We start from the raw sequence: 72,089 nt of genomic DNA, 5'->3' as shown, positions 1-72,089 counted from the left end.
TCAAGTGTTTGTTTTCCTCTGTCGCCCAGCAGTCGTGCAATTTGTCCTGACGTGTTCTGACATGCCCCGATATGCATGCTTTCCTTTGTTGACGCTTTGTATTTTTTCTTTTTTGACAAGGAACATTGTTGTCTTGACAATAGTGCTGGCCTGAGTTCTGCGCTCCTTGTTACCCGTACTCTGTGTTGATTTGTTGTGTGCCTAGTCCTCTTATTAGCCGTCGATGGAGTTATGTGTTAGGATATTTTGTTCCTTTGCAAGTCTCATTTAGTAAGACTTAGGAATTCCTAGGATCAGCTTTCATGCATGGTGCTCTTCTGCAATAGTTTCCTATTCAATCGTTATAGAAGTATAAAGGAAATAATCTTGGGATAGTGATTCAATAAATAATAGGTCCCCTGTCTAGAGCGCACGCGTCCTTGAGCCACGCAGGTGCATGATGACGTCATACCGTGGCTTCACCGTAGATTGACCTTGTCTAGAGAAGCATTAGTGAAAAAAAAACAGTGTAGCCCTGAGACAATAGGATGACGTCACGACCAATGAGAACGGCCAGCAGGGGGCGCAGGAATGCTCTTCTCTCTTAGCCTCTCGGAGTCGGTCGCCCCAGAGGGCGCTAGAAGCGCGCATGCGTAGCGGCCGCGGAGCGGCGTCCCAGTCAGTTTCTCGCTGGCTGTCGCGGAGAGCAGTCGCATCGGTCTGCACTCCTGCTGTGGTGAGCTGATTTGTTGTGTAACTAATGCTTTCATCAACTTTGTTCCCGCTTTGGTTGCGATGTTCGTGCCTGTGCACGTCGGGTGCTGGTTGCTGTTGTCCCAAAGGAGCATTAGTGGAAAAAAACAGGGTAGCCCTGAGACAATAGGATGACGTCACGACCAATGAGAACGGCCAGCAGGGGGCGCAGGAATGCTCTTCTCTCTTAGCCTCTCGGAGGTGGTTGCCCCAGAATGCGCTAGGAGCGCGCATGCGTAGCGGCCGCGGAGCGGCGTCCCAGTCAGTTTCTCGCTGGCTGTCACGGAGAGCAGTCGCATCGGTCTGCGCTCCTGCTGTGGTGAGCTGATTTGTTGTGTAACTAATGCTTTTGCCAACTTTCTTCCCGCCTTGTTTGCGATTTTCGTGCCAGTGCACGTCGGGTGCTGGTTGCTGTTGTCCGGGCATCCCCGCCATTTTCTATCTTCTTCTGCCTTGGGAACGGGAGTAGCGCTGGTGTGATTCTTAATAATTTTGTTGTGAGATTAGTTGAGAAAGTAACCGCTAGGAGGTGCAGCCGCGGGGCTTTATACAGGAGAAAAAACCATTACGAGTCAGTTCTCTTACTGGCTGTCTGACGGAGCCGTCGCATCGTTCTGCGCTCCTGTTGTGGTGGGCTGATTTGTTGTGTAACTAATTCTTTCTGTTGTTAGCTATTGATTGTTAGCATATTTACTCTTGATTTCCCAGCCTCTGTATTACGAGTGTATTATCATTTTCACAGACGCCGCCTTCGTCATCGCAAACTGTGGAGGCAAGCTCCATGGAATGCGATGACGACACGAGCTCGCAAGACTCTTTTACGAGCGTGAGCTCACAAACACAAAGGAAGCCTAAGAGCAGTATGTCGGGGAGCGGCTCACTCCCCGATATATCACCTAAGGAACTTGCGGCTGCTCGGAAGAAAACTCCGAGGCAGCCCATAATGCCCCCAAAGAAGAAATAATGAAAGGTTCTTTACATAGTACACTCTTTCCAATGACGAAGACGCCTCTTGTGCACACCTTTTTCATTTTCTATACTATGGCGATCCTTCAGTGGAATTGTCGAGGGCTTCTCACTAATCTTGATGATGTCAATGATCTTGCGGACAGGTATGGTACACTCTGTTTTGCACTACAAGAGACTTATCTTAATCCACAACAAATACATATAGTCCGGAGATGGAACCTGTTCCGAAATGATCGGGTTGATGCAACACGTACATCTGGAGGTGTTGCTATCCTTACACCAAAAACCCTCCCTACAAAGCACCTTCCACTGAAAACGGCACTTGAGGCAGTTGCCGTTCAAATATGTCTTCAGGGTGTCATAACTGTATGTTCCTTATACCTACCACCATCAGCTGTGGTAGACCAGAACACACTGGAAACTTTGACGAGCTCCCACCGCCTTTCCTCTTACTGGGAGATTTTAATGCCCATAACTGCTTATGGGGAAGCTCGTGAGTCGACAGGCGAGGAAAAATGTTGGAAAAGAAATTACTTTCTAGAGCTATCTGTCTTCTTAACAAAGGAAGTCCCACTTATGTAAGTAGCGCTAGTCAGTCTTTCTCCGCTATCGACATCTCTTTGTGCAACCCATCAGTGTTTCAAAGCATTGACTGGGCAGTGGACCAGAATCCTCGGGGTAGCGATCATTTTCCTGTAGTTCTGAAAGTGCATAATGCCCCAACCACCCTAGGTACACGTCCACGTCGGTGGAAACTGTCACAGACTGATTGGAATCTCTTCAAGGAAGAAGCCAATCTCCTAACACCATCTTTCCAAGGGTTAAGTATAGAAGATGTCAATAATCTTATTACGGACACCATTATAAATGCTGCTCAACAGTCCATCCCACAAACATCCGGTCGCCTCCCTAAGCGCTCCAAGCCTTGGTGGACAAGCGACTGCGAAACTACACGCAAAGAACAAAATCGGGCGTGGGGTGTGTTTCGAAGGCACCACACCAAACTTAGTCGCATTCAGGAAGGCAAGTGCAAAAGCACGCTGGACACGAAGACAGGCAAAAAAAAGAATCTTGGAAAAGTTTTGTGTCTTCTTTGAATTGTAACACTCCTTCAAAACTTATATGGGAGAGGCTAAGAAAAATCAAAGGAGACTACACAAGTTTCTCTGTCCCATTACTGCAGGTAATGGCGTAGTGTGTCAGAATTTGGAAGAGCAGGCCGATGCCCTTGGGGAACACATGCAACATGTATCCAGCTCAGCTAACTATAGCAGGGATTTTTTGAAAATAAAATCATCTGCTGAGAAACAGACTATTCCAAGTGAGGGCGGTGACAGGTACCCATACAATTCACTCTTTGCAATGAGGGCTACAAAGGGCTCTGTCATCCAGTAAAGTTACAGCCCCAGGTCCTGATCGCATTACCTACTCCATGATCCAGCATTTATCATCCACATCTTTAGAATCCCTTCTTGATTTCTTTAATGTTGTCTGGCGAGAGGGTTGTCTTCCGCCTGGCTGGAAGGTGGCAACCGTTGTCCCATTGTTAAAACTTGGAAAAGACTGCACAAACCCCTCCAGTTATCGACCCATAGCACTCACAAGTTGCCTAGGGAAAACTTTTGAGCGCATGGTTAATGATCGCCTGATGTATTTCCTTGAGGAAAATAAATGCCTAGATAAATTCCAGAGTGGCTTCAGAGCTGCGTGCTCGACAACAGATCATCTGTTGCGGCTAGAGACTGCCATCAGGGAAGCATTTGTCCGAAGGCAGCATTGTGTGTCCGTAGTTTTCGACATTGAAAAGGCCTATGATACCGCCCGGAGGTATGGTATTCTGCAGGATCTGCACACTCTGGGAGTAAGCGGCCACATGTTTCGCTGTATTGCCAATTTCCTTCAAGGACGATTATTCCGGGTCCAGGTTGGATCGACACTTTCTCGCCCATTCATACAAGAGAACGGTGTACTTCAAGGATCCGTCCTAAGTGTAACTCTATAGCAAGTGCCATTCCTCCTTCAGTCAGGTATTCACTGTATGTAGATGACGTTCAAATTTCTTGTTCCTCTTCCAGCGTTGCTAGGTGCGAACGTCAACTCCAACTCACAATAAACAAGTTGGTCAAATGGTCGCACGAAAATGGTTTCAAGTTTTCTTTTGAAAAGACAGTATGCGTCTCTTTCTCTAGGGTACGGGGAGTGTTTCCCGAACCAACACTTAAAATGGGCAGCCACGACATTAACGTAAAGCCTGAGCATAAATTCCTTGGACTTATATTTGACCGGAAATTGACTTTTCTTCCTCACCTCAAACGATTGTATCTCATTACGGCCAAAGTCTCAATACGGCCGAAGGCAGTCTCATTACGGCCGAAGATGTCTCATAACGGCCAAATGTCAAAATGTGTATTGTAACCTGCATTAATATGCAATGTCGCAACCAGGTATGGATATATATTCAGCAGGGTATAAGCCATGCACTGTGCCCTTAGGGCCTTTATCATATTTATATACACATATTGCGAGAGAAACGGTATGTTATCATACCACAGCACAATGCAACATATTCTGTAATGTGTACTCCCACAAGGTAGTGTTGATGTTGCTGTGAGGCAGGCTACTATGTGGAGTTAGCTACTTGTAGAGAGCTAGATGAATATTGGCTTTGTTGTGACGCTTTTGGAGCCATCCTACAGTCACTGGCCAAGAAGGAACACCTATCTCAGTCGATGTCAGTTTATTTCCATTCGCCTTACAATGGTACAATTCTTGCTTCTGGAATGAGTAAACCTGCAAGAAGCGAAGAGCAACCATGAACAGGCTAGAATATTTAAAAAAAACAAGCATTTCTCTCTACATGGCTGGTTTTAATGTGCACAAGCTGCACACGTGTTGATATGTGTCTGTTATTTCATACAAGGTTAACATAAATCTTCATCTAGACAAATGAATGACAAGCCTTAAAAATGTGACTTCCAGGTAAACACAGAGCATGACCATGATATGAATTTAGGTTCATTAGTTCATTCCCTTAATGGAAACATATGAATATCAAATAGAGATACATTACAATTCATGAAATGATGCATGCATAACTTTCCATTTCTGGTTTCTTTTTTATAAAAGTAGTGCACGAATTAACATTCGTGCACTACTACAAAATTTCTCACTTCACAACAGAACCTTATGATGATCTTAACAGCTCACCTCTTCGCCAGGACTCCCTGGGCAGCAACATCCTATTTGCCATGTTGTTGTCTTTCTTTTTCGGAATCCTCCGTGCAGCCACATACCATGCCTGGAATGGAAAACCAGCTATAAATAACAATGTATTTGAATGACTTCCTCTTGAAGTATTTATTCTAATCAGATATGCTTTTGTGCCTAGTATGGTGCGCGAAGGCACATAAGTACAACATTTGCAGACGTTCGACGTACGCGGTTCAAGGAGATCAATTCAAGTACGCCGACTTGCGCTTTTATTTTTGAACAAATACGACGACAAATTTTAACAAATTAAATATGGCTCACAGTGATACGAGTAAATGCTGCTGTACGGTGATGCATTATCGGCAGCTTATCATCTTCGAATAAATTTGTTGTTCCTAAACGAGCAACCAACTAGAAACGGCGCAAACCTACGAACAGATACCGAGTTACATCTATTGCAGGCACTTCGGCTGTTTTGATTCATTTAAATGACTCGTATGAGAATGCAACTATGTGTGGACAGCACACTACTAAGCCAGACAGTCTACGAAAGCATTACTCACCAGAATTCCTGCTTGACTTGGTCTTGGTCAACACTGCGCGATATACGTTGGGGCTGTGGCGATTCATTCAACTCGATTTTCACCGGAACAACAGGCGCTGCTCGAAAGACAACGACGGAAAATAGAGAGCCGCTCTAAAGTCCGCTAATTTGCACATTACAGCACTACAAATCGATATATGAACACGTCGTAAACAGCAACCACTCATTCACACAAGAAACGAGGTACCCAACGTTGCTAGACACCATCCGAACTCCGAAGTGAGAGTAGCAAAACAACAAGATATCAAAACACGAAAGGAAGAGTATTGATCCCCCCTCCTTCTATAGCATGCAAAACGTGATTTGCGCTGAGATGAACATATATGTTCATGACGCGAGTAATTTTCACTTTTCACTGATCCAAAGGAGGTCACGTGGGATTGCTTGACGCTTGCGAAATTAACAGCAATGAAAATGGCGAAACGAAACTTGTGAATCGTGCATTTGCTCTTCGTGGTAGCTGCCAGAAAATCGAATCAAACTTATGGGACACTAGATTACAGGTATGTTGGCATCTTTTCAATTCCTGCACCTGATTTACGTGGATACATGGGTACGGTATCTCGCGATGCCGGGGAAATATTTGCATGGGGAAGTGTGCATGGTTCTAGACCTTTTATTTTTGATCGCGTAATCAAAATATCGGCACCTCGCGTGTTGTAGCTTGCATGTGACCAACCAGGAGTTGTTCCCTTAGTAGCGCTTCCTACAAACGACAAAACCAAACATGTGGGAAGGTATATTTTTGATTGCTCATATATAACGAGAAAATGTACGGTTTTCAGGTTGCTACCACTGCTCCATGTGCCCGCAATTGTCCAGCGTGTATGATTAAACTAACGACGTCGCCCACCACGGCGGAAGTGTTTTGTGCACAAGCGTTTCAGCGTGAAGCCTGCAGGTAACATTTGCTGCTTACCATTCTGATATATTGATTCTGAATTTACACATTTTAGCTTAGAGTAATTCCGAATGCCCAGGGTGACACACGCTTACAACATTGTGACATCAGTGCAGTGGCATAAGCACTAGTGTAGTGCCCCTCAAAGATGAACGAGGGGGGCTCTTCCACATCATGTAAAGCCTCATAAAACGCCTTCTGAAATATTTTTCTGACTATGCAACTGCATCATGATTACATAATGGGCATTGTTTACTGTAGTTTCTTGAATATGTTTTGAATATATGAAAAAAAAAATCTGGTTGACAACATATGTCTTATGATCAGCATCAAACAAGAGCATGTGTCGTTTTGTTCAGCACCTTATGTACTTTTTTTTTAATTTCAGGTGGACGTACATTGTAGAAGGCAGCTAGTGGGGGAAAAGATCATGGTCATAGGTCATGTGGCTCCTGGTACATGCCCTTGTGGAGTGACCTTTTCAGAACACACACAGACAGTTTGCTCGCAGAACCAATGAGTAGAATGTTGCTCGAATACTGAGAGAAAATGGCGTAACAGATACATATGGGAATAAAAACATTTTTCACGAGGGATGCATGCAACAGTATTGTATGCATGAACCTTTGTGTGTGACACAAGCCGTGGGGGCACACCGCCTCGGGAAGCATACACACTTGGGGAGGCATAAAACACAGCGATGGCTAATATGGTGGATGCTTCTTTTTTTTTCTTTTTGGCCGTAATGAAACATCTTCGGCCGAAATGAGACTACCATAGGCCGTATTGAGACTTTGGCCGTAATGAGACACTTGGGGATTAAAGGGACTCTGACCAGAAGTTCGACAAATATTTCGTTTGCATCTATTACGAAGGTATAATATGCCTCCAAGCCACACGCGAAATATTTTGGCTGTGCGCGGAGGCAAAGTTTGCCAAACAGGGAGCTGAAAACCGGCTTCGCTTTTCCCCCTCAACTCGCGCAATCGGGGCCGAAATCTAGCCTCTTTGCACTGGACATCCGCCAATTTCCGTGTGCGTGACGAAGTCACGAGGGCCACGTTTCATTGGGCGCCCGGACCGGAAGTTCTGTTGTTAGTGAGTCTGTGAGAGCGCCGGCATCCGTCCGGAATGCCCGATCGGGCAATATGGACGTCGAAGGCAGAAATGCGGAGACTTCGAGCCCGGAACTTCTTTCTGCGGTCGAGACATCGAGAAGAAAATTCTGCGTGCTGAACAGCTCGGTAGGCTTTCGAAACGTCGCCGATGCCGCGAATGCGAGACGAAGTTAGAGCTCTACGAACATCAGTTACAGATGAAGCAAACAGCATGAGTCGCCTGTCTTCAGGTAAGCAATGAGCTTTTTAACGCACACTGTGATCGAACATATAAACGTTCGCAGAAATTTCGTGTTCTGATATCTAATGCGCACTTGCTGTTCATGGTGCCGGTGTGGCTGGTGTGTCATAATGCCGAAGGAGATCGAATGCTTGTGCTGCAAGGAGCTCGAAAACACTGCCGAATGACTGCAGTATGAGTGCATTACAACCCACAAAGATTTCCAACTTCTATTCTTCAATATGACTGTCCTGAAGGTCGCATATTGAACTCCGTGGGCACGCGAACCTATGAGCGACTGTATTCACAAGTAAGTCACATGTGTCCTTGTCGAACGATGTTAAAATTTGGGCGCCCAAAACTGGTTTGGTCCTGCAATAGAGTCGTTAAAAACTCCAGTACAGGGCGCAGCACATAAAAAGGCTATACAGTACACGACTCTGAACTGGAGAAAACCAATATAGGCAATTTTGTAATTGTCAGTGTGCTGTGTCCTGAGTCACGTTTTTATGTATTGCCCTGTGCATAAGGTTTTAGCGTAGGTTTTTAGCGATATTGAGTGTTCTTGATTGTCGATGCAGTGAAAAGTAAAACAACTTTGGGTTCTAAAAGAACACAGCATGTGTAGTAATGTACAAGGTGTGGGCAGGTAAACTGCAGTTACTCTCAGGTACATGTAGAAATGACAATGCACACACACTGTACTGTAACCGGTTACCTATTTGCCTAAACTATATTTTATGTACATCTGTGTAGACGATGCAGATACACTGCGTATCGCCAGTTTGCAAGGTGAGTATGGCACAAGCTTGGAAAAAACAAGATCATGGTCATCCCAGCCTGTGCAGTGAAGAGGGTCTGGCAAGCCTTTCCCACAGAAAATGCCACAGGCTTCAAGTACCCAAGATCTTAACTGGGGGTACCTCTTCGCACAGCTCGTCTATCACATTTAAAATAATTCAGCATCTGTATTTAGGATGATCTATAGCTCTCAGGATGATGCATGGTTCATGAGTTCAACATGTTGTGTTGAAACACAACACTAGTCCTTTTTAATGAGTCTTGCGGAATGATAGATGAGCACTCCTTTCGTGACATTGTGTACCATTGCTACAGTGAACAATTTCTTGAGCAAGACTGATGAACGAACAAAAAATAGAGTCTTGTCTTCCAAATATGTATGTTCCTTGTAACTTCCATATTTGTTAAGTGACCCATGTTGATGTCCCCCCTCATGTAATGCCTGCAATGGCCTTTGAGATATATTCATAAATAAATAAATATCAAAACCGGAAAAAGATGTAACATGTATCCTCTCTTTGTGTGAATGATACATAGACATTCTCAGAAGATTTGTACATAGTCACACTTTGCCTCATTTTGCATAAAGCCTAGTTCCACCTCTTATATCATCTCCGCATCTTCAATCTCCAAAGCAGTACAACGCTAAAGTAATCAGTTACTACATAAAAAGAAGGAGGGGAGGAAAACAAATGCTGGCACATCTAAAATTCGAAGAAACCCTGGTACTTTCACGGGGCTACTCACGGCTCAGTGCTGGATCAGATCCCGATGGAAAACAGCTTTTCTGAGCCTCAGTGATAGATTCCCTTGATTGCACTGACTGTGAGGCACATCTCATTGGCTTGGTGGCAAGTGGGCTTGTGTCTGATAGTAAGATTTGGAAGAAAGGGAGCAAGGAACATCTCTCTACGGTCTTAAGAAGGATATCAACGTTACCTGTCAAGGTACAGCATTTCATGTTGCTTTCAGTAAGTACAACACTCCTCATAGCAGTTACCATTCGTGTTGGGAAAGCATGCTGAAGTTAGCTCAGGCAGTGCATCCAGAACTGTGAATCGGGTTCATAGAGAGCACCTGGTGAGAGGGACAGCAACAGTGTCCAGTAAAGACTCTCCAGGAATTTTGTGCAGGTTTGGGGGTCACACCTTTTAATAATGTTGATGGAAAGCAGGGTGTGTGAAACACTGACTTCTGGTAGATGAATTCTTGTTATTTATAACCAGGTACCCATGTTCTAGTAATCTAGAAAAAGCCTTGGCTCTCTTGAAGGAAATTGCTAATGAATCTGAGTGTCTTTTGTGGAAACAGGTCGTAACTGCCTTTCTATCCACCCTTCTTAGTTGCCCTAGCAAAAGCAAATATGTAATGCTGTGCACCATATCTGATGCTAGCACACTAATTGCTTTGAGTGTTCTCAGGCTTCTGAAATGGAGCTACCTCGTACATATGCTGTGCCATGTCGGCAAGAACATAAATCAGACTGCCTTTACTTTTTAAATTGGCCCTTCAGTGCTTCATATGACTGCAAGAATGGCACCCCCAAAACAATAGGCAACAAGAATGATTTCTGCAATGTATTGAGCTTTGTAAAACAACAACTTTATTTGAAAATATATTCCAGAAGCCGGGTGACAACCTCATAATGTAGCGTCCTTTACTGCAAACACCGCTCAACACAACGAATAAAAACAAGCGTAAACGTTTTGTCGCCTATCCGGGTGGCATCATCAGTACAACAGAGGCCAAAGATGAGCACATCAGCCTATCTAAGAGGGAATCTTACACATCCGATAGGGGGCCACGGTATGTATTACAGGCTGAAGCATCACGCCTGATAAAGCAGGATTCTAAGAACTTTCTAGGGTCCCATCGCTAGTCATGAGCAAAGGTTACTGCACCATCAAAATATATGTCCCTTAGGACAGCAGTGGTAGACTGATTCGGTCCTGTTTAGTTAAGCTAAGCATTAGTAGCCCTGGCTCTTTTAGTCTTGTCCCACGTCTTTTGTCTATCTCGCCAATGTAGGTTGTATCAGATTCTATGCACTCAACTTGATATGCACAGTCAAAATGCCTGATGGGCACAGTGCCCTCCAAATAGCGTATGAAATACATTGGATGAAAGGAATGCGGACCACCGATTTGACTCCTTTGATGTTGTTTTTGATTGTTCTCTGTTGGAGGGATGATGCCACCTGGATAGGCAATGAAACGTTTACTCTCTTTATTCTTAATTGTTGTGTTAAGCCAGTGTTCTGAGTAAAGCATTTTACATTATGAACTTTGTTTGAATGATTAGTGGCGAGCTTCATACCCTGGGCCACTACTCTAACAATTGCTTGTGGTAGTGTGGCGAAATGGAATAACGAGCCTTGTAGACAATTTACTTGGCAATATATTTATTTCTCTCTCATAGGTTGAAGAACCCAGTGTGGTGTTACATAACGGAGGGGCACGTAATTATACAAGACCGATCACCAAAAGGCCTTGCTTTTGACTAGATTAAAATGTGAAGCGATTGTAATATAACAAATGCTGCATGGTGGCGATATGATAGGTTCTCCTCACGAGTTGTCGCGACAGTTACGGTTAGTTGAGAAATTGCATATCCAGGTAGCAGGATCAAATTTTAATTAGGCTACTTTGGCCAACACGCGAGCGTAGAGCACAGTGTCAAAAGCCCTTACAAAATAAAAAGAATACTACATCTACATGGACCCAGAAATCAAGACAGTTTGAAATGCTGTGAACGAATTCCACTACGTTAGTTTTGCCTGAATACCCTTTTCTAAAGCCATGCTGGAATTTAAAAAAAGAAATTGACAGAGTCAACTTGGTTGACAACGTGGTAGTACATGATGTGCTCCATTAGTTTACAGGGAACCCTAAAAAGTGGAGCTGGTTAATAGATAGAGGGAGCATAGTTGTCACCTCTTCTGGAGACAGGAATAAGCTTGAGACCTATGTCCTCGAGTCGCACACATACTAAGAACCTTTGACACAGATTAACGTATCTTCATTCCACCTCTTTCACTTTCAGATGTTCATCTCTGTTGAGTGGTCTGTCATTCTTGTAATACAGATTGGAATTGAAATGCAGGTGCATAAGGGATGCTCTGAAAGAAAAAGTGTTTGGTTTTAGTCCTCTTAATGTTTCTGAAAACGAAAACAAACTTCACGGTGACTACTCTCCTGAAATTAGCAATTCCAGGATGACAGCAAAAAAAATATCTTGCCATATCATTATATCCACCTGGCACTTCAATTGAATAATGGCAGTTGAAGATGACGATGATTCAATTTAATGACGCATAAGCAACTCGGGCTATAGTGTGCCAAAACCATGGTAAAACTGTGACTTGTTAAATATCAGATGATTATACTAAAATAATATACTTTGTTGGTTGGTAAATTGAGATATCGACAAAAACATGATATGATAAAAATAAGCAATTGAAGAAAAGGCAATTGTTGGCTTTGTGTGACTGATGTCGAGTTTGCCACACTACGTGTTGAATAATAATGTACGCTGATACGCTGTAGCATATAAAGTACAATCATACACACGCTCAATATGTGGTGGATATGTGAAACCAATATACACATACTTACATTTCAAACTTTCTTGAAAAAGGCAGTCCAAGTCTGTCGGATTTGCCAGACTCTATACAAAGCCAGTAAGCACAGTGTGGAATGACTGATTCATCTTTCGAAGGCAGAGGTGCAGCTACCACGACGCTTCGTCATCTCAATGCTTCGGAGCGGCATAGCCTAGTAAGAAGCCATCAGAAGGATCTCATAACCATATCTTGGTCGAAAAAGTGGAGGGTTCTGTGGGATATGTAAGAAAGCATACGCGTTACACAACAGCTACGAGAATCATCGACTGCACCTGCATGGTTTTCAGTACGTAGACTTGGAACTGAAAAATAAATGTGCTAACCTTGTTGATACTACTTTTCCGTCAGGACCACACGAGAGCACATTTGGTTTTTTTAGTTGAAGGTATCATCAGGTCCCCATGCTCCTTTGAGATGCAGCAGACAGAAGTTCGCTGAGGCGAGTGACTGCCGTTGCGGTTCGTCGCTTCGCAGCAGATCAAGAACAGTACACCGCAACGATAGGTGAAACGTTCAGAATATGGTGACCAACTCCAACACCAACCCAATGACCCGAACAAAGAGGATGAACCGGGAGTCACACAAGTTCGCAGTTAGAGAGCTCGGCATACGGCATCCATTACAGCTGACCGGATACGGAAGCATATATCGAACGCCGTGTACAGATTGAAAAGAAAATCGTAGAAACTGTTGCAGGTGATAAATGCAGGGTATATTTTTCTTCTTGAGGCTCTGTAACAAAAACATATTAACGTAGAAATGCCATTTCACGAAGGGAATTGACAGATATTGCGTGACCACGTGACGCGTTTGAGCCAATTGTGGGTGTTGCGAGTGGCCCCCGTGTTGACGTCATCTTGATGGTAGGCCGGGGTGGATATTCTATATAAACGTATGTTTTCTCGGTTTGACGCTAGGCGTGCTGCACTCGGATGAAGTCGAATGTTTAAAATTCGAGTTTAGAGAAACCGTAAGGTTTTAATGCGTGAATTTTCGCATGGAGAGTCGTTGTTGGGTGCTTTATCGACTACAGGTACGAAAGAGCTCCCACAGTTTCTGGTCAGAGTCCCTTTAAAGGATTTTCGACCGTAATGAGACTTTCGGCCGTATTGAGACTTTGGCCGTAATGAGACTTCGGTCGTAATGAGATGTTACCCCTCAAACACCTCAAGGTAAAGGCCATTAAATCTCTAAATCTTCTGAGGGTGCTTTCTCACCGGTCCTGGGGAGCAGATCGTGACACACTCAAGAAGATCTACGTCTCCACTGTTCTTTCCAAAGTGGATTATGGGTGTGCTGTGTATGGTTCAGCACGGCCATCTACACTCAAAATCCTCGATCCAATACACCACCAAGGACTGCGTTTAGTACTCGGAGCATTCAGAACTTCTCCGATACAAAGTCTATACATAGAAGCGAATCAGTGGTCTTTAGAGAGACGTAGGTTTTACCTCGCTGCTTCGTATGCACTTAGAATCAGGGGTCACCCCGAGAACCCAGCATATCAATGTGTGAAAGATACACAATTCAGACAGCACTTCTTGAACAGACCTTCAGCTGTGCCTTCTTTTAGCGTTAGAATGTCACAAGCAGTCGAACAATATGGCTTTCCAGAATACAACTCTATGATTCTTGAGACAACTAAGAACATCTCTCCATGGCAGCCCCCTCCAAAATGCAACGTATCCCTTTCCAGATACAACAAGCGTGATACTGCTAACACTGTACTCCAGCAGGAATTTGAGGTGTTAAAGGATAGCTTTGGCAGCAATGTAGAGTTGTACACTGATGGCTCAAAGACCGTTTCTGGGGTATCGTGCGCTATGGTCACTGGCACAGTTACAAGGTCACATCGCTTGAAAGTCACCGTGTCTGTTTTCACAGCAGAAGTGTATGCCATCATTTTAGCCCTCAATTATATTTTACAAAATCGCATCAAATCATCGGTCATATACACAGATCCTTTGAGTTCCTTACCGACTATCTGTAGCATTCATAGCACAAAAAGATCCTATAAGAGAGAAACTGATGTTCTGAGGCTGGAACAACATAGAAGGGACAGATACAAACAAAGCCTCAAATTGCCTAAGACATCAACGATGAAAGATGAAAGTCACTGAAAGGGTTAGCCAGCTGTAGGGATCGAACCCACATCTTCTGGATTACCGGTCCAGGGCTCTACCAATTGAGCGAAGCGGACACGCCTATCCAGCGACTTTCGGGGTGCGTCATCTGAAGGGACGACAACCCAGCCACTCGCTCTCACTCACCCTCCTTTCACTCTTACATTTTTCGCTCACTCATACACACATTCATACGACGGAAATCGACGCAAGCGGCACCTGTTGAACAAGAGAGAAACTGATGTTCTGAGGCTGGAACAACATAGAAGGGATAGATACAAACAAAGCCTCAAATTGCCTAAGAAATCAACGATGAAAGATGAAAGTCACTGAAAAGGTTGTTCCAGCATGTTCCAGCACTGAAAGGGTTGTTCCATGTTGTTCCAGCCTCAGAACGTCAGTTTCTCTCTTGTTCAACAGGTGCCGCTTGCGTCGATTTCCGTCGTATGAATGTGTGTATGAGTGAGCAAAAAATGTAAGAGTGAAAGGAGGGTGAGTGAGAGTGAGTGGCTGGGTTGTCGTCTCTTCAGATGACGCACCCCGAAAGTGGCTGGATAGGCGTATTAGCTTAGCTAAATTGGTAGAGCCCTGGACCGGTAATCCAGAAGATGTGGGTTCGATCCCTACAGCTGGCTAACCTTTTCAGTGACTTTCATCTTTCATCGTTGATTTCTTAGGCAATTTGAGGCTTTGTTTGTATCTGTCCCTTCTATGTTGTTCCAGCCTCAGAACATCAGTTTCTCTCTTGTTCAACAGGTGCCGCTTGCGTCGATTTCCGTCGTATGAATGTGTGTATGAGTGAGCAAAAAATGTAAGAGTGAAAGGAGGGTGAGTGAGAGTGAGTGGCTGGGTTGTCGTCCCTTCAGATGACGCACCCCGAAAGTCGCTGGAGAGGCGTGTTAGCTTAGTTCACTTGGTAGAGCCCTGGACCGGTAATCCAGAAGATGTGGGTTCGATCCCTACAGCTGGCTAACCCTTTCAGTGAATTTCATCTTTCATCGAAGATCCTATAGTTCATCGTGCAAGGAGCCTAGCAAACGCTATAGCTAACAGGGCTTATCGGTTGCTGTTCTGCTGGGTACCCAGCCATGTTGGGATACCCGGAAACGAAAAGGCCGATCGAGCAGCTCCGGCTACCCTAACAAAAGATATAACGCCATTCGACATTCCATGAAAAGATTTCAGGCTATGTTTAAAAAGCAGCATTAGCAGACACTGGCAAAGCTTTTGGGACCAACAGATAAGTAACAAATTACACACTATAAAACCTAAGATAGGTCCTCCTCCATCTGCATCCAATCGACTGTATGAGGTGCTACTTTGTCGGCTCCGCTTGGGGCACACCTACTTAACACATGGATATCTCCTACGTGAAGAAGACCCTCCTGAATGCAGTCACTGTGGGGAACTTCTCTCAACCCTCCATATACTCATTGTACGCCCAGCATATCAGCATCTTCGTGAAAGACATTTTGTTTTATTCTATAGAAACTTCTTACCACTCCACCCGGCGCTTTTGCTGGGCGATGAAAGTTTCGTACCTTTTGAAAAGATCTACATGTTTTTTTAGAGATAGTGGTTTTTAAAGGATCTGTGATTTTAATTACTAACCCAGCACTTAGAACTGCTTTAGTAAACAGCCAAATTTTACGTACATAAAACTTACATTGTCTTGGTGCATTATGGCCTTCGTTGCTTATGCGCCATGAAAACCCGAATCATCATCATCATCATGTTTGCAAGTGCTAGATAACGGCGGCCGGGTTGACATGGTGTTTCTCGACTTTGTGAAGGCCTTTGACAAGTTGGTCCATTCTAAACTACTGCGGAAGTTAACAAGCTTGGGTATCCCGTCATACTTGGTGGCATGGGTTAGGGCATATCTAATAGACAGGAAGCAGTTCGTAGATTTAAGAGGATCAGTGCCAGTAAATTTAGAAGCAAGCTCCGGTGTACCCCAAGGCTCTGTCCTAGGTCCACTACTTTTTTAAGTGTACATTAATGCTATTGTTGCGAGGGTCGAACCCGGCGTGAGTATTAAGCTCTTCGCAGATGTCTGCGTCGTGTTTACAACTGTGAACGATAGAAGAGATCAGGAAAGATCAAATAAGGAATTGGACCAAACTTTGCTGTGGGGTACCGAGTAGGGCATGACGTTGAACTCTGAGAAGACTGTATGTATGCCTATAACTCGTAAAAGGACTCTAGAAAGGCTTGTGTATACATTGGAGGTCGTGCCGATTACTGAGGTTTCTGAGTACTGAGTATGAGTACTTGGGAGTAACTCTGACTACTAAGTTAAAGTGGACGAGCCATATTGAAAAGATATGTTCAAAGGCATTAAGAAAGCGATACTTTATGCGCCGGAAACTTAACGAAGCACCGTCTGATGTAAAGCTAAGCGCATATAAAACACTCATTAGACCAAAACTGGAATATGCGTCAATAGTTTGGGATCCATTTACTAAAGTTGATATTGCAAAGCTCGAAAGACTTCAACGCCTGGCCATTCGCTTCGTGCACAATTCTTATGATCGGAGACGCTCGGTTTCTGAACTTCTTGCTAGGTCGGGGCTTTCGACGTTAGGAAGGAAAGAACATTGGCTGAAATTCTCGCACATGCTCCACAACAGCAAACTCAATTTTGCAGAACTCAATTCTTCAAGCAGTCATATTTTCCTAAAACTGTTGACGAATGGAACGCCTTGCCAAGAGAATACTTCTTAACCTAGTAGGTGGTTATCGTGTGTGGCTGGTATCCTATGGCTATGGCGCTGCTCTGTTTGCTCTGCGTATATTATTCGGATTTTGTGGTGTTTGTTAATTATCTGTTCTGTCTCGATTGGATTGGATTGGAAAAAGAAAGAAAAATATGGAGAGATTAGTCCCGACCCAGTCAGAACTGGCTTCTCCAAAACGCGTTTGTGGGTGAAAAAAAGAAAGAAAGAAAAGGGTTAGCACCGAAAAATAGAACAAACAAACAAACAAACAACCAACCAAAAACAGGAAACAAGAAAGGGATAGAGTGGGTGCAGCAGGATAAAGCATAAAGGAAAACGGGGGAAAGGAAAGGGGGAGACTTTTGACGCCGAGAAACACTCACTGCACAATGTCAGATATAGTGCGAACACAATGTCACCGAATTTTTCACAGAGTGTCAAGCAAGTCCAAAGCGGTAAGGAAGTCCACAAGAGCGCGCAATGCCGGCACCTGGTGTTGGGCAGGCCAGCAGCCTAGAACCTTCCCAACGGAGAAAGGGCGATTGTCGAGGCGGGCTAGTGCCGCCTCCAGGGAAAGACGAGGCTCTCTGTATCGAGGGCAGGCTTCTATAACATGCTCTGTGTCCTCCAATACCCCGCACTCGGAACAATTCGGTGTGGAAACCTTCCCAAGGTTAAAGAGGAGGCGGCCGGTATATGGCACATTGGGACGTAGCCGGTGAATGATGGAGGTAACGGCCCGGGGGAGTGCTGGGGGCATTAAAAACTGCAGGTCTGGATCGACTTTGTGCAGCAGTGAGTTAACTGGGACGCATCGACGCCAGTGTTCCCCGCTCAGACGTTTCACTACTGCGTTTATCGTGCTCTTTGCATCCCCTCTTGTGAAGTAGACGGGGTGCGTACGAACGCCACGCGCTAGATGGGCACGCCTGGCAGCTGCATCCTGTGGGAACCTCGGCCCACAAACCCGGGGTGGTTCCGTATTCGACTCCGCCGTAACCCCGAAGAACACTGACACAGCAGGTGAACAAAAGAGACAAAGTTTATTGCCTTACATCAGAGCTGCTGGTCGTCTGCCCGCTTCGTCGCTCCTCGCTTCTGTGACCGTCTGCCAGCGTGCCTGCCGCACGAATCCCTCTTTTCCCGAGCGCTCGCTCTTTTATCTCTTGCGCTATCTGCGCTATCGCGCGGAAGTTGCCGGGTTATCAGCGCCCCCCACACTCTCCCCCCCTTGAGTCAAATGTCCGGAAGTTCGGGGAGATCGAGGATTATATCCTCAGGGTCCGGTGAGAAGGATGGCCGAGCGAGAACTTGGGGGGCCAGCTGCCGAAGTAGGTTCACTGCAGCGACTATGTCCCGACGTGTAGGAGCGGAGGCCACGTTGTTAGCTGCTGCCCTCTGCTGTGCGGCTTGTTGGATACGATGCAGGTGAAGGGCTCCCGCATCATGGGTCGGAGGGTGGATCAGTGGAACACCGCAGAAATGGCAGAGGGTGCTTCTTTCTTGTTCCGTGTACACCGCTGGAGGCTCGGTGGGGTGTCTATTTGATAACCCCAGCCCGCGGAAGGGCTCTGGTAGGGAATCAGGTGGGTCACCGATGAGAGGTCGCGCCTGGTTCCGCCATCTCGTTCTGGAACAGTATCCGATACTGCGGCCTTCAACTAGGACAATCCAGGTAGCCACATTCACAAGTCGGGGTGACGGGGAAGGCCTCCGAGCAGGAGAGTTCCCAGGGAATCGCTGAGGTCGGTGCCGTTGTTGGGGTCGAGAACGGCTTCTCGCTGCAGGTGGTCGTGGCATCTGCAGGGAAAAAAAATGAAAAAGCATCACCTTGGAGGTCTACGAGGGCGGAGGTTATAACGAGGAGACCCCGGTAACCCGCCCCGAACTGTCCCATCTTCAGCGGGCTGCGACTCCGTGTCGATGGGGCCGTGGAAGGGTTGGGATTGCGACGAACTTGTGCCGGAGTCCTCTTGCCCTTCACCTTGCTCCAAGATGCGATCGATGAACTCCTGGAGGTCTGTGATGTGAACTGGGCCGGACTCCTCGCTTGTACTGCAACGTTCAAGTCTATAAGTTACGGGTGTAAGTTGCGCACTTACCCGGTAAGGCCCGTCCCATCGGTCCGCGAGAGAAGCTGCGAAGCCCTTCACCGCGTCGCTAAGTGGATGCGTCCGCCTCAGGACTAAGTCTCCTACGCGGTATGTTACCTGGCGTCGACTCTTGTTGTACTGGGATGCTTGCTCCAGTCGTGCGACCTCAAGATTCTCACGTGCACAACGAACTGCAGTTGAGAGACGGTTGCGAATGTCTTCCGCATATAGTGCATACGGGCGACGGGGTTGTTTCCTCAGTGTTCGTAGCGTGTTTTCGAGTGGAAATACTATTTCTCGTCCAAAATTCAAATATGCAGGGTTGAACCCAGTAGACCTATTTTCCGTCGTGCGAGTGGCGAAGCAAATATCCGTTAGACGCGCGTCCCAATCCTTATGCCTGCTGGTAAGCGTTACCATCATCATTTTGATATTCCTATTGACCCGCTCAGTTATGTTTGCCTGAGGGTGATAGGGGGACGTCTTCTTGTGTCGGATACTCAATGCCGAGCATGTGTCGACAAACACCTTACTTGTAAAATACGAGGCGTTATCCGTGATAAGCTGGTCCGGGAATCCAAACCGCGAAAAGACATCCAGCAGTCGATCCCAGATCCGAGCTGACACCAATTTCCGCAGGGGATACAGCTCAACCCACTTCGTGAAGTGATCTGTAATGACTAACAGGTATTGGTTACCACGGGGACTTCTGGGGTATAGCCCCATTACGTCACATGCGACTATCTGCCAAGGCCCTTGGCTGACAATCGGTTGCAGCAATCCTGGCGGCTGTCCGCCCCTAGGTTTCGACTTCTGACACACTGGACAGCTGCGAGTAAACCGCAAAACATCCTGTCTCATGCCTGGCCACGTCGCGATACGACATAACTTAGAATAAGTCTTGCTGCCGCTACCGTGACCTGCCAAAGCAGAGTCATGGAAATATCTGAGGAATAACTTACGTAGCTTTCGTGGTACTACGATCCTGAAAGGGTTGCCGCAGACCTCCTCGTCGTCCGCCTGGGGGATGTACCTCACCAGAAGACCATCCTCGCTCAGCTGATAGAAGTCGAACCTCTCTCCAGCGTCTCCGGCGTCCGCTGGACCCGTTGTCTCCAGCCAGCTTACTACACGCTGATAGAGTCCGTCCGTCCTCTGGGCTTCCACGATGTCCTTCCGGCTCACGATGTGTCCCCACGCTAACTCTCTGTCCGTTCCGGCTTGTCCAACCGCGGCTACGAGCTCCTGCGTGGTAACGACGTCCTCCAGGGGCAGAGGTGCTCGAGACAGCGCATCTGCCACTTTGTTAGAGGTCCCCCTCAGATATTCGATCGAGAAGTCGTACCGTTGTAACGTGAGACTCCAACGTGCAAGTCTTCCGGCGGGATTTTTCAATCTACTCAGCCACGTGAGTGCCTGATGGTCAGTCTGGATTGCAAATTTCGCACCATCCAGATACATGTCAAACTTATTCAGTGCAAACATGATAGCTAGGCACTCTTTCTCTGTAACGGTGTAATTTCGTTCAGGTGATGTCAGCGTGCGGCTTGCAAATGCCACCGGCCGAAGCTCACCTTCGTGCTGTTGTAACAACACTGCGCCCAGTCCATAATCGCTCGCGTCTGTCTGCATTACAAATGGGCGATTAAGATCTGGGAGATACAGACAGGTGATCTGCGCTATCGCTTCCGTCAGGGAGGAGAATGCATTCTCCTGTGCTTCTCCCCATGACCAGCGCGCACCTTTAAGCAGTAGCCAGGTTAGTGGCCGCGTCATGTCCGAACACCGCGGTATGAATTGTCTATAAAGTCCAATCATACCAAGGAAGCGCTGCAAGCACTTTATGTACTGCGGGCGAGGGTAGTCTAGGATAGCCTTCAGCTTGTCCTCGTTCGGCCTGACCGTGCCGGACTCCACTGTAAACCCTAGGAGGTCGATGCGGTTAGTCGCCAACTGCATTTTTCGAGGATTGACAGTCAACCCAGCAGCTTGCATACGTCAACACGACTTTCAGGTGTGAAAGGTGTTCCTGGAATGAACGTGAAAAAATTACTACGTCATCCATATAAGCCATGGCGAAGTTGTACTTCGCATCGCCGAGCACCTCGTCCATCATACGCTGAAAACTAGCCGGGGAATTGGACAGTCCGAAGGGAAGCCGGACGAACTCAAACAGTCCCCTATGACAGGTAAAGGCTGTCTTTTCGACATCATTAGGTGCTATCGGTATCTGTGGAATCCTCGACTGCAGTCCAAGATTGTAAACACACGGGCTGATCCCAACGTGTACATGATCGAGTCTATAGAGGGAAATGGATACGAATCTCCCACCGTCACCTCGTTCAACCGGCGGTAGTCCACGCACAACCTTGCGGTTCCACCTTTCTTCGGAGCGAGTACCACCGGAAAGGCCCACGGGCTGCGCGAGGGTCTCACAGCACCCGTCTCGATCATTTCGTTCAGCGCAGCATCGAGCAGCTTGCGCTTGTGGACGCTAAGCGGCCGCGGGTTGCATCTCCAAGGCCTTGCGTCGCCGGTGTCTATGCAGTGTTCCAAGACTTCGGTCAAACCTGGTTTTTCCGTAAACATCCGGGAAAAAGGTAGCAATGCTTGCTCCAGCATTTCTCGTTGCTCTGAGGTTCCAGAAAACCCTTGCAGACCCCCATGCAAGGCAGCAGTTGCAACTACAGGCGTTTGGTATCCCGTTCCGTGATGCTCTCCAACGGGCAGTGATGGTCCAGTGCCGCGAAGTACTCTAGCGGCTTGCTGCTTAGGTTCCTCGCTGTTGCCAGTCGGTTCCCGGTTTCGCTTTGAGCAGTCGTCCTGGGCTCTCTCGCCAGTCCGGCGTTGGTCCGCTCCAGGGGTTGTCCACTCCAGGAATGGGTAGAAGGCACTGCTGCATGCATGCTGGTAACCTCCGCGACGCAAGTTCAGGACAAGTCCCATCCGGATAATGAAGTCGCGTCCCAGGATCATTGCTCCTGCCAGTCCAGGAAGGTAAACAAAGCGTTGTCTGACCCGATGTCCATCGACAGTCAAGGTAAGGCGCACCGCGCCACCGGCAGGTACAACCGCATCAGAGGCGAGCCTTAGGCGAGTCCTGGTCGTCTGTACCGAGATGTTCCGCTCCCGGCACCAGTCGTGGATGGTGTCGCCGATCAGGGAAACAGCTGCTCCGGTGTCCACCAAACCTGCAACGTCTTTGCCCAGAACGCGCACCACGATGAAAGGTCCGATGTTGCAGATGTCATCTTGCAATCGGCACGCAAACGGGACCAAGGCCACTGTATTATCAGAAAAGATAGCACGGTTAGAAGTAACTTGCCTCTTATCAATGTTCGCTCCGGCCGACGACGGGAATTCGTAATCTGCGGTTACCGCCGTCGGCGTTCCGAGTTTCCCTGGGGGGTTCTTTCGGGGGTGGCCGAAGTACGATGTGGGCAGTCCCGACGGATGTGTCCGTGTTGCCCGCAACCGCAACAACGCGGTCTCCCAACGTTTAGTACATTAGAGCGCGGTGGGGTTGATCCCTCAGTCCTGTCGTTACGCCGGTATCCTGACGTTCGGCGACGTTCGCTACCGGTCTGTCCTGCGCTCCTCGAAGTCTCCTCAACAAGCCTCGCTCGGTTCCTTTGCTCGTGCGCAAAAGGATCGAGTGAGCGGTGTGAAGGACCTGCCGACGCTCCGTTATTCGTTCCTGCAGGCCAACGGGGTTGCAGCTCCGTTGCCTGTACCGATCCGCCCCATGCACAACTAGGCTCAAGAGTCTCCTCCGGTCTAGGAGGTGGGCGGTAACGCAGCTCAGCTAGCAAGTCGGCCTGAATGCTGCGCGCTTCTGTAGCTAACTCCGACAGGGAAGTAAAACTTCGACCCCGTAAACATGGCTTGAACCGAGGGTGGCACTGTCGGATAACGCGTGCCACCTTCTCTTTTTCGTCTACGAGAGGGTCCGCTCTCCGATACAGTTCCTGAATCGCCCGGATGTATTCCAAAAGGCTCTCATCACTATGCTGCGTTCGGGCTGCAAGCTCTTCGCGCATACGCATCACGTAGTCTGGGGGGAGGAACTCGTCCCGAAACTGCTGCTTGAATACGCTCATCGAGAGAAATGGGGGCTGGGACCTACGCCACAAAGCAGCTGAGCTTACCAGCGCTGCGGGAAGTACTCGACGCAGAATGACGTCGTCGGTGGCTCCAACGGCAGTTTGGTAAGCACTCAAGTCGGCGAGGAAATCTTCAGCAGACTTGGAGTCGCTGTAGCCCGAAAATGTCGGTACCGGCAAGTTCAGGCGCACCTGCGTGTCCGGGGACGGCTGGGCGTGCTGCTACCAAGCTGCTGCGTCAGTAACGTACAGAGGGATGCCATCTGTCGAAGCAAGTCCTCAGCCACTGGCGCAGGCTCGTCCTCGTCACTGTCTGGGTCGTGCTTCTTCCTGGGAGGCATCTCCGGTCGAAGAACCTGCGTTGCAACGCAGACGGCGGCAGAACGAAAAAAACAAACAAAAATGCACACTAACTGCAACTGTGCCGTGCCCTCCGGGGAAAACGGTGCGACGGGTCGAAAACACCAACCTCGGCCCACAAACCCGGGGTGGTTCCGTATTCGACCCCGCCGTAACCCCGAAGAACACTGACACAGCAGGTGAACAAAAGAGACAAAGTTTATTGCCTTACATCAGAGCTGCTGGTCGTCTGCTCGCTTCGTCGCTCCTCGCTTCTGTGACCGTCTGCCAGCGTGCCTGCCGCACGAATCCCTCTTTTCCAGAGCGCTCGCTCTTTTATCTCTTGCGCTATCTGCGCTATCGCGCGGAAGTTGCCGGGTTATCAGCGCCCCCCACAATCCGCAGCCTCATTTCCGGGGACACCGCAATGGCCAGGGACCCACTGCAACTGGATGTCATGTCCCCGTGATACGGCAAAAGTGTACACTTCAAGGACGTCATGCACCATTGGAGACAGACGTCCCGATCCTGTAGAGTAGAGAAGGACTTGCAAGGCGGCTTTGGAGTCGGTGTAGATGGACCACTGAGCTGGGGATGGAGAGGATGCAATGAAGACAAGCGCCATACAAATTGCGTGCAGTTCCGCCGCCGCCGCCGTGCGGTGTGAGAGTCTTGCACATCCTTCAGCTGACAACTGCGGGATCACATAGGCGGAAGCAGAGCCGGAACGCGTCGTTGATGCGTCGGTGAAAACCTGAATCTTCCCTCTATCGCTGTCAAGTACGGCCAAGGTGAGCTGCTCGACGTATGATTATTACAAATGCAATGCATTTCTTTAGTTTTTCCACTCATGCTTGGGCCTCTGAGCCTGCAGTATTCATAAATAAAAGTAAATAAATAAAATTCAGCATTTTTGCGGCATATAGACATGACACGCTTTAGCCTCGCCATTAAAAAAAAGAAAACAAAAGAGACGAAAAAGTGTTTAACCTCCCATGTCATTTTTCTGTTGTAACTTTTGCAGGTCCCTGCACTAAGGCGAGGGAAACTCGACTGGTAAATCGGTGTGTGTGTGAGGGGGGGGGGGGAGATGAGCCGCTCGTTTCGTGTCGGGGGAATCGGGGCACAGGAGTGGAAATCTGGGGAATCGTGCATCACCCGTGAGCCAAGCTTATGCGTATTTTAGGCAAATCATTATTCTTGTAGTGCGACACAGATGGAATTACAAAATAGGGGTTTCCAGAGATGAACCTGGGTGCTAGTCTATTGCCAACTGAAGGAATGATCACGGAGAAGTTATTTCAATATCATCAAAGCTCGCTCGAGAGACCGGATTTTTGGAGGCTGTCACCTCGCTGGGTTCCGGAAAAAATAGTCCCGCAAAAAGGGTGCCTGCTTGCGTGAGCGGAAAAATTGGTACCGTGGAGTTTCCTGCACCGAAAATTACAAGAGCGCCATTGTGAACAGCTGAGGAAACTGATCATAGCCGATTGCGATTCGATCAAGTGCCATTCGACCACATTATTTGTTTATATTGGGAGACAAAGTTTTTAAAATTCACATTCATGCTGTCCCGTCGGGTCCGCCCTGCTAAGCCAAAGCCGATAAAATGTGGTTTTCGAGAATTCGTGTGGTAAAGAGTGACGTCGGGTTTTTAAACACTTAATATCTGACGAAGCAATCGAGCATTCTCGTTGATTTTCCTTGTTTCGAGAACGTCAATTTCGGTTCCGGAAAAGATGGTTCCTGATTCCGTGGGCGGAAATAATGGCCCCGCGGGCTTTCGTGCGTCGAAAAGTGCAGGAGCATCATTATGGGCAACTGAGGAAATGGATCACAGAAGGCCAAGTGCTATGATTCGCCGTGATTATTTGTTGAAATTGGGACGCAGGCTTTTTTTAATGAACATCGATTGATTTTAGTGAACAATAAAAGATGCAAACCATTGAACGAGGAACATAAAAGCGGTTACATTCCCTGCACCGCTTGTCTTGTGACGATTGCATCTGTTCTTTCTGTTCCTCTCTCCCTCTATTTTATTTTGCCGAGTACGAACAACGCGGCGAGGTTAGGAAGCCATTCTCCAACAAAAAATAAATATTGACAATGACACGAGCCGTTTGATTTGGTGGAAAGTCATCGAGAGTCATTTGATCGAAACGGCAGCGGTCGCTGAATCCATTTTTCTTATTGGTTCACCTAGAGCGTTGATGAGAAGAGAAAAAAATAGAAGATGAAAGGAAGAGAACAACAAAGAAAGCTGCAGCTGTAAATGCCGTTATCCTAGGGAACATCTACCTGTGTGTAATCGGCTTGCTCGTAAACACATTCCTCATGTTTACCCACTTTTTCGCATCCAGAAAGTGGTGTTCACCTAAGCCCGTTCGGCAACTTAATAGATTTCCCCGCTCCGACACACAGTGACTAATCCCTAATCGGCAACCTTTTTTCAAGTAATAATTTATGTCAAATAATAAACATTTTTGACAAATCAATCAATTCATTAAATAAATAAATGACATGCTTGGACGACGCTCACTGGGTGGTACCCCTATTCACCCTTTCACTGTTAACAAACAGAAGGCACAATCGGAAGGTGTCTAGGGCTCCCATGGTCAGCGTCTACATGTGGCGCCACACTGTCAGTGAAAGGGTGTTTACAGGGGTGTTTACAAGTAGTGAAAGGGTTTAACCCAAATGAGTGGAAAGGCGTGGCGCCACATGCAGCCGCTGACTCTGGGAACCCTAGACTCCTCCCGATTGTGCCTTCTGTTTGTAAACAATGAAAGGGTGAACATCGCATATCGTATCTACTGTATCGTATTTTCCTATTGTTGGTCAGACTTTGTTCTCTCATACTTTCGAAGTCGATGAACCGTACTTTCAGCAGAAGCGGAGTTGTACGGGCCATTAAACAATGAATAAATGGGTGTACAGCTTTCATTGTACATAAACATCGAGACAGAAGAGATGCAGGGGACAACTATAAAACCCCTGTTCTGCCAACTGTAGAAAAATACTAGCATCCAGAGGACGATATAGTGAGCTAGTGCAGCAAATTACATCGATTTTATGTTGCACATTGAACGGAATTTCAAATCCGGAGAGCGAATGACAACACTCGGTCGGCTGTGATGTGCTTCATCGGCTATCTGCAACTACGCTCCTGTATTTTTGGCAGCTCAGGTTCTTGCGGGACCATCTTTTCCGTCCACAGAACTAGAGACCATTTTTTTCCGGGACCCTAATTTTCTTATACCCCGCGAATTTTGAGATCGGGGATTTCGCAACCGGGAATATCGACGTCCTCCCGAAAACTTCAGAAGTTGGGAAGTGACTGAGGCGTGCACTCTTAGCGAAAGGAAAAGAAAACGGCAACTTCTTATTATGGGAGGCGACGGTAGAATTTCTAACATTGTTTCGGCACTACGAACATTACAGGACAGTCCTGTTGAACGGTACTGGAATGACTGTAAAGCGCGGCTAGCACTAACCGGAAATACGTTAGCCTTATGAGACAGTTCAAACAGTTGACTGATAACGCACAAACTCGAACCGGCAAAATCGGGCAAATTGACGTTCCAGATGAAGCTCGTCTCACTTCTCTAGACGCGCAACGTGCACAGAGAGAGAGAGAGAGAGAAGAGGGTTGTTGGTCTCAGTGTGCTTTCTTTTTACATTACACGGTCCACGACTATACAAGCTCAGAGGATAATCCCTTTACGAGCAGCTAAGCAACCTTTTGTACTGGTCTCCAAGGCCATGCCCTTAGTCAGTGGGCCATGAAAGTAATGAGAAGAGAGAGAGAGAGAAAGAGGATGCACGAACCAGCATGATGTCATCCACACCACCCATCAGAGCCAGCACTATGCTGCGCATGCGCACCGCTTGCTCGGCTGATACATTGGGACAGAGGACTGGTGTGCCCTCTTAAAAGGTACCCCATCGGGACATTTCGCGATGCACTGTAGATAATGCGGATGTAATCCCGTGTTTGAGAATACAACAATTTTACGCAAAGCAAACACAGAAGCAAGAAGATAAATTTTAGAAGCCTGCTGTATACAAAGAGCCGCAGATAGCTGTATGAGCAGGCCGTCTATCTTGTTGCCTGGAAGAGATTGAATGTTTGTGATCTCTTCGTTAGCTACAGCACGAAGTGGAGAGAAGGAATTGTATTTCATTAAAACATGTGCCATGTGAAATTTTTCGTTCGTTTTCCCTTTCGGTCTTGTCTCGTGCGCTGTTACGAGGTTTAATCTTAGCGCGAGGGAGATCACGTGGTTACGGCTACCAATGGGAGCTCCGCGAGCTCTCACTTCTCTGATTTACTCGGACGTGTGTTCGACGGTTCGTACCCCGCTAAGTACGACATGTAACAAAGTAATTCCTCTTTCAAAAGTACTCTGGAGTGTCAATACGTGCATGATGTAATGAAAGTCATCTATCAAAGTGTTGCAACCCCTTTGAAATGCGACATCGCCGCAAAGCACCACAAACGTTGTCGTATGTCTGTAACCTTTCACCAGGCAGGAACATGTGTACGAAACACCTCCATCCAAAACTGCGCAGGTTTTATCAAAAAAATATATTATGAAACGGGCGCGGCGCCTCTGTAAAACGAGTGGTCACGGAAAGCAACACTCAACGCTCACCACAACCGGTGCCTTTTCCGGACACTGCTTATTCTGTCCTGGTCGGTTCAATATGTTGCATGCGCAGTTTCGGCAAGAGGTCTCGTTACACGACGGAAACGGTAACGTGGAATGTCATTTTTGTTTTCTTCAAAACACAAAGGGGAATGCAGGTTTCGAAGCAGACGACGGCGCGGTCACGACGCGGGTGACTGGGGACGCGGGGGATATCCTCCTGCGGACCAAGCTGCGCACTATGGAATTCCGGTTTCCGCTCTCCGTAATTCGGTTTCGGTTTGCTATTGTCACCACTTACGAATTAATTACTTGCGCAAAATGAACGCCAAGGCTGTATTCGGTATTGAGGAGGTGGTTTCTGTTGGGAATGAGGTTCACATGTTTCTTTTTTTTTTTTTTCGAATGCTTGCGAAGTCTCCCTTTAAGCGTGGCGGACACATTGCACGACTAACAGCCCCAAACATCAACATTTGATGATTTCTACTCACTGATAAGGTCAAGTATTCATTTTGGATATGTCAACCTTTATTTCAACATTTAGGACATTGTCCTTTGGGAATGCAAGTAGTGTCGACTTGTGAACGTTGGACGAATCCGTTTTTGCAGACGCAGCCAAATATTCTGCAGATGGCAAGACAGGGCTGGTCTGGTGGCTGGCAGCAGTAATCCGGGCAGGATGATGGACAGAACTGAAACATTCCAGTCTTGCCGCAGTCTGGTTGGCACACAGTCAGTTTCACGCACTGGCCTCCGTTGGAACATGACCTGAAACCAGAGGAGCCTTTTACTTTGACACGACCACTGCTGTTGTCGAGCGAAGCAAGAAACATGTACATGTGCAGCCTCCTTCGGTCGTAGTCGGAACGCGCAACCACGTGGCCAATGTCACGGAGCGTTGGCCCCTAGATTTGAAAAATTGGATGCTTCGTAACTCTGGCTTCGTATGCTCGTTAGGGAAGTTATCGCATCTGCTATTATGGTGAGCGTCGTAGCCACGCTCGCGAGCAATGGTGCGGCTTGGATGCTGCGAACTAGGTTGAAAGTCAAACCCAGTAGCCAACGCTCCGCCAAGAGCATGCGTCCTAGATCAGCTACGCGCTCGCGCGTTGCGATTAACGATACAACGGACCTAAACGAAAGATTGGTTTTAGGCTTCTAATCAACTGTCGACCGGTGTTACACATGCTGCCCTGGTTAACACGTTCTCGTGCAGCCCCTTAGCGGGCTGGGCAATATGTTTAACATCCTCCACAACTAACTTTCTGTTTCCCCTTGTTCTTATAAAGAGCGTCCGCTCGAAACGTCTAGCGTCCGAAGTATAGTCTTCCCACTTTTTTCCCCCTTTGGGTACACTACACCCGGTTTTTACACTTCCTTTGCAGTTAACTCCAAGGACAACTTTATATCTATAGCAACTGGCAATACCTGTTTCCAGTGTGCTTCGTTACCACTATTCGCACACTTAGTCCGTGCGTGCTTCTGTGACCCGTTCTAAGGTAAGAGGCGGAGCAGATCTAATACCTCCTAACAACAGGACGCAGAGGTGGAGACAAATAAACACGGCCTGCTCAACACTAATCGTGAAGGTTCATTATTAGTAGCACCGACCGAAGACCGCATTCATGGAAGGGAGCCTCCCTCTATAGCACATGTAACTACACTCTTACAAATGAACTTCACCACATAGCACGCTCCTAGCCAACCATCATCCCGAATGACAACGTTCTCGCCCCCGATTTGTTGAAAACGAGAGGCGGCTCCTATTTTGTGCCCATTATGTACGACACAAAATAGGCTCCGCCTCTCGTTTTCAACAAATCGGGGGCGAGAACGTTGTCATTCGGGATGATGGTTGGCTAGGGACGGTTGGCTACCCAATGATAACCTCGGAAGTGGAGCCTGAATTTTTGAAATTAGACCCCTTGAACGTAGAAGAACGCTTGGCATGTTTGTCTAGGCCACGATGTACCAAGTTATTCAAAAGCAGCTGCGTGTAATTACGCAGCAACGCATCGGACGACACCACCAAATGATGGAAGCCCTTCTTTAAAAGCTCTACACTTGGCTCACACTGGGCTCACACAAAAGCTCACACTGGGAGGTGACGCGGGTACGAATCCCTGCACCGGCTGCGCTGTCAGGGATTTTCCCTGGGTTCTCCCGGCAGGCTTTACAGGCGCAGTTTCTCCCAAAGTCGGCCCAGGACGCATACTCATTCTTGCTCTCCTCTGTCCACATCTTTAAGCTACTCATAGCTACAGTTGTTTCGCGGCGTTAACACACACACACAAAATTAAAGGCTTGTCAAAAGCTGAAGTTCAGACGGCTTTAGATGACAGTGCGCGCACCGCGACTGGTCAGCTTTGACGACCAGGGGGATTAATCGCTTGCACGCGTCAAAAAGTGACGACGGGCGGGACACTCGTCGAGAAGGGCACGTGATAAAACACGGCGCTCTTCGCGCGATACGTGAGCGGCGTGGCATGCGTCACGGGCAATATGTCACGTGCCCATGTTTTTAATTCCGGCCTGGCTTTTTGAATTTCCCGCCATTCGTTAGCTCGTGACGACTGTAACGACGATGAAGCGATTAAGCCCCCAGGTCCCTAAAATAATTACTGTTACGCGGATGAACAGCACCGCTGCTTCTAACCGGTACTGCGAGAAAGAGGTACTGAGAATGACTTATGTACAAAGCGCCTCGCTTCAATATAAGATATAAAATTATGCGTTGAATTCAGTCGGAGCATACCAGTAAATTGGTTGCACGGTACGTATTGCTTAGGCAGGCCGACATCCGCTAGGTACGTTGATTACGGAGTACCAGACGAGAGCCGACGTACCACGCTCGTTAAGATACTCTTTGTTAAGATGCTCTCTGATGGGCGAAAATAATTCCCACCGTGGCCTCGCTTGGGCTGACAATCCTCTCACGATGTAAAACACCGTCATTATTATTATTATTATTATTATTATTATTATTATCCACAGCATTATCGTTAGTATCATTGGCTCAGTTGGTAGCGTGTCCACATACTTATACCAAGATTGCGGGTCCGAACTCGGTCGGGGACGCCAACAACTTGATGCTTAGACACGCCGTCTTCCGTGAGGGGCGTTAAATGGTGGTTCAGATTTCAATGCGCGCTAAAGAAATCCCTGGTGGGAAAAACCACTGTGGCCTCGCTCATGATTATAGTTGAAGTTATAGAAATGTTCGTGAACACGTAGCTCAAGTTCTACGTTGGGCAAGTAAACGCCTTTCTCGAGAGATAATTCGAATGACGTACCGAAGTCGTACGAAACCGATGCCCCCGGCGACGCGCCAAGGCGTGCAGCGGTAGGGGTGTCGTGGGGAGTGCTCGACTCCACTGTGCTCCATTAGGCTGCGTGCCCACATGCGGCAGAAGCGCGCGGTAACGCGTATGCGGAGCGGAAAATTGTTCCCGCGGTACGGGGGAAGCCGCGTTCCGTTTTCCCTCGACCGAGCAATGTACGATCTTTAGCGGCATGCCGCGCATGTTCGTATAATCATGTGGTCAACGGAGATTGCGTCACGCTCTTGTTTTCTACTGGCCTCCTATACAGTCTGCAGTACGCTGACAGCGTCATCAGCATCAATATCTTGAGAGCAGCGGGATCCGCAGGCTGTAGCGGCTGTAATGGCGACATGCATTCTGCATGCCGCCCAGCAGCACCCTGCAGTCGGTTCCCGCACATGTGTACCGAATATGAGTACGGGCCCTTAAAGTCACCGCGCACCGCATGGAACGCCAATGATTAACCGATGGTCATATGGACGTGGAGGCTGCAAAGTCATCTTAAAGGACCATGGAAAGAGTGGAGAAAGTTTTTTCTTTCTCCTTCGGGACCGCGTTCAAATATGTCACCACTGTATTATGTTTTTACACCATCAATACTGTCCTAGCGAACATATTCCGCCCACGGCAGACGTTTTAATCCTGTCAAGTATGTTCGGACAACGTGTCCGACAGAAGTTTGTTGGACAGTTAGTTTTGGTTTTCTTTCTTCTTTTGTCTGTACAGGCTTCGTCAGTCCGGAAGGCAATGAAACACACGGCTGGACGATTTTCTGAAAAGCGAGGGACTAACAAGGTCTAAGGCGGATCCCTGTGTGTATTTCAACCTTGCAGAGTGTATCATAATTGGAGTGTACGTAGACGACATTCTGATCCTGGCTCAGACTGAAAAGAAAGCTGAGAGTTTCAAGAAAAACATGGGACACGTTTTTGAAGTGAAGGACCTTGGGGAGGCAAGCCACGTCTTATCGTTAAGGGTTCAACGCAAGAAGGACGAAAAGCTCACCTTGGACCAGACGATGTATGCCGAAGGAATTGTGGATCTGTTCGGCATGAACGATACGAGAGGAGCCTCTTCGCCACTTGATCCTGGAACGAAGCTCCTACCAGCCTCCGAGGGACATCAAGCCTCGAATGCGCTCTCTCACAACTATCGCCAAGCAGTCGGAGGCCTACTTTATCTCGCCAGCGGCACAAGGCCAGACTTGGCATTCGCAGCGGCTTACATGAGCCAATTCAACCAGAACCCTACGGAGCAGCACTGGAGCGGCATCAAACATATTTTACGCTATGTCAAGCAAACTAAGCATCATGCGTTGACGTTCGAGAAGCTAGGGAGGAAAGTGAAGACCTTTTGCGACGCTGACTGGGCGAGCGATAAGGTGGACAGGTGGTCGTTCAGTGGCTACGTTTTCACCTTAGCTGGCGCAGCTATCTCTTGGAGTAGCAAGAAACAGAGGTCAACCGCTTTGTCGACCGTGGAGGCAGATATCTTGCCATGTGCCATGCAACGAAGGAGGTCTTGTGGATGCAACATTTCATGCAAGAGTTGGGAGCGAGCGAGTTCATCAACGCACCACACACAATGCATGTCGACAACCAGGGCGCGATCGCACTGGGGACGAACCAAGTGACATCGGAGCGCAGCAAACACATCGAGCTCCGACACTTTTTTCTGCGAGAAAAGATGGAAGAGAGCAAACTAAGGCTCGAGTACGTCAAGACGTCGGACAACCACGCTGACATACTGACAAAGGCGCTGGACGGCAAGAAAACCCGACAGCACCGTGGGTCTCTAGGCCTTCGTGACATCACGGGCACCTTGACGACACGTTGAGGGGGGTGTCAAGTATATTCGGACAACGTGTCCGACAGAAGTTTGTTGGACAGTTAGTTTTGATTTTCTTCCTTCTTTTGTCTGTTTGGCCTGCCGCCGCGCGCCTTGAGCGACCCGCGCTGGCTCGTTCATTAAAACCGTTAGTTCTCTATCGAACAGTACTGGCTGCCTTTTCTCTTCTCCTGGCATCCTACCCAACAAATCCCTCGCTCGCGCGATACTCTCCACTTTTCTGTGGAAGCCATGTGACAAGCCAGAGAACGCGCGTCACTATCTGACGAAGCACCTGCATCCGCTCGGAGTAGGGATCGCTGTGTGACATCAGCCGGGATCGACACGGGGGAGGTGGCGGAGGTCGGGGCGTTGTCTGCTGCGTACTTTTTTCGCAGGTTCTTCTGACAGACGCTTGTGTTCGGTACCTCGTGTTGCGGTGTAGGTGCTTATTCTAACTTCTTCTTCGAGGTTAAGTGATGTGTGTTTAAGTGAGATTGAGTGAGGTAAGTGAGGTACGAGTGGTTAAGTGAGCTGCACACACACTGTTTTGTGTGTGCACCTTGGAATCAACCTACGGAAGCTGTGGGAGGCGTGTGCGCATTACAGGTACGTTGCAGTACTTTTCTTCCGTTACCGGGTACCGCACGAGCGACTTTATCTGGCGAGATATCGGCAAAGGAGAGCTAGGAGGAAAGTACGCGCCAACCAGATATCGCGGAAGAAATGCCGACCGCATCCGAACGACGTCTGAAGTGACGATGGAGAAGTTACTCAAACACGCCACGGAGGACGGCTCTGAACGTAGTGCAGGTAGCAGGCGCAGTTTCTCGTCGGAGAAATTCTGGGTGTGTTCGTTTATTAAACTCGCGCGACCCGCGAGTGGGAGTCGTGACGTACGAGAGTCATCGTACGTCATCGACTCTAGCACCCACCTCGAAAGAAGAGTCGTTGCGAGTCGACTCTTGAGCACCTCTAGTGTTGAATCCTCGAATTTTAGAACGGGAGTTAGTGTCACGTGGGCGACGTCATGAGAGCGGGGCCGCGGCATTTTCGCCCACCAAGACTTCACTCACTCGGCTCTCGAGTAGTTCGAGTCGAATAAACGAACGCAACCTCTGTGGAGCGCGCACAGAATCTCTCGGCGGTAGACGACTGAACGAGAAGACGTGACGTTCCTCACGTTCACCCAACAAACTACGACGCTCCTGGTGCCCTTGCGCCTCCGCCGAGATTTCGTCAGAAAAAGTCGCTCGTGCAGATACCGGGTACGGTATGACTGTCGGGTTAGCTGTTTGCAACTGCCTTATTCATGCTTTTTGTGACTCCTTGTGGAAAGCGTTCGCTGATAGCCTTTACATGTGTGCATAGAGTGCTTAAAATACAGTCGTGCAGTAAATTGTTGTACCAAAATTTTGTGGCTACGTGCTCCAGGGCGCACCGAAATCGCACGTTAGCATGCTCCAAGGAAGTGTGTATTTGGATGCCCCACATTGAAGCAAGCCGCAAACACTGGGTGTGACTAACCCGTTGCTGTAGTGGTCAGCGAACAAGTACATGCACTCAGTTTTGGAAGCACTGCGCAAACATAGTTAGATGTTTCAGAACCGCGTTCATTGGACGCCATTAGCATTGGAGGACGGTTACGTAAAATTTCAATCGGCAAAATGACATCGTGCGTTATTCTGACTAACTAAATATGACTTCATGCTTTAAGCGTGTCATCTATGCATTGAAGATTAGAAACAGGACCTAATGATGTCCATTTCACCATGAACCCGTACGGTTGTATAAGTTGTGGGAACTGGAGTACTTCTAGACGCAGACATTTAGCGTAGTTCTAATTTTGTTCTTTGTTTCTCAACAGATACTTTTGTCGAATATGCAGAGGCAGGCAAACCATAGACATTACATGACATTGTCTGTATATACAAACGAAAAAGGCTCATCAAAAAGTATTTGGCAAGCTTTCTGCGGGACCTACGTCGGGCCAGTACCTGAATAGACCAGTATTTTGTAATCGCGTGTTGTCATTTTAGCTTAATCACGCATGGAGCACGTTTGCTCAGACGGTTCATGTCCACTCATCCATGAATAGAATGAATGAGAATGCTCATACGAATCATCGGCTGTATGAGAATGCTCATATAGCTCATACGCTGTAAGGGAATGCTCATATAGCTCATACATGCTCACAGAAGCCCATGTGATTGCGAATACAGATGACTCTATGATTCTTTTCAACAGGAGAGGTTGGCAAATATGCATGGCTTGCTTTGCCGTTTGCATTGCTCGCTCGCGTCAGGCAGATTTAGCGACGGAGCAAGACATCGCTTCAGACAGATTCAGAAGTTGACGCCAACGGATTTCACGACGCTCGGCGGTGACTCGTAATCAGTCTCACTAAAATGTAGACTGCATATTAAGTGCCCGGTTGAACATCCCCGCGTTGAATCAAGCCAAGCCACCTACTTCTTGTTGGCTTATTTGCCGTAACCTGATGCATCGGAAAGCCGCGCGTCCTTTTTGTTTTCGTTTCCGCAGCTTCGAACTCCACACGGCATCACTGTAGGCCTCCTCAATGAAGCACACACTTGTGTAACACACGTGTGTGTGAACGAAAATGAGAGACGCACCAAAACGCAAAGAGCTACATTGAACACTGCCACATACGAGACGCCGATGCCGACATACATGCGGTACGTACTCTCTTCTCGTAGACACACGCAATGATGATAAAAGAACCAGCGTAAAGTGCCATCGGTAATCAGATACAATTTTCGAAACGTTTATCTTCCTTCTTCATATCTTAGAATGTATAGCAGTGAACAAGTATAGCACGTCGCTCAGCCTGCGAGTGAGGCGCACGGAGGAGTGGCATGGGGATGGTGTCCGGAAACCTCCCGCCAGGGCAGCGTTTTTTACAATAAAATTGCGTTGCAGTGGGACCTTATTTAGCCGAAATATTTTTCGCGTATGGTTTTCATGTACCATTTCACGAAATACGAGCGGTTTTTATTCAGCTTGAATACCCTTTCCATGCTCCTTTAAAGGAGCATCAAAGTGGTGCCTAACATGGTCAAAAACTGCTGTCATAGCGTACAGCAGTATGTGAAAAGCATTTCCACAAAATATTTCTGCCCAAGATTGTTTCACCGCGGCGCAATATAGTTGCAAAATCGCTGCCCCGGTGACAGGGCGGGGCGCTCCAACTGCAGACCAGACCCACACTACTGTGACGTTTATGGTAGAGACCCCCTCATTCGTTGGTTGGAAAAACCGTCTGCTACGAACATTGCGAGCTGTTTCTTGTTGACTTCTACATTCTTTACATGATTTATATCACGTTTTCTAAAACACAAAGCATATATGCAGCCTGACAAAGTAAAAAATGGCTAAGCAGCTTGCGAGGTGGTGAAGATGATGCATAACATAAAACCCCGAGACTAGGAAACGAAATGACACAAAATCACAGACACAACAAGAAGACTTCGTGTTGTGTCTGTCCTTTCGTGTTCCCTAGTCTCAGGGTTTTACATTACGCATGACAAAATACGATTGCGATCACAAGAGTAATACAGGGTATTTCATTTAACTCGAACTCCACCTTAAAAAAAATAACGGCTCATTGCATCACAATGAAACCAACTGCATAGTATTACTAGTAGCCTAAAGTGTTTCAGAGGATATTTGTACCGCAATGAATTAATTAATTAGTGGAAATTAATTTTAAACGTTCTAGTTACGAGGATTACAACGAAGATGTCAATTGTGAAGTTGTAGGCGCTGCTCTGACGAAACAAATCCAGTGGCTTGCAACACTCTAGCTCTAACGACTGTTTTTTTTTTCCCGGGTCTGCAGAAATGCGCCCGGACGTCTGAAACTTGGATGGAGCATGTTTACGTCACGCCAAAAGAGCGCTCGATCGCCGCGCCCTCCAACGTCCACTTGAGTAAAAAGGAGATATGCGATCCATTCCACCTATACCATCCTTGCATGGTGCTGTATCTCAGTGACGATGAAAACGCGGTGCTTTGTCTTTTTATTGTTTGTTCGGTTCCCTCCTGTTTTTTTCTTCTTCCGTGATGCAACTGAAAGTACGGGACAAGGAATGTTCTTTAAACCGAAGCACCTTCATTCTTTGTCCATTTTCGTCTCCGTACACGCACTCCTTGTTGGGTGCTCTGCGGGTCAAATAATGCCCTATTCCAACGAAGAAAGAGCTGACAGGGTGCTTGCCGTAGGTGCTGCACAGAGCAATAAGAAAAAGGCAGTGAAGATTTTTCAGATATGGCATCCCGGCAGGAGACCAAGCCCTGCGACGATTGTTCGTCAGTACGAGACGCTAAAAGAATTTGGCAAGTTTTCCCGAAAGCGTCGTAGGTCATCGACACCTTGAGACAACGTTCGAACCACCATCCTGGCGTTCTTTGAGGCACACCGTCTAGCCAGCATCAAGGCCAGCAGTCAGAGTGGCGTTCCGTTGTAGACAGTGTGGAGGGTAGCAAAAGAGGCCTGCCTCCATCCTTACCAGGTTCAACTGCATCAACAGTTGCAGCAAGAAGACTTCGAAAACCGGTTGCACTATGCCAACTGGCTTTTGCGCACTGTCGGTCAGAACCCGAAATTTTTTAGTAACTTCATCTGGATGAGGCAAACTTCTCCTTGGGACGCGCAGGTGAACCTGCACAACACTCATTATTGGAGTACCACCAATCCCCATTGGCTTCGCCAGTCCCATCAGCAATACAAATGGTCCCTCAACGTCTGGTGCGTCATTTGCGACGGGACCCTCATTGGACCCGTCTTCCCTGATGGGACATTGACCGCGGACAGGTACCTAAACGAGGTTCTTCAGGGCCCCGTGGAAGAGTTCTACGCAAACCTCCCACTCGCGCGATATGGCCAGCTGTGGTTTCCGCACGATGGCGCTCCAGCACACAGGTCCAGCCCACCTCGAGCCTATCTCGACCACGCATTTCCGAACCAGTGGGGGGGAAGGTTCGGACCAGTGCCATGGCCTGCCAGGTCCTCGGACCTTACGCCTATGGATTTCTTCTTATGGGGATATGTGAAGGACCGCGTGTACGTCGAGGTCACGACAACACTTGCTGCCCTCAAGGCGAAGATCACTCAAGTTTGCCGTGAAATCCCCGAGGACATGTTGCGGAGGGCGATCGAGAACACAATCAGGAGATGCCGATTTTGTGTGATGACGCAAGGCGACCTCTTCGAGCACCTGCTCTGACAAAATATTGTTTCTGTTATGTTGGAATACATGTGCGAAATGCAGACTCACTTTGTCCTATCTTAAAATAAGTTGTCATTAAAATAAGTTACACCAAAAAGAGGCAATTACTTTTATCTTGCTCTTTTCTGTTTTCCCTGTGCAGCACTTAGGGGAAGCATCATACCCGCTGGCTCTTCGCTGGAATAAAGCATTGCTTGTGCCACAAATCATGGTGGAGTCATGGTGGAATCATACAGAGAGTGGTTGTAAAATTAGTAAATGCGCAAACGTTAATAGAGCGGCTGAACAAATGCCACATGCGACAGCTCTTCCTTGTGTTTTCTGGTTTGCTTCTTTTTTTTTCTGTTTGTAAACACATGATACAGGGTCAAGGCGCTTCTGTGGAAAGATAACCTTCCCTGTCACATGCTTTGAGTTGCTTCACGGCGAAAGAATGAAAAAAGAGGAGGAAATCAAACAAACAATAAAAAGACAAAGCGCCGCGTTGTCATGGTCAGCGTGCCTTCTGATAGTGTAGCAGATACGGCACCATGCAAGGGTGATAGACTAGTACAGGTGCAATGGATCGCATATCTCCTTGTTCGTCAAGTGGACATGAGAGGGCTCTGCGATGGCGTGCTCTTTTGACGTGACGGAAAGATGCTCCGTCCAAGTTTCGGAAGTTCGGGCCCATTTCTGAAGACTCGGGAAAAAACGAGTTGTTAGAGGTAGAGTGACAGTGAGAGCTAGAGAGCTTGCGAAGGAGGGAGAGGAGGCAATGCTTTCTCTATCTAGGTGGTGTTGCCCTGGGCATCTCAAGAAGTCACGTGACTGCCTCTTTCTGGCTTCGCTGCGGGTCCGGGCTGTCGCTTAAACTATCTAATTCAAAATGGGAAGGGCATACATACCTCACGTATCCGTATTGACACGCGCAGCCCGGTTTGCAGTCCTGGAAGCAGCTGCCGTTCGGAGGAGGCTGGTTGCAGACCAGATCGCACACGCAATCACTGTATTGTTCGTTGGGCCCGCAGTTTCCTTCATCTGCCCAAGACGGTGACGCTTGGTCTATAAAAGGATTTTGGTGTTCCGTTAGCATGGAAACACAACATCCGAGGTTTTATCTAACAAACTACGTACTACTTAGAGGAATGTAGTTAATTATGCTTAGTGGGCTGCGCGTCGATGCAACTTAGCACAAACAACTCAGGTGGTCATCTAGATCAAACAGGATCAGCATCCCTTGTATTGTTGTGTCCGCCTTCGTGGGTATGCCTGCTGCGTTGCATCTATCTGATGACATTTCCTTGCTTAGTTTTATGTACTATTTTAGGTACCCTCACAGCAGGGGACTGTGCCTCGATTGAGGCAGGGAGACATTAGATATTAGAAAAAAATAAAATATCAAAGCATAAAACACTGGCACCAAACGGCGTTTGAGACTGTGTTTCGAAGTGCATCGAAAAACGCAAGCTTTAGTCCATGTGTGGCTAATTCTATATATTCAAAACTTGTTAAAAACACTAAAAATGTTGTAGCCGAATTTTTAACTTTAATATTATCACAGTCCCTCTCGTCCAGCGAAATCCCATCTGTCTGGTTAATTGGGAAGGTCATTCGAATATTTAAATCCGGAAACAAGAAGGACCCATACACCAATCTCTCTCACTAGTCAGTTTCACCTTGTGAGTTTCTGGAACACATAATCATCCCCCATCTCACTGTTTTCCTTGAAGCTAATATTTTATTTCCTTATCAACATGGTTTCACGCGCGACTATTGATGTGAGACACAGCAGGCAGGCATAACTAACGACATTCTCTCTAGCATATACTTGGAATTCCAGGTGGATGCCATATTCATCAACTTGGCCAAAGCTTTAGACCGTGTTTCCCACGACCACACATGTATTTAATTTACGGTATATTACGGTGCGAAATAGTTATCCCAAATTGCTCGCGGTTTTTCGAAAAAGTTTTAGTTTCACTGACATTTCGTCTTGTGGCCCGCAAACCCTGTGTCGACGACATATTCGTGGTCTGCGTGGTCTAGAGTGCTCCGGCTTGGCATGACATTTGGCTTGGTTTCTTCCGCCGAGCCGACCGGTTTCCTCTGCTGCGCAGATTGAGATTGGGGTAGCGGTATAACAGCTCGTTATTAGGGAGCCGGTATATTTCTGTGACTTCACTGAACCCACAATGAACGTGAGTTTTGCTTCCTTCGATTGCAAAGCATTTGCTAGACGTCCTGGTGTGTTTCGTGTTCTGTGCTGCGTGCCGAGAATGCGTGAGCGTTTTGCTCTAGTCTGCAACAACACTTCAGCATGCAGTTCCAGTGTTTCAAACTTTCAAACCACAAATTTCCGAAAGACGAAAAAAAAAGCTATTGACTGCAACAATCGGTTACAGCTTTGACTGGGCGCCACCTTCGAAAGCAGCGATTTGTTCCGTTCGTTTCGCCCATATGAAATTTACGGAAGTAATGGGCAACGTGTTGTTTCACACGAAGCCGGAGATATCTCGACCGGGACGCTGTGCCAACCTTATCTGCAGCTGGACATTGCAGAGGAAAAAGAAGCTAACAGAAGGTGGTAAGTCGCGTAATGTTAGACAAGTCGTGCGGTACAAACGCCATCACATAGAAAGAAACGAAAAATACGCTGTTTCAGTTATTGCTTCATCTTTTAGAGATTCGACCCCAGCGGACGTATTTTCATGTTTTATTTTCAGTACTGCTTTATTTGTTTAATGATTTCGCAGGAATTCTGGCACCACCGAAAAGTTTCAGCTCCACGTCCCAACAATCATCTTGTGGGTTTCAAGCAATGTCACCCTCGCTGCCAGACGCCCCTTCAAAAAAGCCTCTCCTATGATGGCTAACCTTCCCTTTACCCCTTATCAAACAAACAAACAAAGTTCATCTGCTTTTGTTGACGGAACATTGACACCTGCACCTGGTACTGAGACATTTGATTTTCTGATGAATCAAGTGCATTGCATCACTTGTGCTCGACTTCTTCTCTTCGTATAACCTTGTTGTTGCTCGCTACCTTGGAGCAACCATGCCTAAGGTGTTTGTGCTTATTCCAGTGATTTCAGATTGTACATTTAAACAGTATATGCTATGCACGGCAGCACATCTTTAGTATTTTGAGTACGGTAAAAATTTAAATATTGGTTCTGTTGTATTTTGGTCACAAGTAAGGTTTTCTTCCAGAGCCCTCAGGGTTTACATTCAAGGAGTTTCATGTGTGCAATAGCACGTACATCATTCTTTTTTTTTTTTTTTTTTTGAGTTTCGGGTAAGGCAAATCTAAATCTTCCAACTGGTATGTTTCGGTCAAAAATTATGTTTTTCGAGACGTTTCACGATTACATTCAAGCAGCATCATGTGTGTAATTCCTTCCAGTACATTCCTTTTCTCTCGTTTAAGTAAGGCAAATCTGTCAGCTGTTTAGTTCTGGCAATGCAACAGAAGCTTGTATTGCATTACTTAACCGGAGGTTGTGTTGCATTCAAGTGGTGTCATGTGCACAACAACTTGTTTTAGGCCTTTCTGTAGCCGCTGTACTAATATTGTGAGTGCAGAGACACTCCTGCAGAAAATATCGGAGTATCTTGTGTCCTATTGTTGGTATAATCTGCAGCAGTATATTGATACTATTCAGTGGCTTGAGCTAACATTCACATTCTAACTTCTAGATAAACCTGTCACGCAGATGCTTTACTCCTGGGTATGTTTAGTTCAAGATTCTACATGAAACAATCCACCTGGAGCATTATTTTTTCAACTGCAGTGGCATTACTATCACAACACACCCCACAGTGCTTGTCTCAGGTTCATGTACAATGCATCAAAGCTTATTCTCAGCTGCAGGCCAGGTGGTACACAATTATAACATGAAACCGGCGACACAGAGGTCGTATAGTCATGCCTTTTCCTCTGAGCCTCAGGTTTCATGGTGTTATTCTCACATGCAGCTCATTTTTCATGTGCAGGGCAGCATGAGCAAAAAGACATATTATTGTATTCGATCACAGGACACCGGACATAAATGATATACAGCATTCTACATCATGTAATGTAACAGTTGTTCATGTTTGTTGGATGTCAGGATGTACCGTTGCTGTATAACATTTATGGTTGTGTGCTGTGACTGGAAACAATGGTATCTTTTTCTGCTACAACCGGTAAAGGTTTATAAATACTGTGTCATACCGTAAACCAGTATGGGAAACGGCAGTTTGAAAGACTGGGGGAGACTCATTCTAACGGGGGAAATGGTCTACGGTGAACTTTTTTGCAGTGTGTGCTGTGCCACATGATGTACTGCAGGACCACCATAATAGGGTAACGCTTTGAATACAGGTTTGCTCAAAAAATGAACGTGTGCATTTCTTGTACTAACTTCTCCTTGTGCAAAGTCGTAGAAAACTTTTTCAGCCAATGGGAAGGGAGAGGACATCATTCTGGACTCTTGCTGACCTACTATGTGTTGCGTGTGAAGGCCACTTTGAAGAGTGTAGGTGGTACAAGACTGTATTCCCGCATTCTTGGCAATGTCGACTAGTAACCATAATAAAGTAGAGAGTATATCTGTTGCTTCCCGAACGGAACAAAACTCCCCGTGGTGTTCCTGGCGATATCCTTTGCTAGAAGTTCGGATCTCCCTGGGGGACAGACATTTTTCTGACAGACCTGCCCCACATCTCCGAGTGGCCACGGCGCGGACTTCCCACAAATATGCGTCGTTTGTCCTCACAGGAAGTTACGCGGAGATGCCCGGACGTTGCACGGACTTACTTGCGTACGTGCTTAGGGCCCTGTTTTTTTGCTCATTATTATTGATACTGTTTATTGAGCTGCTGCGTAAGTAGACAGATGCCAACTACGCGTTTTTTTTTCTGTAATTTTCTTTCAGCTTCGCCCACTGCATCTTTCTCTTTCAGTTGCTCCTCTTTGTTTCTTTCTAGTATTTCTGTTACGAAGAATGAGCATGAAGTTTTAAAAAGCAAAAAAGCTCTTAGAACCGTGAACTTAGAAAGGCAGTGGCTAACCTCCCAAAAAAAGAAAACAAATACTCTATATTGCATATCGCGCGAGCTTCCATAAATTCGAGAGTCCCGTTTGCCTCCGAGTCAAATTAAAGGGTGAGGTGTTTAATTTTAATGCGATTGCGTATACCGATAACACTGGACTGAAGAAGTGCTTGGCGTATTAACTCACTATAACGATAACGTCTGTGTTTCTTACTGCTTTTCATTTCAGGCATTTACCTGGTTCAGCGAAAGTCGAACTCACGACGCGACACACCTTGCCATGCTTCTCTCTCTCCTCTGATAATGCTCCCTGCAACATCCCATCAGGGACCCTACTCAGAATTCTTCAAACAGCCGTTACGGCACATCCTGCAGATGTACAGTTGTGGTCGTCCACTCATGTAGCTCCCAGAGATGTCCATCTGATATCCATTTCAGGGCATGGACGTTGGGATCTATTTCGAACGTTCGCAGGAGATAGTGTTCAGTCTTGGTTCATACGTGTTGTTCTTGGTTCATATTTGTAGCATGGCAAATTACGTAGAGGTATATCTGTCTCAACATACAGGTGCCAAAACTGCTTTTTGTGTCTAAAAATGGTATGACAAATAGTTGAACAGCACTAATCATGTGCCGCCTTCCATGACATGACTAAGACATGCCGAAGTGATTAACCTGCACCATAGATATCTGCAATGCTGAAGGTGACTGTGAACCTCCTATGGATACTTGTTTCAAGAAAAGCAATGTGTGATTTCCGAACAGCGCCTTGCTGTACCTTCATTATTCAACATTAAAAATATATAAAGTTTCAGGAAGGAAACGTGATGAAGCTCCATACCAAAAACCCTAAGACGAGGGATAGGGAGGGACATACATAATGTCTCAACATCGTGTGTGTGTCCCTTCTTGTATCCTCTCTTGTGCTCTCGCCATCATGTATACGATTACCAGCTCGCTCACTTTTGAACCTTTCTTTGAACACCAAAGGTCACCTTCCTGAACTGGATGGCAACCAACATATTGTCAATAAAAAGATTAATGGAAAGGGCTCAATATGATCTTTAGGTTCTGCGTGGTCATTTCTTTCTGACAAATGGTGACTTAGAATTTCAGGACAGTGCCTGCAGTGGTAGTATACTTGTGTTGCCACCCTCGATGCCCACGGTGTGCGGTCGGTCACCTGTAATCTGCTAACATGCACATGGCTAAAATAAATTATATTTTTATTTGTTTGAATACAGTTGGTATAGCACATTGTTGTTGTTTTTTACAACTTCTTTGGGAAATATAACTATACAAATTCTCTATCCTGCAAGTCTCTTGTCAGCTCTACAGAGCAACTTCAAATTTCACTAAGAGCCACGGGTGAAACCTAGCCAAAGTAGTGTGGAAGGTTCATATTGGTCATAGAGAGGTTCTATTATTATTATTAGGACATACGTCAGGCTTAGATCCTAGTTGGTAGCAACGCAAGAAATGATTATTAAAAGGTGCAGGAGGTGAGCAACATAACTAAATACACTAGCTGACTCTCAGAGATTGTCTGGTGTTATACTTTTGAAGTAACATTAATACGCTGCAGTGCTCTTTTTCCTTTGTCCCTTGTAGCCTAGCAATATTAGGTCTTCGGCACCATTCAACGCAGAAGCCAGCATCAACCATTTCCACCAAGGTTATTAGGTTTGTGACAAAGTATGTATACCTTTTCTCACTGACTAATTTGGCGGCAAACTTGCGCGGCAAAGTGTGGCAAAGAGTGAAAGTTCTTTTTTTTTTTATAGTGGCAGCAATTTTAGGCACATGTTCAAAAAAATTAGGGTATGGGAAGTGCTGCTTGGTTCAACATGTGGAGCAGACATATAACAATTGGAGGTTTACGTCGCGAGACAACTGAGTGTTGAATACACAGCACAGTGTAATGTTCCTTATTCTGGCAATGTTAGCATGGTTCAGGAACTGGGAAATGTGGCACTGCCCTTGATAACACCTGTTGGACCCAGCAAGCAAGATAGATATGCCTGTAGCGATCACCCCATCTTCAGCACACGAGTCATCACCATCAACTCCTCCAGCGCACCTGCCCCGCGGCGCTAGGTTTCGTTTTCGACTGCATCGCCATTCTCTGTCATTCAGCCGTCATACATCGTAGAGCTCACTCATCTTTTTCATAGCCTCTACAACTGGTGACCCGAGACGTTCTACCTTCACCACTTGTGCTGTTCTCTCGCCTGCCGTCAACGCCATGGCCTGCACCGGTGACCACCCCGCTCCACTGGCGACGACCCCCGCTCCAGTGGTCGAAGCATCCCTCTCCCCGCTGCGCCTCCCGCCATTTTCGGTCTCCGACCCGCAGCTATGGTTCGCCCAGGTTGAAGTTCTTTTCGCCGGCCGTCGCATCACCTCGCAGCTCTCCAAGTTCGGGTACATCCTCGCACATCTGCCGCCCGAGGCCGTGGTGGAGGTCAGCGATCTCATCATTCGGCCTCACGGTGAGCACCCGTACGATACCTTACGCAACGAGCTCATACGACGCACGGCTCTGTCCTCGGAAAACCGCATTCGACAGCTCCTTACATCAGAAGAGCTTGGCGACCTTTTTCCGCCGTTATTAATCCTCTTGTCGTACATTTTAATCGTTATAGCATGACATTTAATCCATTTGCCGTCTCAATTACACCTCCTTTCATTATTTTTTATCCTCATTTCACATAATTTAATCCACTTCTCATGCAATTTAATCCAAGTGATTATATGTGGGCTACGTGACTTTTTTGGGACAGTTCCCAAGTATTTTGGGACAATTCCCATGTTTACGGGTACTGCACATGCTTTTCATTAATAATGCGGGTTTCTGTACCATAATGGGCTACTGTGGGACTGTCAATCTGTATTACGGTATTGTGGGACACTCCCATGTCTACGGATTTGACCCATGGTTTTCATTAAAAACGTGGGTTTCTGCACTGTACTGGGATACTGTGAGACTGTCAGTCTTGGTTACGATATTGTGGGGCTATTCGCACGTCTACGGGTTTTGCCCATGGATTCTATTAAAAACGCGGGGTTTTTGCACTGTAATGGGATACTGCGGGGCTGTCTATCTGGATTACGATATTGCGGGACTATTTCCATTGCTACGGGTATTACCCATGCTTTTCATTAAATATGCGGAATTCTGCACTGTAATGGGATACTGTGAAACTGTCGTTCTTGATTACGATTCCTGGGACTATAAGCAAGTCTACGGGTATTCCTCGTGCTTTTTTCGTACTGTAATGGGATACTGTGGGACCACCAATCTGGATTACGATATTGTGGGACTATCACCATATCTATGGGTATTACCCATGCTTTACATTCAAAATGCGGGTATCGGCAGTATAACGGGATGCGACTGTGTATCTGTATTACGATAGTGTGGTACTATTCCCATGTGTGCTGGTACTACCCATGCTATTCATTAAAAATGTGGGTTTCTCCACTCTAATGGGATACTGTAGGACTGTCAATCTTGATTACGATATCCTGGGACTATAAGCATGTATATGGGTATTCCCCGTGCTTTTTATTAAAAACGGGGTTTTTTGCACTAATGGGATACTGCGTGACTGTCAATCTTGATTACGCTATTGTGGGACTATTCCTATATCTACGGGTTTTACCCATGGTTTCCATTAAAAACGCGGGTTTCTGCACTGTAATGGGATACTGTGGGACTGTGTATATGAATTACCATATTGTGGGACTATTCCCATGTGCACGGGTATTACCCATGCTTTTTCATTAAACATGCTGGTTTCTGCACTTTAATGGGATACTGTGGGACTGTTGATCTTGATTGCGATATTCTGGATCTATAAGCAAGTCTACGGGTATTCCCTGTGCTTTCCATTAAAAACGCGTTTTGCGCACCGTAATGGGATACTATGGGACCGTCAATCTGAATTACGATGTTGTTGGACTATTTCCATGTCTATGGATATTACCTCTGCTTCTCATTCCAAATGCGGGTTTCTGCTGTATAACGGGATACTGTTGGACTGTCTATCTGGTTTAGGATATTGTGGGACTATTCCCATGTCTACGGGCATTAGCCATGCTTTTCATTAAATATGTGGGTTTCTGCACTCTCATGGTATAGTGGGGCTGTCCCTCTTGATTACGATACCCTGGGACTCTAAGCATGTCTATGGGTATTCCCCGTGCTTTTCATTAAAGACACGGTTTTTTGCACTAATGAGAAACTGCGGGACTGTGAATATTGATTACGGTATGTTGGTACAATTCCCGTGTCTACGGGTAATGCACATGCTTTTGAATTAATAAATGGGCTTTCGCACCATAATAGGATACTGTTGGACTGCCAGTCTCGATGACCGTATTGTGGGGCTGTTCCCACGTCTACGGGTTTTACCCATGGTTTTCATTAGAAATGTGGGTTTCTGCACTGTAATGGGATACTGTGGGACTGGCTATCTGGATTACCATATTGCGGGGCTATTTCCATGCGTACGGGTATTAGCCGTGCTTTTCATTCAAAATGCGCGTTTCTGCACCATAATGCGATACTTTGGGACTGTCAACCTGGATAACGGTATTGTAGGACTATTCCCATGTCTACGTATTTTACTCATAGTTTTCATAAAAACGCGGGTTTCTGCACTGTAATGGGATACTGTGAGACAGTCAGTCTTGATTACGATATTGTGGGGCTATTCCCACATCTACGGGTTTTACCCATGGCTTCTATTAAAAACGCGGGGTTCTGCACTGTAAAGGGATACTGCAGGGCTGTCTATCTGCATTACGATATTGCGGGACTATTCCCATACGGGTATTACCGATACTTTTCATTCAAAATTTTCTTTCTTTCAAAAAGGGTTTCTGCACTGTAATGGGATACGTGGGACTCTATCAGATCACAGTATACCAGCGTTTTGAATGAAAAGCATGCGTAATACGACTCGAACTGTGTGGGTCCACGCTGAGGTCAGGAAAGACGAGACGGAACTGACAAACAATTGCAGAATGTTTAATTCCTATATATGAACATCGCATGTGCGTCGGGCTCACCACAACGATGCGGCGTGACCGCTGCTTCATCGAGGCTGCTTGCTCTGGCGAAGGTAGGTTGTCGCTAACGTCGACATGTGGTGGCGAAGTTGGCCCAGGCTGGTTCCTGACGGGGGACAGAGGATGCAACGGCGGAGTTGGCTGGCGAACCGCCGGCTCGGAGCACACCAGTCTGGAGATCTTTACTGCTCGCTGGATGCCGCTCTTCTTCCCTCTCAAGGGTCCTTTTCCTCGCTCGAAAGCTCGGTCCCTTTTGTCTCCCGGCCACCCACTTGTTTGTCCTTCGCTCTGTCCTTCCAGGTGGTTCTCATTTACCATTCGTTTTGGGTGCCGCCGCCGTCGGGTTCCGTCGACTCACTCGAGGCGATGTTCCGCCAATTTCTTTCAGACGCGAAGTCTCGGTGACACGCCGTCCCGTCGCCTCACCAGGAAATTGTCGTCTGGCTTCCATTATACCTGTCCCCATCTGAGCATTGTTCGAACGTATACGGCGCCATTACCGTAATCCAGGTTGACAGTCCCACAGTATCCCATTATGGTGCAGAAACCCACGTTATTAATGAAAAACATGTGCAGTATCCGTACACATGGGAATTGTCCCGAAAGACAAAAAAAGACGCGTAGCCCACACATAGTCACTTGGATTAAATTGTATGAGAAATTGAATAAATTATGTGAAATGAGGATGAAAAATAATGAAATAATGAAAGTAGGATTAATTCGGATGGCAAATGGATTAAATGTCATGGTATAAGGATTAAAATCTACGACAAAATGATTAATAACGGCGGAAAAAGCTGTAGTCGCCAGCAACAGCGAGGCCGACCATCACGAGCACCTCCGGCAATTATTGGCACGGTTGCGCGAGTACGGCGTGGTCATTAACCCCAAGAAGTGCGAGTTTTGAGTTTCTTCCATCACATTCCTCGGGCATACCATCACGCAAAGCGGCATCCACGCGCTTCCCGGCAAAGTGCAGGCTATCACCGACTACCCTTTGCCAGACACCTAACGCGGCCTACGGAAGTTCCTGGGGCTTGTCAACTTCTTCCGCCGTTTTGTCCCCCATTGCGCCACCCCATTGCGCCACCCCATTGGCCCCGCTCCACGCACCCCTCTCGCCCACCCACCAGAAGAAATCGCTTGGTTTACCTCTCGAGTGGACCCTCGAGTGCAGCTCGGGAAGCGTTCGACTCCGTCAAGACGCATCTCGCGAACGCCGCCCTCCTCCATCAGCCTCAACCCCACGCTGAAACGGCCCAGCTCGTTCACGCATCCAGCCAAGCTCCCGGCGCTGTGTTGCAGCAGCGGCAAGGCGGTGTTAGGAGGCCTCTCGGTTACTTTTCTCGCAAGCTGTCACCCGCTGAGCGCCGTAGCGATCACCGCATCTTCAGCACACGAGTCATCACCATTAACTCCTCCAGCGCACCTGTCCCGCGGCGCGAGGTTTCGTTTTCGACTGCTTCGCGATTCGCTGTCATCGTAGAGCTCACTCGTCGCTTTCATGTCCTTACTTGAAGATGCTATACCTCACTCAAAAGCAGTGAGATCGAACCTTAGCGCAATGCGCAAACTCAGGTACACATGCAAAAATACGTGCAAGGGCTCTCGATTTACATGACTCGACGCGCTCTACAGGGTAACATAACTACAAAACTACATCCAACACTTTTTGTGTGTGGCAACTCTAATGACTACTTTCATATAACATACGAATGGTTCAGCGAATGCAGTTCGAATCGTCGCGATACATTCCTGCGCCGTTCATTGCGGTCGCCGTATGATGCTGCACAATATATGTATCTCGTGTAACAAGGCTGGCAATCGCACGATATGCACACGGACAAAATACGGTCCACCTTCTTTGAAGACCAGTCCTCTACTGGTATATGCTCAAACGACCAGCATGCCTCACGTTGTTGCTCAATCGCTCCCATACTTGCACTTGCAGTAAGAGCAGCAAACGGGTCGACGTGAATGCCAGTTGAACTGCGAAATTCTCGAGCACAATTCCGCGTCGAAAACGTTGAGATGAGTTCGCAGTTGTTGTTTCGATCGTCCAATTGATCTGGGAATTACCTCGGGCGAAACCCTCATCATAGCCGGCCGCCATAACTGGATTTCCTCGCCAACGGGAGAAGCCGCAAGGAAGAGTCGGAGAAAGCCTCAGCTTTCACTCAATCCGAAGCACGATTCTCTATCTGCGTAGATAGAGCAGGTTTTCCATATCTACGTCACGAAATGGCTGCGTCCATGGCGTGTTTTGGTTTCTTGGATTAATTAATTTTCGCAATAGGAAGACAAAATTGAGAAACGAAGGTGCGTGTCGGGGGCATTTGGGTGTGCTCGTTATGAATATCACAACTGTTTCAGCACATCGAGAAATTGCCGTAGCTGGCCTTTAAAGGGACGGTCTCGTACAGCCGGGGCGATTCCGAACCTTAGGCAAAACTCTCTTCACTAGTACTGTACACATACAACTGTCAAAGTTGCATTCAGAATAACCAAGTCGTTTTCGAGGAATTTGTCGAAACGCGCCGTAGTAGCAGACGACGAAACATGCGTTCACTCTCATGCAACGTCATGTATGACGTCGGCCTGCGGGTACGTCGCCGTTGTCATAGCAATTGGAACCTGCAGAAGGACCTTGGGTTGAGTTATCCCCTTTGCTGTCGAAATGGGGACACTTAGCTATATATCTCCTCGAGTGGAGAATGTAGCCCGTGCATTGACTGTGGGGTCTCCGACAATGTGGCGCGTAATCGGATACGTGGAAGCTAAGTCCCGTGTTTTCTTTCCGCGAGTATTTAATGCGGTTTTTAAATAAACACGCACTCCTTCTCCATGTACGTCGTCAGCCACACTTCATTTCGAAACAGGATCAGTGTACAACGGGGAGTGTAATGGAAGTGCGCGTAATATATTTTTGGTCGGAGCTGTAATGCGACCACGTGCGCCGATGGCCGGCGACTTCAGATTTGTGATTTTGGGTGGGGTTGTTCTGCGACTTTGAACTTGTCTTTGAGGATGAATATAGTTGTTCTAAACCACTATGCTGGCCACTTTTTAGAATGTGCGTTTTTCGCCTGAGAACTGAAAGAAAATGTACGAGAGTTGCCGCGGTCCCCAGTTACTTCTGAAAAGTCGTCTACTCACGCCGGTGCACTGGCGCGCGCTGAAGCAGACGATTTCTGTACCCTATCACGGACTTTCCCGCAGGGCGACGTGGCCGTTCTTAATGTTGTCAACACAGATCGCGGCATGCTCTGCAATCTTTACCAATTTAATTCGGTTATTTAATAACCGTGACGTGCTTTGTCGGGTAAATTTGCAGCATTCCATTTTCAACAAAGGGTAGTCCAATGGTACACTTTATGAGAGGGGCAGGGGGTACGAGACCGTCCCTTTAAGGGAAGGTGGTTTTCACCGTTCGATATGTAAGACTCACAGCAGACCACGTGGGGAGTAAATGCTCACTTTGTGGCCCGAGTACCCGTTCCACCGGGGAAAGGCAGGTGGTTGTCGTATTGTGGAAAAGAGCCTCTACTCCCAGAATGCTAACTATTTTTGATTAGAGCCACGTCTTGGGCGGGCATTGTAGAGAGCCACTTGACCCGAGGTGTCAAAAGAACGGCCTGTGGTCAGCGTCGAAGAAAAGTGAAAGCGGCCGGTGGAAGGTGCACGGAATGTAGGCCGAGTTGTTCTTCGTGAACGTAAGTGTTTTTGCCAACTTGTGGATCAACAAGTTACTGCAAGCTAAGTTGAATTTAGTCAACAAGTGTATTGTGTGGTCAAGTGCGACGACTTCAAGCTTGGGAAATCGCCGAGGACCTCTTCCGGACGAGGACTGTGATTGGCCACCTCCGAGGATTTCCCCCCGCTGCGAGCTACGTTTCTATTGTTTTAATGATTTCACTGTTTCGCATTAAGGTTCTGTTTGTGACAGTAGCCTACACGTGGCAGAGGTCGGAGGGTATTATATATTGTCTGTGGTCGCCTGTGTGGTATATTTCGGAGGTGTTATATGCATTGAGGAAAAGCGTACCATCCAGTGACGCATGTAGTTTGTCTTGTGCCTCATGTTTTGCAAGAGCAAATTTTTGGTTTCTTGTTTGTTGAAACAAGTGTTCTCATTTATCTTTTCGTCAACCTGCCACACTTCGTACTATTCGCCGAGTCCGAATCTTCATATTGCTAATGAATCTGGGGTGCTCCGTATCAGGACCCAGGAAGCAGTGACACCCTATTAATGAAACTAGCAAGACCAAACCTGAATCCGATAGTTTTGAAATGGATACGAATTTTCTGTCAAATACATTTAACGGAACTCAATTTGTCGTCTCTAATATAACACGTCATCTAACATCCCAGAAGTTACATTTGGGACTCCTCAAGGTTCTGTTATCGGCTCACTACTGTTCCTAATATATACTAGGGTGAATCAAATATGAAGGAGACTTTCATGATGAAAGATGAAAGTCACTGAAAAGGTTAGCCAGCTGTAGGACTCGAACCCATATCTTCTGGATGTATGTATGTTCTCTTTGTATGTATTTGTCCTTTCTGTGTTGTTCCAGTCTCAGAATATCAGTTCTCTCATGAGACTTTCATTTTATATATTTTTTTTTTATCTCCAGTAGAATTAAACGAAGTGCGCAAAATTTTTCTACGTAATCTCTCTAAATGTAGCAATGTATTTTTCCCAGCTGGTCCGTAGCTTTTTGATACCCTCTTCCTAACAAAAAGTGGTCTGTGCCAGTAGCCAGTTGCGCACAAACGCCTTCAGTGCGTCGTCGTCGTCGAATCGTTGGCCTCCGAGTGCGTCTTTGAGTAGCCCAAACAGGTGAAACTCACAAGGCGACAGCTCAGGGCCTTAGTGAGTGTGAACCAGTGGCGTCCAGTCCATTTCCGTTAATTTTGCACAGTTGACCCTGCGGTGCGGGGGCTAGCGTTGTCATGGAGGAAAATCACTTTACTTGTTGGTTGGTCACGTGGTGGTGGTGGTGGTGGGTGGTGAAAGGGCTTGCCGTTGTCGGCCTCACGTAGGTGGGCAACGTCACGACTGACGCCCTGGGGGAATGTGCGTCCTGGGCCGACTTCTAAGGGAACTGTGCCGACATATGTCTGAAAGCGTCTGAGGAAAACCCAGGAAAAACCCCAGACAGCACAGCCGGCACTGGGATTCGAACCCGGGTACCGCCGGGTTGGTCACGCCTTCTGCTGTGACAAGCACGTTTCACACCAATCAAAAGTTCAAGGTAATAGTGATACGGGCAGCACAGCGTGGTGATGACAATGATTTAATGGATAGAATGAGAATGCACGTGACATGAGTCGTCGTCGTCACAGTATGCAGCGTTGACGGTGCGACGGCCGTGCAAGAAATCAATGTGCAAAATGCCGCGCTGGTCACAAAAAAAGAAACAGTTGCAAGCACCTTGCCAGCTGACAGCCGAGTCTTGGCTTCGACAGGGGCTGCTTAATCTTTATTTCTTCACTTGATGCTTCCTTGTGTCCACTCCGCGAGTAGTGGTGTACCCAAATTTCATCGCAGGTAACGATGCATTTTTAAAATGCGTCCCTTTTTTGTCGAAACCGCGCTAATAGCCGCTCACACACGTGCAATCGCGCCAACTTCTATTCTGCAGTGAAAAGACGCGAGCAAACTCTTTACCGAGTCCTAGGTCCTTTGTGATTATGGATTGAGTGCGTCCATAGCTTATGGCTACCTTAGAGCAAATCTCTTAAACCCTTAAACGTAGGTCGTCCTCCTGAAGATCACGAATGGCTTCAATGTTTTGCTCCATAATGCCCGTTCACGGGCGACGATCATGGCTTTCGTTTTCAACCTCTTTTCGGCCTTTCACAAATGTGTTATGCCAGGCAAACACACGCGCACTCGATAACCGAACTGTGCCGTCAACCTGTGCAGGGTTTCGGTCGGTTTTACACCCTCAACCAAGAAACGAGCGAGAAACTTTATCATAATACGGTGCGCAATCGACAGGTGTACCTCGTTCTCAGATATCGTATGACGTGTTACTGAAGAAATGTAATGAGGCTTCTCACGTGACTACTGACCCACCTACCTAGCACGTGCATAAGCGGCAGCGTGCCGCAATTGACAGAACGCGCTCTTCAACAAAAGTCACAGGCAACACCTGGAATCCCGTGGACATCCCATATTGATCCCAAGCGTCCGAAATGGATCCCATTCAATGTTCATATCCGAAAATGGACCTCCGCGGGACTCCCCTGGGATATTTATGGAGGGACATCCGTAGCTGTATATCCGCACAAGATCCTGCTACGGCTGTTTCACGGAATGTCCGAATCAGTTCCGTGATGGGATGATGTATGGATCATGCATTGCATGAGAGAGAAAAACGCGGGACGATGTAGCACTGCACAAATTCGACTTTCTATGAACCAACTCACTTTCTTAAACCAAATAAGTAAGAAACCGAGACACTACCTTCACGGTGACTTAATACGTAGAGCAATTTGTCATTTCACTGTTGTTTGTGTACGCAATCGAATTAAACTTAGGCATCCCACCCTTGATTCTGACTCACAAGCGAACAGCGCTTTGGGATGTGTAGAAGCTTGCGAGAACAGATGGGGTAACTTCGCCAATAATCCTGGCGGTTACCGTGGCACAGGGAGCTTCTCAATGAAGACTACTGAGGGAAGCTCGCATGTTTTCTGTGGTGGGTAGTCCCCTTGGACTACCCAAATCCCAGAGCAAGAGGGTTAGCACGCCCCCACCCTCTCCTGTGCCACCATCATTTTTCCCTCCCCTCTCTCACCCTCCCCTCTTTTCCCTCCCCTGGGTGCACCAAGCCGCCACTTCAGAGCAGGCTGACCGCACCTTCTCCCTACATCACCCCCCCCCCCCCCCTTGCGAGAACACCCATGAGCTATGTCTGTTGTCTGTTCAGAAGTGAATGCCACTTCATTTCCAAATGTTTTTTTTTTTTCTTTGGGTGAGTGGCCCAATCTCTCGTTACTGTTCTCTTTCTTTTTTGAAACGCCGTGCTTATTTTCCCTTATAGGAAAGAAAGCGGAGCAACGGAAAACAAAACCACTGGCGATGGTGGCAGATGTTAAAAAAAATGGCAGAAAGCCGCTTTATATTCTACTGCAAATCGTATACTGACTTCTGAAAAATAAAAAAGTGACACACGCTGCATCCCAGAGAGCTCCTGCTTACGTCCGTACGCCCTGGTTATGTCCGCAAGGTGTTCGTTCCCAGGAAGTTCGAAGCCCGGCTAAGTGGATCTCCAAAGTATATCCGCTGGAGGAATTTCATTATTCTGCGGATATCCATATCTCCGTGAAAGTATATCCGATGGAGGTCCGTGGGACAGAATTTTCTGACTGAGAAGCGCAAAAAATGCATATATTTTATGGGCCATATGACACGTTTACTGCTTATGTTGGCTTTTTCAACCTAAAGATGAATTGGAGTCGGGAAAAAAAAGGAAGGAAAAATATCAGTGTGGTATAAAAGAAGGCATGAGACATCCATTGCAAGTCCTGTCTTGATCCCACATGAGATCCCTTCACTGGGAGTTCATAAGGACTGGTATCGAACGAAATGATGCAGTCCCAGGGATGTCCGTGCAGTCCGAAGGCGGACGTCCCGTCGACGTCCTTGGGATAGGCTTGTGTTATCTGGGGTATCATTTATATTCGATCCACCCTTATTAACGGCCTTCCGATTGGCTTATCTTCAGCCAGCCTGGTAAGACCTAAAGTGGAACATGCTGCCTCCATCCGGGATCTTTACCACACAATTCTCATCAATTCTATCGAGGGCACCCGGAATCGCGCCGTATGCTTTATTCTCAACGACTACAGCACTAATTCCAACGTCACTACAGTGAAGCAATCCATTTTCCTGCCCCCTACGTTCGTTGTTCTTTATCCGGGCTTTCCCTTTTTCGTAAGGTATTTCATAACACATCTTTGTACTCATCAATGTTAAACTCTGCACCTTACATCTCTGAACGCCTCGATCATCAATTCAAAGTCGTAGTTCATTTCAGCAGGAGTAATTACTACTATACGAATTCTGCACCCCCTCTCATATCAGGAACTGGAATGAACTCCCCGGTGAGTGTGTTACCCTGACTGAACCAATCCATTTTAATCACGCTGTATCTATCTTACTAGAAATTTCCTTGAGCTAATTTAGTCTCTAAGGTTTTTGTATTTTGGGGGTGTTAGCTTCACTTTCGGAGTTGTTATTGCATCCTTGTATCCCTAGCTGTTGTGTATCCCGTTTGTACGTATGATAACTTATAGTGTCTTTTTTTTTCTGTATCTTGTCAAATATCAGTTTTATTCTATACTCGGTTCTTCTTCATTTTTTCGTTATTCTTAACGTGTGCACACCTCCGTTATGTAATGTCGTCGTGCTCTTAACGTATCAAAAATAACTACATAAAAACGCCACCTCTCAAGATGCTCGTGCAAAAGGTGGAACACAGAATTCAACAAGACATCATCCACAGGATAAAAAAGACACGGAGAAGAGAAAAGGATACTACGCACGTTCTTGCGTGACCCGTCGTGGCACTCACGAAGGATGTGGCAGAAAAGCTACATTGAAGAACGTGCAGTATTACTTACACACAATGATAACGACGCTGCCGATGACAAAGCTGGCCAGGAAATGTCGGCGCACATCTAGTGCCATGGTGCCCGTTGAGTGTACACTAACATGTGCTGAACCAACTTTTTATAGTTACGACGTGTTTCCACACGTGTCTGACGACGCTGTTCATGTAGATCATGGCTGTGCGAAGGCTGCCTCGAAACTGGAACAGCATTAATGGCTGTCGAAAGCGAAACTATCTCGGTCATGGCTATGCGAGTAAGAGAAGCCACGGTCCCGTTCAAGCGCATCCTAGCTATTTATCAGTACTCGCATTAGATGGTGGATGACAATTTTAATTTCGTGGCTACATTGAGCCCCCAAAACACCCACCAATGTGGAACATATATGATTAATATTTGCTCGATGCGATAGAACATGGAACATGGAAGATGGAAAAAAAGAACAACGCGCCCCGTACGATGTCATGTGGTGGTCCACGATGCATACGACCGAAGATGGACGTTACACGAAAAGTCCAACATAAAAATGGGACGCAACACTACTGCTACAGAACGCATTAGGACGGTTGTGTTTCAGCTCACACAACATCCAGAGTGGTTGGCGTTACACCTTGTGCTTTCAGAATAATTACAACAGTTGCTTTTGCAGGCCGTGAATGCGAGGCTCGCCATTATGCAGCAATGCATTTTCACGAAATTACCGCGGGCAATAGGGTAGTGTATTCGTCATCATTACGATTCAGCTCTTGCTTGTCCTCACATTCGTCCAGGTAAAGACGCTCCTGATATCTTCAGCATTGATTGTAGCACGGGGGCAATCACACTTATCAACGCTAACGTACGCTACATACGTACATGAACGGCGATACGCCTAAAACGCGTATGGAACACGTCTTGCTGCCATACTAGAACGACTCGGTGCCGAAAAAATCGTTTCCGAATGTTTGCATCAAAGTCATCTCACACTATGGGCTCGATGCTCATCTTCTCATTATTCAATATCGCGCGATAAATGAATCTCTTCCCAGTGATTCTTCTCGAGCTCCCGCGCTATGGCCAACTGCGACATTTATTTGAATTCCCGGACCACCGTGGTTAGCGTGCCGGCCACGTCGCGTCGTGACTGGGAAGTACCCGGATGCGAATTACGGCGTTGGCTGTGCTGTCTGGGGTTTTCCCCACGCACTTTCAGGAATATGTCTGCACAGTTCCCTTAGAAGTCGGCCTAGGACGCTCATTCCCTCCAGAGCGTCAGTCGTGCCGTTGCCAACCTCTGTGAGGCCGACAACGGCTAGCTGTTTCAGCATTAACACCGGACCAGCAAAACGGTTTTCGCCTGCCATTTGGAGCGCTCCAACTTGGAAAAGGAACGAGAAGTTCAGGTCAGCATCCAGCCATAGCGTGACTCAGCCTCTTTTCGTGTTAGCACAGCGAAGCAATCGTGGCGATGTCCTTGGGGAGAACTGTACAGACGGACAGCGCGAAGGAGTGGGAGAGTGTGATAGGAGAGTTATAGTATGCACCCTGTGTCGACTTTAGGGGAATTGAGCCGACATACGTGTGAGCAGTATGCCGGAAATTCCAGGGAAAGCATTAGGCAGCACAGGCAGTGGTTGGATCCAGTCCTGTCGCCATATGCATCCCAGAGATGCCTTGGGGCGTCACGAGTGCATGCCGCTCGGTCTTGCCGCCGCAGGTGTGCGCCAGCTGTTGCGTGTTTGTTGTTCTGCACTCTATGTATAGTGCATATCATATAAGGGTGTTTTTATCCGTTACAGATTTTTTTTTATTATAAAAAACCTACGAGAGCATTGTAGATGTAGTTTTTTTGCAGTTGAGTTATGCCAGGCGGACATGCTCTTGAAAACAGTATGTAGGTACCAGGTAAAGAATTACCTAAAATTCATTAATTAAATATGTAATTAGGGGATTTCAGGCAAAAGCGAGATAGCACAATGAAAGACTATCCCAGTTGAGAGCTATTCTACGTTTTAAAAAAATCCTGACTCACGCGCGCGCGTTAGGATATCTATCCCCGAATTTGGATATGCAATCGTGGCAAACTGAAAAAGCTCGCCTCAGGAGCGCGTCACCTTCGCCGACGGAGGCTTATCTGATCGGCACCAACCCAATCATCTCCATCGCTCAAAATCATATGGCCCTCTGACGTGAAATGAGAGCAGTACTCACTGCGTTCCCGGTCGCCGCGGTTTCTGTTTTGGCTCATTTGCATATCAAAATTCGGATATGGATATCTTAATGACCGTGGGTGTTTTATGTTTTTTTAAACCGTGGAATGGCTTTCATCTAGTTTACTCTCTGATTCTTCTATCTCGCTTTTGCCCGAAATCCCCCAATTAAAGAGTTAAATAATCTGGGTAATTATTCATCTTGTAGTCGCATATTTTCTTCGAGAGGATGTCCGCCTGACCGTTTAACTCAAGCACAAAAACGACATCTATGCTGGCACTCATAGCTTGTTTTTTAATTATGCAAAGGAGAAGAAAAACAATTTTATAGAGTGCAGTCTATGCACACTACGAGAAAAAAAAATGCGAATGCTGTGGAGGTCATCGTTTCCCTTTTGTTGTGTTTTCGTAGCCATTAGGTGATGTCGTCGTTCAGTTGATATCGTCACAGAGAGTAAGGGCCGTATTCCCAACCAACCCTGAGGGCTCCCTATGAACGCGCTAGCCCTGAGGGAGGATAATTTCGTTTCCCAAAGCGCCCGTATCTGCAAGGGGCGCCCTAAGTGCGCGCGCCAGCCAAGTGAGCTCGCGAGCTCCCTGTACGCTCCCTGAGGAACGCTCTCCTCGAAACAAACATGGAGGATATGTGCATTTGTGGATCGCGTTGTGCGATTCAAGCGTTACCCTCACGGTGTTATTTCCGTAGTGATGGTGCGACGAATTCGGGACTGGGAAAACCACCTTGAGCGGTACGACGAATATGAATTCAAAGAAAGACACTGCTTATCGAAGTTGTGTTTGCATGAACATTACATACTGAACATCAGGAGGGGCACGGGCAATCCTGGCTTCCCTTGTCCGCCCATCGATTGATTGTTACAATCAGGCCGTTTTAGTCCAGCACACACATAAGGAGACGATGATGAGATGGGTACAAATCATATCCGCAGTACCCGACAGTTGTACAACATAGGAATACAATATTGACACGAAGTTCGGAAGACAAACGCAAGCAGAACAGGGGATACCAACGTAGCAGACGACAGCCGCCGGAAGCGGAACTGAAGCGCAGTTCTACGCATGCGCTTCTGCCTCGTTCTACGAGGAATCGGGCCGAATCCCCTTCGAGCCTCCCGACGGCCAGCCCGTTGCTTAGCGCGTGCACCTTACGTTCGAGAAACGGTGTTCTGTGAATTTCAGATGACTTTGCGCCTTCATTCACGAGAAACTTCACGACAAGACAATTCACTGTTCGATGTGCGCGCCAGTGATTTTCCCAAGATTTTCTTCTAGGGGGGTGTTGGAAATCAGTGAGGGTGCGCGACATAATAAGTGACGGTGTCGCATGACGTCACAACCACGTGACCATATACTATGACGTCACGTATGATGTGACCCAGTGGCTTTTCCCATGATTTCCGTTTTGGGGGAATCGGGACTTCAAGGAGTGGAAGGAGTGTTTCTGGCCAATTGTAGAGACATTCAATCTTCAAACAGTAACGCTTTATTACGGGGAACATTGTTTTGCAACTCTCAAAATACCACCTAGGCAGTCCAGGGTTGTGAGCATCCTAATTTCTGGTAAAAATGTTGTGTGAAATTAAAAACAGAAAACGAGGACAGGTGACGAGAAACGCAAAAAAAAAAGACAAAAAAAATACCACGCACACATGACGCAGAGCAGTTCTCTTCATGTGAAGCGGTAAGTTTCCGCTTCATAGCCTCCTTGGTTTCCGAACCCATTTTTCAAGAGCTTTATCTATTAACTCGTGGTACATGTCGGCGCTGCCATCAGACGTCACCTGCTGTCGCGGAATCTGTGGTTCTTCGATGGATATCTTCATCAGAGCGTCAACATGTGTAAGGAAGCAATCGCGAATGTTCTGAGCAGAGTATTCGATTCATAGAACCATTCATGAAACCAATATTTTAGTGCAAGAGCACAACACTCGTTCTCGTTCATGTATATCATGATATGTATATCATGCATATCATATATATTACTTATTTCTTCTTTTTTTTTTTGCTTTATTCACAGCGCTCAAAACAAGTCGGCATCCTAAATATCAACGTTTGATTTGAATACTCGACAGGGCCAGATGACACTCCCCTGAGGGGGGGGGGGGTCATGAGCAATTCCTGGGGGGGGGGGGTGTTCGACAAATTTTGGGGGTCTTAGGGGTGTGTGGAGGGGTGTTGGGAAAATCACTGCGCGCTCACCTCGTTATCGGCCATCTTGTCCAGCATGTGTCTTCTGTTTTGCACAAACTTTGGACCACACCTGGTGAACCACGACCTCCTAGATTATAACGACCATGTCATAATCAGCAACCCCTATGAGGAGCTCGTCCTCTCGATCCATCGGCACGCGAGATTTGCACCACGATTGGACGATGGAAATTCTGAACACGCAGAAGCGTATGTGGGACGGTACGACTACCGTAGCAGACGACAGCAATAGCACCTATGAAAACGCGTAGAATGATCAACCTCAGAATGAAACATCGGTGGAATGTCCACCGTTTGTACAGAAATACTAAGGTAAGCTGAAGTAGAAAGTATTGGTAGAAGTTGACGAAGCAATAACTGGGACGATGAGTAGCGCCAGCGCTACCTTCCAAGAATGCGGCGCTGGGAAGCGGTGCCTATGACATGGTCGTTATAATCTAGTAGGTCGTGTGGTGAACACGGAGGCCTGTCGCGTGTGAAAATGACGAAAAAGAAGTAGCGCGAGCCATTTGCACACTCAGGAGACAGAAAGTCCCGGTTTGACTTGAACACCCCTCGTAATACGAAAAAATAGTATTACTACCTACCCCTGCTACCGACTACTGGACACATCTTTGGTTTATAAAATCCCTTTGACCTGCGGCAAGTACTATATTGGGCAGACTGGAAGGTGCCTTAATGTTAGGTTACTTGAACATGCGGCTGCAATAAAAAACACGCCCAGTGGTCACCTTGCACTACATGTAAGGGATTGCTGTTGTACACCGTTATTTGACCGCCGCACGTGCACGCTTGCGAAGCATCCCAATCAGACAGTGAGGGAGATACACCAGGCCTTCAACATTTTTCAGCATGGTCCCCATTGTGTCAGCTCCCCTTCAATAGCCTTGTCTTCTGCGGAATGTGATTATCTAATTCAGAGTCGCACAGATCGTGATATCGCCGTTTGAGTGTGCTAACCCTGCTGTCATTGCTGGTGACGTCATCATATCTTGTAGTTGTGATGTTTTTGTTCCTTGCATTAAATTCGTCAGTTGAGAGTAAGCTGTTTCTGTTGTCGTGTCTCCTACTTTGTCCGACGTCCCCCTTGGCAGCCTAAACTAGTAATCATGCGCTTCTGCCTCATTCTACGAGGAATCGGACTGAATCCCCATCGATCCTTCCGAAGCCCAGCCCTTGGCTGAGGGCGCGCACATTTACGTTCGAGAAACGCGTGCTCTCCTGAGAGGATGTTCGCCCTCAAGGGACCCTGGGCTACGGGAGCCCTAACGGCGAAGTTGCGGGTGGTTTGGGAATACCGCCCTAAGTATTGTTGAAAATCAGACAGTGCCCTGGCAGACGTCGGGTGCCCGGGAGCGAGGAATTGTGTCTGGAGAAGAGACGACCTGGCATATGCGGTGTTTGACGTCGGAAAAGGCGGTGTTTGCATGGCGTTGTTTAGATTTAAGTAAGTCTTTTATGGAATATTCTTCGGCTTATACACGGCGCCCTGACTTTGTCGCAAAAAATTTCGCGGACGCGGAAAGATGTAGCTCCAGTGATGTAATACGAAGGTGTAGCATGAATAAAAGAACAGGGGTCGATGCTGAAATCAACGTACCGTTCGCCTTTTTTTTATGTTGGCGCGCTGCAAACGTCACGCTGCAGCTCACACAGACCGTCTCGGTAGGTCAGAATTTGGAGTGAATATTGTTGCGCGGGAGCTCGTCACGAATCTATGGGAAGCGATGCATTTAGCGCGTAGTGTGGAATAACGACAGGTTAAGGGGACATATCGCATAGGTCTCATCTCAAAAATGAACTTTTTTCTGCGATAGATGGCGCCACACGCGTGGCCTTCTTACTCCTCCGACTTTGTAAGAAGTCCATCGCGTCTCTGATTGGAGGACACGACAAGCCCACGTGACAGGCGGAGACCTATGAGCTGGGTTGTGTTTCCTTTATTTTTAGATTTCCTCCTTTCCCCCGATTTGCTTTTGCGCGGTGGATTTGGTTGTCTCGCGTTTGCTGTTTGGTGTGTACGTTTTACTGGCATTTCTCGAACATGCCGTGTGACTGTCGCGTACCGCCGTTACCACCTCGCTTTCTCGTGCATGAAGATTGCTCTGATCGGTAGCAGCGGGCTAAAGCGTTTCACCCGATACGCAGAGACTGTCCGTGGAGGTGTCTATTCGTGATACGGTGATCGTAGTTTTCAGTTTTCGTGGTGTCACAGGATCACGTGTCCCTGAGAGTATCGGGGGACTCCAGTTGAGCTGAATAGCGATTTTTGTCAGAGGCAACGGTATCCAGAAAGGACGCGGGGTTGTCGACGGTCATATGACAGTGCAACATCCCGTTGCAAAACATCACTGCTTTTCTTGCCGGTGACATTTACGCTGTTGAACCATGACGTTCGTTGCTGTCGATTGGTGTCGTGAAAGCGCTCCCTCAATCGGCTCGCATTATTTCATAGTAGAGCTCAAGGCCGGTGCGCTCGCACAGGAGTGCTAGCAAATTTCGGTAGGGTTTCGCACTCCCCTTTAGAGCATTGCGCGGGCTTTGTCGGGCCGGGCTTTACGTTTTTCGCACGTGCCCGTGCCAGGTTCGGACTCGACAACACATACCATGGTGCGGCATGTACGTCAACAGACTTCATGAGACTCGACAGCTGAATTTGTGTGTCCATTTTCATGCCTATTTCGTGTAACGGGTCTCGGTTCTTCTTCTTCATAGGGGCTAGGAGATGTCAGCCAGATGGCTACGGCTTACTACTCCAAATTCCACACACATGAACTCACACACGTTGGGCCCACAGGCGTGATGGGCGCGTTTGGACAGCAGAAGGAGCGTCCTTCAACAAAGCCAGAGAGGAGCAACCGCGTACACACGACACCGCTCTCTCCGTGAAGCAGAGTGACACGCTGATCAAGAGGAAAGCCGAAGTGCGGAGTTTTCAGGCGTTGTGCAGGGTTCTGCACGACCCGCTCTATCCTGCGGTGCGGATCCTGGTTTGGAGTTTCCCGCGGGTAGCGGGTCGGTTGCGGGTGATATTATTGACACCCGCGCTGGTTGCGAGACTGTTGCGGGCATCGCTTTTGGCACAAGCACTGCTGGCGGGTCGGCCATGAACAAGCAACGGCTACAGCAACAACAACGAAGAGAAAAGATCATACCAAATAATAAGTAAACACAGGCGCCGCAGCCCCTGCTTGTCGGGGCTGCTGGTCGGGTCCGGTTGGGTGCGGATTTCATTTTCTGGTAGAGCGCGGGTGGCGGGTCTTGTCGGAGGATGTAGGGATCGAGTATGGATTTCACCCTCAAATAATGGGTTGCACGTCATACGGTCCAAATGCCCATTTTGTCCAACTACCAAGTGTCCGTCTGGCTTACGCGAACATTTGGGAAAACAAAATGCGTGATCGCGCTTTTCTATAGAAACCGCTGTCTTGTCCCCTGTCCCGAGTTTCTTCAGCTATCAAACAAACCAAACAGTGCACGTACGCACAGGTTATGCGCATTTTGGCACTGTAGTCGCCTCTTGAGAAGGGGTAGAGCACTGCATGGGCCGGATTTTCAGGCCCGTGCCCTGCCCATACACCAATATTTCCATACTGAGGCCCTATCCAAACCTGCCTCTGCTCTAAGTGTTCCCCAGGCTCGCAGCGGGCCCGATGGCCAGTCCCATTTGTTCATTCCAATTTCCTTTCTGTGTTCTCGCAAAGGATAGCTCGTGAATAGATAGTGATAGCTCGTGATAGAAAATCGTGCCAAAATTTTGGCGGCGATTTTGAGTAAATGGCTGCCGGATTTGGCCAATTTCGTGATACATTGTGCGTGCAGACGGCAGGTGTCAATTTGTTACTTCCTTCACTGTATTATTGTTACTTTTTATGGGGTTTAATGCTAGCCGGGCCTTCCTCAACCACGATAAAAATTTCGTAATTCCAAGATAAAGCAACCTGTCTTCCAGTCTGTTCAGGCTGACGTGTTGAATTGTTTGTCTGGATATTCGATATTTCGGACGCGACTGTTTATCATAGTGTAGTTTGCATCAATTGCGGACTATCCGATTCAAAAATAAAAGAAAGTGTTTATTTCCGCGGCACTCGAACCACGATTTCATTTTCACCGTCAAAGATTGCAGGCGAATTTCCATCCTTTCCGCGGTGCATATACAGTTCATAAAAGGAAGCTTTTGACCACTCGATAAATAATTTGTTGTTTTTAGTGTTTAAACATATGGTCGTCCCACTACAGCGAAGGATTCTTAGCAATACATGGAGAATGCTCATGACAAATAAATCCGGGTTTGGGTAGCGTACCGCAAAATCTTGTGGCAAACGTCCCCACCCTCACGGTCATCGCAATATATTTGGTTTGGCTGGTCGATAAGGCTCTAAACCAATGTGCCAAACACCACAAACACATTTGATTTTATTTATATTTTTGCATGCGGTGGGTTTGTTGTGTGGGCCCCGTCTCAGAACATCCGCGTATGCACGAGCGGGCTGCCAAAGGCTTGGTCGTCGCGTCGACCTCACCGAGAAGACGACCAGACAGCCGTGGAGAGGAGGACTGCGCAACGGCGCCAACTGCGTCTCGCACACGGCACAGACGCACGCATGGTTCTCCCTTGCAGCTTCTTCGGAGATTTACTTGTTTAGCGTTCAGCTGACTTTGCAGTTCGCCGCTTCACGCATTGTGATCCAAGAGAAACGTAAACGATGAAAGGCGCGTTGGTTGGCAGTAGCCAGCTGAAGTTTATGACGCGCGACAGGTTGTTCGTGGACGCTGACGTGGAAATCGTCACTTTTGCTATCCCGGAGCTACAGCGGCCCGTCTGAGAGAAAAAATCCATCGACTGCACCTAGCAGAAGACTGGATCGTCATGTATATCGGTGGCAACGATATCCAGGATGGGAAGAGTGCCGCAGCTGTTTTGCGGGAAGTCTCAGTAAGTACAGATTGCAACGATTTCAATCTCTGTGCTGCTAAAACCCATTTCCTCTGACACGCCAGGGAAGATTCATTTTCATGAATTGTCTTCTTTCACAGGATACCGTTGGTGTGGCGAAAGGCTACGCGGAGCATATATTCCTGTATAAGCTGATGCCACAGACAAGGCGGCCTGAACTTTCTGGCACAATTCAGGGATATAACGCGATGCTGCGCACGATTCCAGCTGTCCGTGCCGGTGACGCTACGGTGTTGAGCATTGACGTGAGTAGTCGCTTCTCAAACGCTAACTCTGGAACTTCCTGGTGGTCATGGCAGGTATTTTATACAGTATGCGCGTTAGTTTTGGAAAAACGCTGCGACAAAAAGTAACTGGGGCTACCTTTGTGGTGCTTGAATTACAAACAGGTGCTGGTCTTGATGCGGTACCTGTTTGTAATTCAAGTATCACAAAGCTAGTTTCCAGTTGCTTTTTATCGGGCAATTTTTTCGAAAATAAAATGCGTACGAAGTACTGGCACATGCCTACCAGGAATTCCGGTTTATTTGTATTGCTGTCTTTGTGAAGTGCTGTTTGCAAAAACATTCCGTGTATATGTTCAAATATCTTTTCCAGCACAAGGTCTTTACCAGGACGAGGAGGTGAAAGAGGGGATGCTTTCACGGGATGGCTATCACATTTCGAGGGGACGGGGGTTATCATGCCTAGCAGGCATCCTCCGCACAGCCCTCGTGAAACGCTATGGACCATGGCTGAAAGCACCGGGTCCGCGTCGTGGTATCGTACTCAAGCCAATGGAGTCGTGTGAAGAATGTCGTGCTAAGGGACACCCCACGAGTGCATGCAGGCCTGTGCGCTCACCGTGGTGAACGCTCACCATTTTAGCCGCCATGTCATGACGACACAGAACGATGTTACCACCATTACCTGTTGTATTATAACAACCACGTCATCTGATCCCCAATCCTATGCTCACTTCTGTCAGCAGCAGCAACGTAGCCAAAGCTTTTTGTAACCTGTTCCTCCTGCCATCGCATACTTACCTTGTCCCATCATTAGTGTACAAATGGCCCATATCTTACGCAAGACCTGCCCGATAAAATTTTGTAAACAACTATCATCATTGCAATGGCGATTTTGTAATGGCTCTATGCCGTCTGCCAGCTTCCGGCTGGGCTGTCTGCTCGTTACCCTAGGCACCCTGAGACCAGTAGTTTCCTTAGAAGTTGGTCCAGGGCACATATGCCCCCCTCCCCGTGATATTTCCTGGAGCAGAAACTCTAAACACAGCGAGGTGGTGCATGATAATGCGTGTGAAATTTGAAATTGAAAGACTACTGCGTTGCTTGCCACTATGAGTGCGAGTCACTGATGCCCACTGTAGCCTGAATGAGATGGCTGGGTATTTTCCTACGGGTGCAACTCGGGCGATATGTTTTGGTTAACAAAATATATTATGCTTCGTAGCAAGCTTTTCAAGGGAAAACATGTACTTCTCCTTAAATTTGTATTGTGGTCCGTACAGATGTGTTTGCAGTGTTCCCCCGGACTCAAGTTTTTCTTCAGATGAAATCTGGTCAAGCTGACCAATAGCCATTGTTAGTAACCACTGGTTCACAGATTCCTGCAAGCAGAAAATCCTAGACAGCCAGCACCCGAAAGATTAAAAAGAAATCAGTAGCATGTGTTCACTATTGGTAGATTGGAGATATTTTATTGAAGAACGCAGCATGTATACATCGTCACGTTTACTGCATTACTTATGCGTATCAGCTCATGCTTGTAGCCTCAGAATGTTCATTCGTGGATACAGTATCCAACAGAGCACATTTCATCATTGGCGATGTGGCATAAACACATAGTGAAGTACCATACAGTCCCCTGCATGTAGGCGCACTTGGACATGAAGGTCTCGCACATACGGCATCAACATATAGCATCCTGGTTGACAGAGCCAGATTCATAATATAGGAATAGTAAAAAATTGGAACGGGTTACCCAGCAACGAGTTTCCTTTTTGAGCAATGAAGTAGCAACTGATAGTTGCTTTTGCCATGCTTGTCAGTTGGCAGCTAAGGCCTCAGAGTGTGTGTTTATGGAAAAAAAATGTCCAACAGGGCACCATTCATCATTGGCCACATAATGCTGAACCAGGTACAACACTGGCAAGGGCAGGTGCTTCATAATCAGGGAGAGAGTGGGAAATTTTCAAATCACAGATAAAGACAGTAACACTTAGGAAGTTTGACCTTTGGGCGTCTTTCCTTCATATCAGTAGTACTGGAAACCTGAATCTGAAAAGGCAATTTTCATATGTTGAAATGACACCCAAGTAAAGGCAAGATGGCAAGAGGACGTAACGCAGAGCGACATGTTGGGATGTTGCTCGTGCTCAACAATGCGGGGAACTGGCGACAGTCGGGAGACAGCTCTGCACAATTATGATACTTACCGACCTTGTCAAAATATCAAAATAGATTCATACTCAGGATGTCGACATCTGAACAGGCTGGTGGAGCTTCAAAAGCGCTAGGAACACCATTCATGTTTCTTTCCACAATTTTCATACACTCAAGCCAAGGTAGAATACCATGATGGCCTCACACATATAGCATCAACGTGTGGACGTGTTTCAACAATGCCTGGAAAGAACGACGGTTTGGGGACAGCCTTGCAATTTTTTCATACACTCAAGCCAAGGTAGAATACCATGATGGCCTCACACATATAGCATCGACGTGTGGACGTGTTTCAACAATGCCGGGGACGACGGTTCTACGGTTGGGAGATTGTGCACCATTCTCATACTTAGATCCTCACGTGCTGATGGCTGGATTCAGATTTCACACTCTTACGCCATGTTTAAAATATGACAAGCCTCCCACGACTAGTCTGTGGATTTATACATATAAATATATTAATATATGAATATAAATATTTAAGAAAATTGAAAAATATGCACAGATATGTACAGTAAAAATGGAAAAAGGTAACTTAAATATGAAACACAAACGTGAAGATATGCAGTTAAATCCTGAGCAAAAGTCGAAGATATGTATATGGAAAAACATTCAGTAAATTATGAAGCAAAATGGATGAATATGCATTAAAACACTTGGCAAAGGTGGAGCCGCACAAACTAAATGACACGTAAATCCACAGTCTAGCCATAATTACAGAACAGCGGCAGGTTAGTTATCTTTACCAGTCTTCCGTCTCTTTCTGGATGAATCGCCCTGATTGGAAGTTGTTTTGGCGGCATCACAGGGCGAGGCAACCTGATGGTCACTCTTCTTGTTATCTCTGAGCTGCAGCCCACGGGACTGGCGAGGGTAAACCAATTCCGGTAGAAGGGTATGCGTGTAGAACAGTTGAAGGTGGCCAATCATTTTGCTCCAGAAGCCATCATTTCTCTCGATCTTCTGGACAAAAATTTCCTCACCAGAATATAACACAAAAAGACAAAACTGATGTTGAGTGATGTGGAGCTGTCCATGCACGTGATAGTGGTAGTCATGGTTTTCCTTCAACGAAATATTACCAGAGTTATCCATAGTGCAAAAGGTGTTTTTTTTTTTTGCCCGCACTCCCTCCACAGGGGTAAGGGACCGAGCCGAATAAGGGCACTTCACTTCCAGGACAGTGTCGTCACCGACAAGCCCATCAGGTGTTGCAGCAAGGTATGCAAACTCCCGATCAACAACAAGGCCGCATGGTGAAACAGTCACCCCTAACTCATCCTGCAGCTTAGCAATTGCAATGGGCTCAGTGTCGCGACCATATCGGAGAGCCTAAGTGTCAAAATGACCATAGAGCAAGGAACGCACAGTACTTGCACTACTCGTTGCATCACGCATCTTGCATACCTTGCCAAAATTAGAAGCGGTGAGTCGCTTTCGCCTCTCCTGCATCCACAAAGTTCTCCCTTCTTGACCTCGAGTATCAGCCTCGAGCTGCTCTGCATCTGGTTGGAAAAGCACAAGGAAATCCTTGTACGCCGCAGCAGCTTCAACATAGTCATCGTGGTTCATGTCTGGGGCATCCACTATGGAACCATAGTGGTTGTCGCTGGAAGCACGCTTGCAAGGCGCTCCTTCAAGTGAACGCTTACAGCGAGCAGCAGTTGATCAACTGGTGCCTCCGTTGTGACTACATCTTTCCTCAGACACATCCTGCACTTCAAACTGAAAGAGCTACAGAGACCTCGCCCATGTTCTGATTCAATTTCCATGTCAGCCAGGCCGCAACCAAACGGACTATGTACCGACAAACTTTGCAAAGACGAGAAGAAGTGATCAATCTCCACTATACGCCGACCATTCACACTGCTTGTGCGCTGACTCTGTGTTTGGTGAACATTGCGAGTATCGAAAGATGGAGATCGACTGGGTGTAACAGCGGCAGTGGTTGGAACGGGACTTGCTCTGGAACCGGCAAGCTCGTCACAACCTGAACTGCAGGGGAGTACATTATCTACCCCAGCTGAATCAGCAAATGACGAATTTGAAGGACGAATTTCGCTTGTGCTCGAAGCGAAACAAGCATTCCGACAGGCATCACTTACAGTTTGAGGAACAACACTACCACCAAAGGTTGAGCGTACAAGGGTATCTGCGCGATGTGGAGTCGTCGAAGTGCAACGATCACTCGGAACAGCACGGCTGGAGCATCCTGCATTATCAAAATCTCTCACTGAATCTGCAGGGGTTGGGGTCGCAGGTTCCGTCACATGCCTGTTTCTACCACGTAAATTCGCCAAGTCCTTCTTCTTACGTTTCCGTTGTCCGTAGACGTGACTTCGAGCCATAATGAGTAAATACTATGAACACGCAGAAAACACACAAGGACAGAGAGCAAATGAACAGGACAAGAAAGTGAAAAAAACGCGTAACTTAGCCACGAATCGGTCACTTCAGGACGAAGCGAAACCAGGGACGCCGATCAGCTGCTGGCAATACATGGAGGTTTACAAGCGGAGTTCGGGCGCTGCCTGGGCGCTGCGAGTGGACGGCGCCATCTTCCGGAATCAGTGGTAAACGCGCCTTGGATGCATGCCTGTACTCACTTTTAATTCTTTTTCGGAAAAACAGAATGCTAAAAACACGCAAAAGACGGGTCATTTGAATCCTGAAACATGTCTCCGGTTAACCTCTGAAGCGGATTGTTTTTATTTGCTTTCATTTATTTATTTGGATTTTTTGAAGCTGTAGCGACAAAATTCGTTTCTTTTTCTTTTAAAAAAATTATAACACGAGAGCGATATTATAAGCCCCCGAGTGAAGAGATCTTGACGTCCTCTTTCGAATGAGACATTCCGCATTCCGATCTGTCTCATAGTTCGGCGACAAAACCTATGTGAAGTTCACATAGAAAAGAGAGGGGTTCCCACATTCAGGGGTCCGTAAAAAA

The 72,089-nt window shown here is 47.2% G+C and overlaps 1 protein-coding gene and 2 long non-coding RNA genes across 3 annotated transcripts; 1 reads left to right on the top strand and 2 right to left on the bottom strand.

The window, feature by feature from the left end:
* Positions 1–11,531: 11,531 nt before the first annotated feature.
* LOC135383457 (uncharacterized) lies at positions 11,532–12,942 on the bottom strand. Its single transcript, XR_010419888.1, has 3 exons — positions 12,501–12,942; positions 12,170–12,388; positions 11,532–11,673 (listed from the first exon to the last, which is right to left on the bottom strand). It is a non-coding gene; the product is annotated as an uncharacterized LOC135383457 (long non-coding RNA).
* Positions 12,943–18,044: 5,102 nt separating this feature from the next.
* Positions 18,045–23,846, bottom strand: LOC135383456 (uncharacterized). Its single transcript, XR_010419887.1, has 2 exons — positions 23,788–23,846; positions 18,045–18,820 (listed from the first exon to the last, which is right to left on the bottom strand). It is a non-coding gene; the product is annotated as an uncharacterized LOC135383456 (long non-coding RNA).
* Positions 23,847–38,003: 14,157 nt separating this feature from the next.
* Positions 38,004–38,603, top strand: LOC135384630 (uncharacterized). Its single transcript, XM_064613825.1, has one exon. It carries the CDS (start codon positions 38,004–38,006, stop codon positions 38,601–38,603), a length of 600 nt encoding a protein of 199 aa, XP_064469895.1.
* The last annotated feature ends 33,486 nt before the right edge of the window (positions 38,604–72,089 follow it).

This window comes from Ornithodoros turicata, chromosome 2, assembly GCF_037126465.1.
Source record: "Ornithodoros turicata isolate Travis chromosome 2, ASM3712646v1, whole genome shotgun sequence".
Taxonomy (NCBI): domain Eukaryota; kingdom Metazoa; phylum Arthropoda; class Arachnida; order Ixodida; family Argasidae; genus Ornithodoros; species Ornithodoros turicata.
The sequence above is the reverse complement of the archived record's forward strand: the minus strand, read 5'-3'. Positions and strand labels throughout refer to the sequence as shown.

Excerpts from the sequence above, each read along its gene's own strand:
- LOC135384630 (XM_064613825.1), top strand. The coding sequence starts at position 38,004 with ATGAGGCAAACTTCTCCTTGGGACGCGCAGGTGAACCTGCACAACACT.